This window comes from Apium graveolens, chromosome 10 (assembly GCF_009905375.1).
Source record: "Apium graveolens cultivar Ventura chromosome 10, ASM990537v1, whole genome shotgun sequence".
Taxonomy (NCBI): domain Eukaryota; kingdom Viridiplantae; phylum Streptophyta; class Magnoliopsida; order Apiales; family Apiaceae; genus Apium; species Apium graveolens.
This window is the reverse complement of record NC_133656.1, coordinates 172,467,462-172,539,550: the sequence shown is the minus strand read 5'-3', so window position 1 is coordinate 172,539,550 and position 72,089 is coordinate 172,467,462. Positions and strand designations below refer to the sequence as shown.

Genomic DNA, 72,089 nt, shown 5'->3' with positions numbered 1-72,089 from the left:
CTGGGACAATGAGTTTCTTAGCCTGGAATTGTCGTGGGTTAGGTAAACCACGAACAATTCGTTTCCTTAAAGGAGTTACCCAACAAAAAAATTCCAATATTATTTTTCTATCAGAAACTTTAGTTAAAGAGAATAAAATAAAGGAGTTATGTAAAATTATTAATTTTGCTGAGTACGTAGCAGTGGATGTGCATGGGCGTAGTGGGGGGCTCGCTTTGCTGTGGAAAAACAAAGATGGTTGTAAGGTGAGGGAAATTACAAGGAATTATATCGATGTGGAAGTGGAGAATGAGAAATTAGGATGATGGCGTTATACAGGTTTTTACGGCTACTCGGAGAGAGGGCGTATGTAAGAATCATGAGGGTTATTAAAGAAATTTGTTGTGTATATGTTGTGAACTTGATGATTTCATTAACAAAACACCTTGGTAGATTTTACTTGGTGAATTTTGTAGCACTCGACGGATAAGGATTATAGTCCCGACGGATGACTCAATATAGTCCCGACGGATGATGATTTATTATCTATCGAGTGAGTAGCTTATGTAGTAATAAGTCTGTAGCACATTTCTGCATACACCTTTGTATAGATTCTTTAGTAGCATATAAGTCATGATTGACTTTAACTAGATATGCAGAATAGGTTGATTAATTGTACATAGATGATGTCTTGCAATTCTGCATAAATGAAATGAAGTCAAGTGCCAAATAGCTACCGACGGATGATTAACAAAACCATCGATGGATGATCAATATAGTTGTCGACGGATGATCAACAAAGCCATCAACGCATGATCATAAACTCGACTGATGATCATGTACTCAACGGATAAAGAATTTAAATATCTGTTGACAGTGACAACACAGTCACATGCGTCAAGTGTATGCAAATGGAATGTGATAGCGTATTCAAATGGGTTTTCGAAAATAAAGAAGCATTGCCATTTCCATGCTACAATGAAGATATTCAAAGATGCTGGAATAGAGTAATGAAGTAGCATTGTATTAGACATGATAGTTTTGTTTTATTATCCTGTCTAATTACTTTGTAATCTTGGTGATATATAAACCAAGAAGCAGCAAATAGAATAGTAACTAAGGAACTAAGCAATTGAGAGAGAAACATTTGTAAGCTGCATTCTCAGCATTTCTCTCATTCTTAGTTGTTATCATTTTGTAAGCAGCTGTGAGCTTTCTGCACACAGAGTTCTCTCGATATATATTATATATCTCTGGTGGAATCATTCAAATCCACCAGAAAGTTTTTAAAGACTCTTATTTTTAATTACTTGTGTTTTGATTCATTTCCAGTAACTATTCCGCATTCTGCTAATCAATTCACACTTATATATATAATTGAGTTAGAATAATTTTTATTCAAGAAAAAGTTTCAAGAATTCCATTCAACCCCCCTTTTGTAATTCTTGTTATATCGTTAAGGGACTAATAGAATTGGCAAGGGAATCAATGCTGCCTTAGTGCATCATCGAGGATTTTAATGATATGATGTATGAAGACGAAAAGAGAGGTGGTCGAAAGCAGCCGTATAGCTTACTAACAGGTTTTCGGGAAACTTTGAATGAGTGTGAGTTGCAAGCTTTAGGGTTTAAGGGAGAAAAATATACATGGGAAAGATCAAGGGGGCAACCAAACTGGATCCAAGAAAGATTGGACAGAGGTGTAGCGACTCAAAGCTGGTGTACGTTGTTCCCAACAGCAGAAGTGCAGGTCATCGATGTTGCGACCTCGAATCATTTGCCCTTATATTTGCATTTAAATAAGCAGGTGTTTGCACCTAAAGGGAAAGAGTTTAAATTTGAGAATACATGGATTCGAGAACAAGAGTGTCGAAACATAGTAAAGTTTGGACGGTAAATATCAGGGGGAGATGATATTATGGAGAAAATTCGGATATGTGGTCTCAAGTTGCAAGAATGGGGATGAGGTATTAGTGCTAAATTCAAACTACAGTTGCAAGAATGTAGAAGATTATTGAAGCAGCTACGGTCGAGAAGGGATACAAATGGTGTGTTGCGATATAACGAAGTAAGGGAGGAGTATTTAAAGTTATTGGAGAGGCAGGAGATTTATTGGAAGTAACGAGCAAAGCAACACTGGTTGAGAGAAGGAGATAAAAATACACAATTTTTTCAGTGATTCGCATCGACTAGGAGAAGGAATAATAAGATTGATCGTATTAAAGATATATAAGGAAATTGGCAGGAGTCAGTAGAAGGGGTATGAAGTGTTATTAAGGGGTATTTTACAGAGTTATTTAAGTCCTCAAATACAGATGGACATCTGTCTACTAGAGAGGAAGTGAAGTAAATCACGAATGCTGAGAATGAATACCTGGTGAGAGAAGTGACAGGCGAAGAAGTTCGAGAAGCAATATTTGCAATGCATCCGGACAAGGCCTGTGGCCCGAATGGATTAAACCCCGCATTTTATCAGGTATTTTGGAGTATAGTTGAGCATGATGTTGTTCGTTTTTGTCATAGATTTATACAAACAGGAGAGCTGGTATGTGGTGTGAATGAAGCATCAGTTTGTCTAATTCCGAAAGTTAAGGAGCCTAAATCGATGGGGGATCTTCGACCTATATCTTTGTGCAATGTCTTAGTGAGAATTTTGTCGAAGGTGATGGCCAATCGATTGAAAAATGTTTAAGTTCTATTATCTCCGATAAACAAAACACTTTTTATTGAAGGACATTTATTGACGGGCAATGCCTTAATTGCTTTCGAACTTAATCACTATATGAAAAGGAAAACGCAAGGAAGTGATGGTGTGGCGGGGCTGAAAATAGATATTTCGAAGGCTTATGACCGAGTGGAGTGGGGGTTTGTTCGAAACATGATGATCATACTTGGTTTTAGTGATTTATGGATTGCAAGGATGATGCATTTTATTACGTCGGTGTCGTATAAATTCGTGCACAATAGGGAGGAATTTGGACATGTCATACCGTAACGGGGACTTCGCCAAGGCGATCCAATTTCACTGTATTTATACTCATGTGTGCGGGGTGACTTAGTTCTATAATTCGATGAAATGAGGAGTGTGGTTTATTACATAGTTGTAAAATTGCGAGAGGAGATCCAGTTATTTTGCATCTTTTATTTGCAGATGATTCATATTTCTTTTTTCGAGCAAATGGTGGTGAGGCTGGGGTTATGAAAAATATTTTGGAGAGATGTGAGGGGATATCGGGTCAGGTGATAAACTTCGGTAAATTAGCCCTTACCATTTCCATAAATACTAGTCAAGAGAACCGAAGAATTGTATATGACACATTGGGAGTACAGGAAAAGGAGAATCCAGGAAAGTACTTAGGTATGCCTATGAGAGTGGGTAGGAATAAGCAAGAGATGTTTGGTTTTTTAGTGGATCAAGTGGAACATAAGTTGCAAATGTGGGGTGGGCAGAATATATCGAAAGCTGGGAAAGTGACATTGCATCTCAAACCATTCCTATTTTCTGGATGAGCTTGCTACTACTACCTGGAGAGATATGTGATAAACTCGAGAAGCGGATGAATGCATACTGGTGGGGTGGAGGTGGTGAGAAGCGGGGTATTCGATGGATGGCATGGGATCGTTTGTGTGAAATTAAAGAAGCTGAGGGTCTGGGCTTTCGAAAGTTGCGTGATTTTAACATAGCTATGTTAGCTAAACAGGCATGGAGATTGGTCAATAATTTAAAACCACTCGTTACGGAACTTATGAAAGCTAGGTATTATGCTCAGACGGACTTTTTGAATGTTGATATGGGAACAAATCCATCGTATATGTGGCGTAGCATATTCGCTACACAGGAGGTTATACGCCAGGGGTGTAGGAGAAAGATTGGAAATGGTAGAGACATGAATATATGGAGCAATCCGTGGTTACCATGTGAAGTGAATGGATACATGTCGAGTACTGCATATGACGAGCTTCAAGATGTTATTGTGAGTAGTTTTGATGACAGAGGATAGTCGTTCTTGGGACATAGAAATTGTGACTGAGTTGTGTAATGAAAGAGACATAGCATTGATTCAACAAATTCCAATACGAGAGGAGATCGAACAGACTCATGGTATTGATTGCCTTATACGAGAGGGGATTTTACTGTTAGGAGCTGTTATCGAAAGATTCGAGGGGGGAGTACTGGGCAAGAGGATGGATTCTAGAAAAAAATGTGGGGATTGAAGTTACAGGGTAAGATTTTGAATTTCCTATGGCGAGTATGCCACAATGTTTTACCTACGGCTGTCAATCTAGTTCAGAAACAGGTAAAAATGAGTATGGCGTGTACATTGTGCCATGGTCATGTTGAGTAAGCTGTTCATATATTGTTTACATGTAATCTGGCTAGTGAATTGTGGACTGAGCTGGGTATACAGAGTGTGTTGGACATTGCTACTGGAATGACGGTGAAGGATGTGTTGAAAGGAGAATTTTGCAGCAGTAGTAAGGAGAGATGCGTTACGATTGGTTTGTTTTGTTGGGGACTGTGGTACAGGTGTAATGCCTGGGTCTGGGAGAAGAATGCAATATCAGTATTCAGATTGATGTCTATGGTAACGAACTTGATACATGAATGAATGAAATGTCAGGATGGCACGGGGAATGGGTCGAGCAATAAGTAGCAGCAAGGCAGGAAATTGTGTAAACCTCCTAAGGGATGGGTTAAAATCAATGTAGATGCTGCATGCAGGGTACAGACAGGAGAAGTGGGGATTGTATGTGTAGCTCGAAATGATAATGGGGAGTTTTTACGAGCTCGTACTAAAGTTTTTAAAGGCAGTTCACAAGCTTGCGTTGCTGAAGCAATGAGTCTGAAGGAAAGCTTCGAATGGGTGTCTCAATGGAGGCAATAGAGGTGTATATTTGAGTTAGACTCCAAACTGGTGGTAGATGTCATTCGTGGTGATCGGGGAAACTCAACTTTTCATACAATTATAGATGATTGTATTGATATTTTGAAACACCTTGAGGAGGTGTTAATAGTGTTCGAGTATAGATCTGCGAATACCGTAGCTCATTTGTTAGCTAGAGCTGCGTTTTCTATGTCAGGTCTAAAGGAGTGGTATCATGCCGCTCCTGATTTTATTCGGTATAACCTTATTTCGGAAGCAGTATAATATATGCAAATGCATTTTTTCAAGAAAAAAATAATACATATTTTTATAACACTCGACATGTATTGTAAGGCGAATATAGTGTATAGTTCGGTATTTTTTTATTCTTTTAAAAAAAAAATTTATTAATCTTTAAATATTAAATTTTTATTAAAAAAAATATTCAAAATAATTTATATAACTATATATTAGAGGAGTATTAAAATACGTACTGAACTCCCCGTTGCACAACCGGGAGAACCCCAGAGGAAGTATATATACTATTTATTGTGGCACCACAGCGACACAATGTTGTCACCCTGGGTCGACTCCAATCTTCTTGTGACCAGCATCGATCGCTAGTTATGTATTAAATAATACTAGCCTACAACCTATGCGATGCATGAGCTGATTATAACATAATATTATTATTTATATAATAATTTTTGTAAAAATAAAAATTTATAAAAGATAATTAAATAAAATATAATAATTATGTATAGTTGAAATTAATGATACATACATTTTTTTATTATGCTTTTGACAATTCAAATATGGATATTTAAAATATTAAGATTTAGAATATTGTTCATAAGAAAAATGGGCATGAGGATGAACTCGGGTAACTCCTCTGAGGTTATTAGGTGAATCTATATATTTTTAATGGCATTTTTATAAATATCAATCTTTATTCTAATTTTACAATTTTACACTCGTGCATTTATATGAGAAAATATTATAACCTCGGGTAGCTACTACCTTAGTTCATCCTCACATACATGATTCTCTATTGTTCATATTGAATATAACGATTCTCATATATTTATTTTAAAATTTAATAATACCATCACATATCAATATTATATCATTAAAATCGAAAGATATTAAAATGTGACGTGACTACTCATACTTTAATACTTACACCATAAATTCTTTATTTTATAACTAAAATTTTAGTGTACAAACTCCAAATTCAAATTTTCTTTTTTACTTCGAAAACATACGTTTTTTAGTTATCGGTGTTTATTATACATAAGGAATCCTATTTCAACATAATGAATCATATTTCATGTTGGCCTATTTAAGACCGTAAGATAATGCAAGTTTTGTGTTTTTTTCAGTTACCTGTATTTTTAAACTAATTTTTAAATATAGTATTTGTGTTCATCTGATGTGTATTAAATATTAAGAATTAATTAATTATGAAATTATTTGGTCTCCGACTCAGAGATAATTATAATTTGAATTAATTTAGAAGAATCCAAGGTTTATGGTTTTTCTTATTTTTAATTATTTTTAATATTAATAATATTTTTAAAAGTCGTGTTAACTATTTTTTAAGAAGGTATTAACCAAAAAAACTAATCATAACCTATTAGGCTTAAAATAACATATTACGCTTAAAATAACATATAACCTATGTGATATATGGTTAAATTTTAATATTTATTATTATATTATTAGTATTATTATATTTAATTTTAATTATAAAAGATAAATTATGAAATAAAATAATTAAGTGTATTTGAAATTTATGATATAAATTTTAATATAAATTGTTTAATCTTATTTTTTTAAAAATTATTTATTAATTTTACGATTCAAATATGTTTTGGATATAACTAGCTAATGGAGTAGGTTTTTAGTAGCGAGTTTTATGACAACGACGTGCAGTGTGTTGAGTGTGAGAACTTTGGATTATATATATTTTTAGTCTTCAGGATGAATGAAAGGTGTTTTTGCTGAGAGAGAGAGGGCATACATGGAGTCAGCGTAAAATTTTATTTTATTTTCTAATGAAAAATGAGAAGCGTTAGCCTGTTTTTTTGGAAGTTTTAACCAATTAAACAAACAAAAATGATAAGCATTAGCCTGAACAATTTGTAGTATTTGAATTTGCTCGGATTGGTGGCCAATCCGGATTGATGTTTTAAATTTGATGGTTGCTTTGGTAATCTGCTTGTTTTGAAAATGTTATAAGTATTTGTTTATGCTTTTGATCCGGGTAAGATAGCCTACTCGGGCCTGTTTGCTTTCCGGCTTGTTTCGTACTTGGGAAACATCCAAGGTATTAGACAAAAGCCCCCAACTTGGATGTGGGTTGATATTTTGGGCGAGAGGGTTTTTGGATCCCGAAATGGAGTCTACCCGAAATGATGGCTGGCACTTAGAAAATATTCCAAGTACAAATAGTGATTTTGATCCGGGTGACGAACCATTCCGGGTCTTGTTTGCTTTTGTGTTTGTTTTGCAGTTCTAATTAGGTGGTTGCTGCCTCCCAACCTGGAATGGGTTTATAGCCGGCGTGGATCCGGGTATGAATCCTTACTTGATTTGCGTATTTGTTGCTTTGTTCAGCTTCATGTACTTAAAAAATTACCTAAGTACAAAGTGGTTGCTTTCAATCCGGATTTGGGTACCTATCCGGGTTGTTGTTTGCTTTTATTGTTGGCTTCCAATCCGGGTATGGCACCATATACGGATTGGTGTTTGCCTTTGCTTCTTTGTTTACCTAGAAAATGATCTAGATACATAGCAGTTGTTATGAACCCGGATTTGGATACCTATCCGGGTTGTTTGCTGTTATTGTTGGCTTCCAATCTGGGTATGGCATCATATCTGGATTGGTGTTTGCTTTTAAAGTTGGCTTCCAATCTGGGTATGACACCATATCCGGATTGGTGTTTGTTTTTTCTTGTTTGTACTTAGAAAATTATTTAAGTACATAATAGTTGTCTTCAACCTGGATTTGGATACCTATCCGGGTTGTTGTTGGCTTTAATATAGGCTTCCAATCCGGGTATGGCACCACATCCGGATTGATGGTTTTTTTTATGTTTGCTTTCAACCCGGGTGTGGTTGTTTGTCCGGGTTGAAGTATGTTTTTCTTGAGGTAATTGTTAAAATAAAAACTGACTTAAAAAGGAAAATTCTTCTCACTGATTATAAATTTTCTTCATACAAAATATTGGATCATAGATTGGTTGCTTGTCATAGGGTACAAGTTTTTGGTTACTTTTTCTACTGATAGAATTTTCTGAGCCTAAGTCCATGTCAGGTGTTCAGGATCTCGGATTCATCTATGTTCATCAACTTGTATGTACCTGGCATTAGTACTTCTTTTATTTTATAAGGTCCTTCCCACTTGGGCATCAGCTTTTCAGTATTGGTGGGATCTGATGCTTCTGTGTCTCGAAGTACCGGGTCTCCAACTTGAAATTTCTTGACCCCAGACTTCTTGCTGAAGTGTTCCTTAGTTTTCTCCTTGTATTTTTCCATTCTTGCTATCGCTTGGTCCCGGACCTTATTAGTGAGTTTAATATTAGGCAATTCATCGAAGTTGATTACTCGGTGTGAGGGGGATCCTACTTCGATGGGTAGCATTGCTTCTGTTCCGTAAGCTAGCTTGAAAGGTATTTCTTATGTGCTTGTCCAGGGGCTTGTCCTGTAGGCCCATATTACATTAGGCAATTCTTCCGGCCACTTGCTTTTACTTTCTTTAAGCCTCTTCTCGATGCCCCGGAGATGGATCTGGTTTGTTTCTTCCACCTATCTATTGCCTTAAGGGTAGGCTACTGATGATTTTCTATGCTTGATGCCCCGCCCTTGGAGGTAGGATTCAAACTCCGATCCAACAAACTATGGCCCATTATCCGAGACCAGGACTCTTGGAATTCTGAACCTCATCAAGATATTTTCCATGAATTTAATACAGTCCTGTTGGTTTATGGTTCTCATTGCCTTTGCTTCCGCCCTCTTAGTCATATAGTCGATTGAGACTAATAGGTATCTCAGGTCTCCTTTGGCCCGGGAGAAGGGTCCCATGATGTCTATCCCCCAAACAGCGAATGGGATTGAAGATATGACTGATGAGGATAGGACTGGGCTTATCCTGGATACGTTGCAGAACATTTGGCATTGCTTGCACTTTTTCACAAAGTCGCTTGCATTATTGTGGATTGTTAGCCAGTAGTAACCCTGCCTTATTATCTTGTGAGCCAGGGCCTTCGCCGATATATGATCTCCGCATATCCCTTCATGGACTTTCATTAAACAATATTGTGCCTCTGCTGGGCCAATGCATTTCAGGATAGGTGATGAGAAGGTCCGACAATAAAGTATTCCTTCTTCAAGGACAAAATTTTGCTGCCTTAGCTTTTAATCTTTGAGCATTTCCTTTGTCTTCGGGGAGTTCTCCCTTCTCCAAGTAGTTGATAAATGGAGTCATCCAATTCGGGTTGTTTTCTATCTCCATGACTTCTTCAGATTCTATATTGGGCTTTTGTAGTTCTTCAAAGTAGACAGAGCAATCTAGGTCTGATGAATTCTGAACCAGCTTGGACAGGTTGTCTGCCTCTGAATTCTCTTCTCTGCAGATTTATAGGATTTGACTTCGTGGTATTGAGGCAAGGTAGCTTTGGACTAGAGCCTGGTACTTAGCTAAAACTGGATCCTTGGCTATGTACTTGCCATTTCTTTGCTTTACTACGATCTGGGAGTCGATATAGATGTTAAGGTCCTGGATCCTGAAAGTCATTGCTAGCTTCAATCCTGCTATCAGGGCTTCATACTCTTCCTGGTTGTTTGTTGCTAAAATGCCAAAGGAGATGGTAATTTAAACTGTAAATCCATTCGGGCTCTTTAGAATGAGCCCTGTTCCCGACCTTTCGTTTGTTGAGGATCCATCAACTTTGAGAGCCTAGGCTCCCGAGTTATGATCATTTCTACTCTCAGGGTCAATGCTCATGAAGCTAGGCTCATCTTCCGAGAAGTTGCACTCAATGATGAAGTCAGCTAGTGCCTAGGCTTTGATTGATGTTCTTGGAATGAAACTCAAGTTGGATTGACTTAGCTCAACTGCCCAGTTTACTAGCCTTTATGAGACGTCTAACTTGTGTATTATCTTCCTTAAGGGTTGATTAGTCACAACCCGGATCTCCCTTCCTTGGAAGTAATGCCTGAGGTTTTTGGATGTCGTTACTAAGGAAAAAGCAAACTTTCCTAGCCTTGGGTATCTGGTCTCCACATCTTATAGTACTTGGATTACATAGTAAACTGGCTGCTGTTTTCCATTCTCTTCCCTGATCGGTGCTGCTCCAACTACCAGGGCCCCTGCTGATATGTAGAGGAATAGGGGATCCCCGGGTTGGGCTTTGGTTAAGATTGGTGGCCGGGAGAGATACCTTTTGATTTCTTCAAATGCGCTTTGGCATTTCGGGTTCCAAGGTCAAAGAAAGGTAGGCATCTCTCAGTTAGCTTTGAGATGAATCTTCTAAGTGTTGTCAGTGACCCTGCTAGTTTATTAACATCCTTCTGGGTCCTAGGAGGCTTCATCTCCTGGATCGCTTTTATCTTCTCTGGGTTGGCCTCAATTCCCCGGTTGCTGATCTTGAATCCTAGAAATATTCCTACCCCCACTCCAAATATGCATTTTTTCGGATTCAACTTTAGTGAGTATTTCCTTAAGTTATCAAAGCATTCTTTTAGATCTTCTATGTGATCCGGGATGCTTGTGGACTTTGCGATCATATTATCAACATAGGATTCCGGGTTCCTTCCAAGCTAGGTTTTAAAGATTTTATTCATTGCTCCCTGGTAGGTTGAGCCTGCATTCGTCAATCCGAAAGGCAGCATGACATAGGCATAGACTACGCTTTGGGTGATGAATGCTGTCATGTGGATGTCTTTCGGATTTATCTTGATCTGGTTATCCCGAGAAGGCATCCATGAAACCTAGCATGACGTGCCCGAATGTGGCGTCTATCAATTGATCAGTATTTGGCAGGGGGTAGGGATCCTTTGGGCATGCACTGTTCAAGTCCATGTAGTCCACACACATTCGCCATTTTCCATTTGCCTTCTTTACCATAACCACGTTGGCTACCCATTCCGGGTACTTAACTTCGCATATGATCCCATCTTTGAGTAGCTTTTCAACTTCTTCTTCTATTGCTTTCTTCCTCTCTGGGGCAAAATTTCTTCTCTTTTGTTTAACTGGTTTCCTCTCTGGCTTGACATCCAGGCTATACAATGCTACGGATTCATCCAGCCCATGCATTTCTCTTGGGATCCATGCAAATATATCCACGTACTTTCGGAGAAATGACACCAGGTCTTCTTTGAAGATAGTTCTGAGTCCGGATCCTATCTTTATCTTCTTGAAAGGATCACTTTCATCAATCAGAATTGTTTATGTTCTACTGCATCTTCGATCTTGGCTTGATCCTGCTTTGATACCAATTGCTGGATCAGGGCTTCGTTATTCTTCTTCATATAGATTTGACCCTGGGATGTCATTTTTTCTTGGTTGTTTTCCCTTACTTCATTTATTTCAGGGTTGGTTGCTTGCATAATAAGGTTGACTTGGTTACTTTCTGGCTCTTCCGAGCCTGACTTGGTTTCTTTTGGATCCGGGTTGGATTCTATAATCCGGAATTCTCTTCTCACATCATGCATTGAATGGGGGTGATGTTTCCTAATGCTTTGCTATTTTCGAAGGACTGTGGCCTTCCTTTTGTTGTCTTGGTGAGTTTCGGCCATGATCAGGGCCTGGCTATAGCATCTTTCAGCGACCTCGTAGTCTCCCTTAACTTCTCCTATCCCCGTTGGAGTTGGGAATTTGATTTTCAGGTATTATATGGAGGTGATTGCTTGTATCCTGGTTAGAGCCGAGCGGCCAATTATGCCATTGTAGGATGAGGGGGTGTTGATCACATAGAATTTTATCACATGGGTGACTTGGTTTGGAGCTGATTCGAATATCACTGTAAGGTATAAGATTTCTTGGATCGGGACCAAGTTATTCTCGAACCCATATAGGGGGTCCTCTCGACATTCATTTGAGCGCACGCTCCCTAGCTTCATCTGGTCCACAGTATGCTTGAAGAGTATATTTACTGAAGAGCCATTTTTGATAATATTCTCCTCACCTCATTATCAAAAATATCAAGTGTTACTATCAAAGTTTCATTGTGATTCGGATTGACCCCTTCATAATCCTTGTTGCTGAATGAAATTATCATCTTCGGGTAGGATTTGATAGAAACTAATTCATCTCCTGAGCCAGGGCTCCGAGGAGGCGATTGGGAACCTCGTAGGACCACATTCACTATATTCTTTCCTCTCCTTTGTCTTTCTTCTTTCTGATTGGTATACTAATTTAGGTTACCCTTCTTGACATGGTCTTCGATGAAGTATTTGAGAGACAAATAATTCTCAGGGGGAGTCTCCATGGAATTTGTGGATAATAGAATGGCTTTTCTTTGATATCCTTTAGTATCTCCTCCCTGGTCATGTTCAGTGAGGTCCAATCTAATTCTTACCTAAGCTCTCTGGCTTGCCTGGTTGGTCCGGAGTCGCTTTTAGATTCTGTCTTACGACCCAGTCTTCGAAATATTGGAGTGTTATGCACCACATTGGTCTGCTGGGCTTCTTACCTTTGTTTGAACTTCTTGTCCTGATGGTAACCCCCTTTCGGTCGGTCATCAGAGTTCTTGCTCCTGGATCTCCCGTTCCGGGTCATCCTCATAGCCTGGAGCACATCTATTTATTTAATGAATCTTGATGTCATAGAATAGCAAGCAACTAGGCTCTGTGGCTCCTTGTTGATCAGCTCTACAATGTACCTTTCATTGTGTTCCGGATCCAGGTTTCTTCGAAATATGCTTAGTGCCTCCCGCTCGTCTAAGTTTGAGATCTTGTTTATTGCCTTCTAGAAGCGCCTCATGTAGGCAGAGAGAGTTTTGCTGTTATAGTGGCGTATGGTTTCAAGATGGCACATGTGAAGTTCATGTGTCTTGTTTGCTTGGAACCTCCTGAGGAAGGCCCCGCGAAAGTCTTTCCAGCTCTGGATGCTTCTAGACAGGATCCTGATAAACCATCTCTGAACCCCCTTGAGAGTCGAGGCGGAGAACCTGAACTTTGTTAAGTCGTAGTAGTATATTTGTGCAATTTGCTCAAAATAATTTAAGTGTTCTTCTGGATCCCCCAATCCATCAAAAGAATCAAATTTGTAATGTTTGAGGTTTCTCTACCGAGGAATGGCCTCTAAAGAATGGATAAAGGGTGTTAGGGTTTCCCCAATCTCCATTCCAGAGTCCTTCTCTATTTTCTTTGAAGTTCGTAGATCATATCTTTCAGGTCTTTCTGCTCCTCCTCATCATCATTAGAAATGACCTCGGGGGTGGGGTCACTCCGGGTCCTCTTCCCCTTGGCTTTGGCTAGGAGCTTTCACTCTTCTAACAACATTCTTTTCTGAATCTTTAGATCAACCCTTCTTCTTCTCTCCTTATCCGCTCTCTCATCTCTCATTATCCGCTCTATCATCTCTTCCAACCTCTTCTTCTTGGTTGCTTATGTCTCTTTCTTACTTTGCTCTTTCTGATTTTTCTTCCCATTTGCTCTGATTCGGTCGAAGACAGATCTCCTAGATTGCTGAGAGTCCCCGAACACTTCTTGCTCATCTTCGTGTTCATATTCTATCTGAGCCCGAGCTTGCTCCTCTCTGTAGAGCCTGATTGCTTCATCCAATTCATTGCTTGTTAGGTTGGCCATATGCTCCTCGGCTACTGAAATATTGGTGTACTTATATTGGTTCAGCTCAATGAGGTTTCTTGCATCCCGGAGTGTTACTATTCTTTCCAGTACCGGGGTATGTTGTGTCAATGGTTGCTCCTGGAGGGTCTCTCGATCGCCCCCAGGGTCTTGTGCCTGAGAATGATCCTGGTCTCGGACCTGGGTACTTGCGGATGGTCTCCCAACCGTACTTTTTCCTGCTTTTGCCATTATCTCAAGTGTACAAACAACAGCTGACCAAGATTTGAGGATAAAAATATAGATCTAAGGTTGCTCTTTAAAGATAGAATTTTTTTCCAAAACAACACCAAACAAACCTTATGAGTTTTGCTAACAATATTATCAAACAAGAATAGCAGGCTCTATAGCACAAAGACAGTATGCAAACTAAAGTAGATATGGGTTTCAGAATGATCAAAACTAACAAACGAAACTGGGCTCACACAAACATGGCCTAAAGTAACGGGCTCACACAAACGTGGCTTAAATGAACAACATTGATATTGAAGAGAGGGTATGGTTGCTTGTGTTTTTACAGGTTTAAGAAGTGGACTCTCTTAGGAGTTTGCTGATGAAGGTGAATCCAGGGGCACCGAGACCCAAGGATGGAGTGCCCCTCCTTCTAGCGCTAAATGATAACTCCGGTGAGTGGAGCGGCTTCTTTCGACGCCGTGCCTGGACCTTCTTGTGGTGAGTGAGGTGTAGTTGTTGTGGGACGTCTGCAAAATAACACCGGAGGGGGGTTTTGACCCCGCGGCACCTCCGGTGTGAGAGTAAGAGCTTGTTTGGGGAAGATGAAGATATATAGGAAAAGAGGAGGATGTGTGTTTATATGCTTGTATGTAGGAGAATATGTGTGTAAAAATGTGTCTAACCCCTAAACCATTCATCTTTGGGGGTATATATAGCCCAAAAGTAGGATTTAGGGGTTGGTACCTTTAGACCAGGGTCGTTCGTTGTTGGAGGCGTAGGACGCATGGCTTGGGTAGATTGCATAAACATGTCTAGGCAAATGCCCCAACGGTACGCTGACACGCGCCATGCTTGTCTGAGATGTTAGTTGTTGATAACTGTCATCGTCACGTGCCCACATACCCTTCCTTGGCGAGTTGTGGGGTGTGCATGTGTTTGCCAGGACCCCCTCGGGTCTACTCTTAGCTCGGTGATCCTGGTACTGGTTTGGATCCTGGCTGGGAGATGATCCAGGTCCTAGATTGGCCTTGAGCCCGGCTCTCTCCGCTTGACTGCTTTAGGCGAGGGGGTCTTGGTCCATCAGCTCAGCCTGCCTCACCCTAGATCTGGGTTGGGTCCTAGCCAGGTTACTTATACCCTATCAGTCATTATTCTACGGTGATCAAAGTTTTGACATCATCAAGTGTAATTCAAGACACTCCATATATTTGGCTTCTACTCGAGGAAAATCACCCTCAAGCACTGTCTTCTACAATGCCTAGCTTCTGTTATGTTGAAAATATTTTTTGGGAAATTGTTGAAACTATTCATCGTTGCATCAAATCTTTTATAAAAGAGACTTCTTGTGGACGATATGTGTTGATGGATCAACATCTACTAGATGCTTATTGTGGTGATGAGCCTACTTTAGCTAAAGAGTTTCTTGCAGTCCTCACTTCGGTTGTTAATCTACGGTTGTAAGGTAATTGCCCAACTTATCTCGTAGAATTTTGTTGCAAGTGCTCTATTAATTTCAATTCTTAAGTTTGATGGTGGAGTAAGACCTATTGCTATAAGAATCGTATGGAGACGTCTAGTTTTCAAAGTGGCGATGCAGAAGGTGGGTAAGGAGGTGTCTGCTTACTTTGGAGACTTTCATTTTGGGTTGGTATTTCTAGAGATGCTGGGGTTGTGTTGTATGCAGTTGGCCGATTTATGGAAGCTCACTGGTCAAATAATAACCTTTTAATGCTTTTGGTGAATTTTAAAAATGTATTTAATATGATTGATAGAGGAAATATGCTACATGAGGTTAAACTCAGATGTCCGTCCATCTCTTCTTGGGTGGAATTTATTTATGGACAACCAATCGGGTTATTTTTGGGGAACTAGTTTCATTTGGTCGGTTTAAGGTATACAACAAGGAGACCTATGGGGTCCTCTCCTTTTTGCCTTACAGTGCATCCACTGACTCTTAATATATGTGTGACACTTTGTATCTTAATATTTGAGTAATTTAATATAAATAAAGACATATACTTATGAGACTAAATAAATCTAAATGCTAGTATATTAAATCCACAAAATATATTTATTATAACTACAATTCACCTTCTTACTTAAATTATACAAACATAGTTCGACGCAAAATATTACAGACGGCTGCCAAAAGAGTTAGTTACATATAGCTATATATATACAAGCATCAACTGGTCGGCCTGTGACTCAAGCCTGTAAATGCTTAACTCCAAACTCTATGTCAAGCAAAAGTTTAATTTTTTCGATGACCTGAAAATTATATATGTTTCCGTGAGTCGCAACTCAGTGAGCATAAATACTTAACGTAGGTTACATTACAACGAGCCTTGCACACATATAAAAATAGTCAAGTGCTTGTCTTATGTACATGTATGCATATGTCTTTGTTTTCCATTTTCTTTGTTCTGATCATCTATATCCTGCATCGTCCTGGGATTTCAAGTGTTTGACCTGAAGAACCCAAAAATAAACCCAAAGGTTTCCAAGTGTATGACCCAAAGGCCCCATGTATAAATCCGAAAATTTCCGAGTGTGCCTGCGAATACAGGAATATGAAAGTCATAACACATTTATTTAATTTACGTGTGTATGCCTCAAATACGAGATTGTTAAGCAAAATCTCAGTATCAAGTCGTATAATTATAACTAGTTTGCAAGTAACACGAATATAACTAATATACAGTTAAACTAATTTACAGCTAACACATATAGTTGCCAGCACAGAGATAATTCGTGCAGAGTTAGCACGTAACGCATGAATTCAAGAAATCACACAACATATTGAAGAATAACTTAAGAATTATAGAATTAAAATGAGATATAAGAAAATAATTATATAAGAGTAAAACTTGAAGTTACACTCACCTTCATGCTTAGACTCCTGTGAATTTATTCGACTATTTTGTATAATACCACCTTTATAACCAATGCACCCATGTGATAGAACAAGATGATAAGTTGTGCAAGTAAAGAGATGCACAAAAAATCAATCAAACCGGCTTTTATCCAGATTTTTAAAAGCCCGCTTTTTTTAGAAATGGATTAGACCAGGTTTTTTTAAAAATCGAGCTGGGTTGGGCCGAGCTTTCTAAGAAATATAAGCCCCGTTTTGGGCCGGATCGGGTTGAACTGAGTTTTATTTAGGCTTTTTATTTATATATTAAAAATTATTTTTATATTTATTACTCGAACCATGAGTAGTTTAAATACTAAAGAAAATAATATCTTTATATATCAAAGAGAGTAGTTTAGACACCGAAATAAATAATTATTTTTAATATAATATATACAATTATAATAATATAATTATGTATAAAAATTTGTATTGTCCAAAATCTGGTATGGTTAGCTAGTTATTACTGTCAAACACAAGTTTGTTTGTTGTTATTTCTATGTTTACATTCTTGATGCACTAAACTGCATAAAAACAAAAAAAATTAACGAAATAAACCGGTAAATAATCATATATACCTTAATTGTTTCTAATAGTATAATATAATTTTTTTAAAAATTATAAAAAGTATAATATTTAAAAAATAATATTATACTATTAGAAACAATTAAGGTATATATGATTATATATATATATATAATATACAAATTATAAAAATATGGTTGTTTATAGAATCAGTTGACTTGTATTAGTTTGTGTAATTTGTAAATGTATTCTTTGAGTCTATAAAAATGATTAGAATACTAGAATGAAATATTTTTCTATAAACAGCCATCAAGTTAAGGAATACAACTCTGAAAGAATATTAAGTCTGGTCATGTTTTATATAAGAAAATTGTTTTTTTAATCAGGTTTTTCAAAATGTTCGGGTTTTTATCCGGTCGAACCGGGCTTTTATCCGGGCATTTTTAAATCCGAACTTTGTTAAATTCAGGTTTTTATTCAGATTTTTCGGATTTCGGGCCGAACCGGATTTTCGACAAAAAAGTGGCCCATTTAAGATCCACGAGCCAGATTTTTTCTGAATCGAGTTTTTCAAACTTTTATCCGGATCAAATTTCGGATTTCGGAATTTTTTGATAGGACACCTCCTTGTCCTTTTATTGCTGACTTCTTTTTTCTCAATTTCCTAAAGTTTTATTAAAGATCTAATCCTCTCTTCTATGATTCTGTGATTCAAGTTTTTCCTCCCCTTGTCATTTACTGTTTCTTTCTAATATCTCGGGACGTGACTAAACATCTATATTATTATGGAAAATGGTGACACGTTATTTGGCCACTAATTTTTATTATAACTTGCCACATTTCAAAAACCAACTTTCACTTATTTTATAATATTCTATTATTATTATGCTTGTATATTAACATTTCTTTTTATTACAAATTTCATCATTTTTAAATCTAATTCATGTCGCATTTACACAAACAAAAAACAAGAACTTTTGTCCAACTTGAATATATTAATGCAAAAGGGAACTGGACACCTTTTTTTCCGTACATGGTCACGAAATGACCATTTATTTTTATTTAAAAAAAATTACTTAACATCTTTTATTCATAGCTATGAGAGGAAAGGTCTTTTGCAGGGTATTAGGATTGCCCATTCAGCCCCATTTGTTTCATATATGTTTTTTGCAGACGATTGTTACATCTTCTGCAAAGCAGATGTCACATGTGTGAGTCATGTTCAACAACCTTTGAGCATGCCTCAGGGCAGCAGATTAATATCGATAAGTCCTCAGTTATATTCAGCAGAAACGTTAGCAACAACCTCAAGGACAGTTTGTGCCAGCACTTGGGTTTTAAGGAAGCATGTGAAGATTGCTTGTATTTGGGGTTACCAAGCTTCCTGCATAAAAAGAAAACAGTAGCTCTTGGCTATATCAAAGAAAAGCTGCAAGACAAATTACAAGGTTGGGACAAAAAGAAGTTATCACGCGGAGGTAAGGAAATTTTGATTAAGTCTACTGCTCAAACTCTTCCAAACTACACCATGAGTGTCTTTTTGCTTCCTATGGATACATGTAAGGAGCTGAAACGCTCTATGTGTAAATTTAGGTGGAACACGAAGGCAGCAACAGGAAAATCTATTCATTGGATGTCATGGGAAAGAATGAGCAATAGAAAGAGTGAGGGAGGAATGGGATTTCGGAATGTGCATGAATTTAATGTTGCATTGTTGGGTAAGCAGGTTTGGAGGTTATTGGTTCACCCGGATAAGCTTGTATCAAGAATTTTCAAGGCCAGATATTATCCAACGGGCTCGATATTATCAGCAAATCTTGGCAGCAATTCCAGTTATATTTGGAGGAGCGTATTAGCAGCTCAGCATCTGGTGAAACAAGGAGTCTCTTGTCGTGTAGGGAGTGGTCAGTATATTTTTATAAAGGATATTCCATGGTTGCCAGATGTCCTTGATCCGTACATGCATACCAGTTATGAGTCTTTGATTAATCAACCTGTATCCTCTCTTATGATTACAGGTACTAAACAATGGGATGTGGACCTCATTCGAGATATCTTCGATGACAGAGACTCTAATCTTATTTTATCTATACCTTTGGGGGACGATAATGAAGACAACTGGTATTGGAGACACGATAAACTGGGAATCTATTCGGTTAAAAGTGCATATATCACATTGCAATGCAGTAGGAGGCAGAGTTTGAATGATAATACAAGCTTCTGGAGGAAATTATGGAATCTCAAAGTTCCTCCAAAAGTTAAAAATTTTCTTTGGAGATCGATTTCGAATTGCCTACCCACTAAAGATCTTCTCCATGTCAAACAAGTTCGCGTTAACAGTTGGTGTCCAGTTTGTAATGAGGATACAGAGACCATCTTGCATTCTTTGGTGTTGTGCTCTTTTGCAGAGAACTGTAGGATTGCAGCAGCTCTTCCCATTATTACAGGCGAGTATCAATCATTTGGTGACTGGCTTTAGCTGGTGTTTGAACAGTGTGACAATTCCTCAGTCACAGTTTCAGTTATGCTGTGTTGGATGTTGTACAAGAATCGTAACGATCTAGTTTGGACTCAAAAATGTTTAACAACTATGGAGGTCGTGCAGTCAGCGTTGTCCGTTCTTAATCAATGGCAATTCGTCCAAGACAAATCTTTTGATAACTCTTTGGGTTTTATTCTTCCTGAAGAAGGTCAAGCAACTTGGCAAGCTCCATCATGTAACAAGATTAAGATTAATACTGACACGGCGCTCTTTAGTAATTTGAACAGGTATAGTCATGCTCAGGTCATTCGGGATCATAATGGTGAGTTAGTTGAGGCAATGTCCAAATGCTCTCAGAGCTTAGTCAATCTAGAAGCAGCTGAAGCAATGGGAATTCGCGAAGCGTTGAGCTGGGTAAAACAAAAACAGCAGCATGATGTGGTAGTGGAAACGGACTGCCTGGTGGTGGTCCAATGGATTCGAAGTTCCTACGTTGCTTTATCCTATTTAGGTAGGCTAATTGACGAGTGTAGGCAACTCTTAGTGGATTTGCAGGATAAAAACGTGATGTTAAGATTTGTAAAACGATCTGTGAATAGCGTAGCCCATTATCTAGCGGGTTATAGCTCTTCTTTAGCTGATCGTAGGTGGGAAAAGGAAAATGTCCATTCGGAATTCCTTTCCATTTTGTGTAATGATTTGAAGTAATAAAAGTTCTCTTCTCTTTCGGCAAAAAAAATAAATTACTATACTACTTGCTCTAATTTAACTTTTAAAGATTTTTCTTATATTTTATTTTGTATAACCAACTTGATGATTTACAATATATTTTAAGGAGCCAGTTTGCTTATACATATTTTTAATCCTTTTACTTGGTACTAATTCTAAAGATCAAGGGTCAATTTTCATTACAACCGATTAACTTTTTTATCACATGCTAAATAGATATAAATTCTAAATCTTTGCAGTTAAATTCAATAATTAAGCACTTGAAAATATTATTATAATATATAAATATTTAATTTCACATTAATTAAATTTAATGATAAATCCGAAATTTAATAAGCATACATGTGAACATGTAAGATTACATGATGTAAGGTTACTCTTATATCACCTAAAATTTTAAATATGCTAACCTCTATAATTGCACCTTAAAAAATATTTAAACATATACACAATTAGTTTCATCGATATATAGGTATATATTTAAATTAAGTAGTCATGTCTAAATTAAAAAAATTGAACTATCATATGTATATGAAATTAACCAGTGACACATAAAAATAAATTATGAAACTAAAAACACAAATATGTGTGCATATATATTTAACATGCATGTGTGTGCTTTTTGGACAGAGACAATACATGATAATTGTAGTCTATTCACACTTGGTATTTGGATGATAACACCGTGATTGGGAACTCAATCTATTAGTATTTGTGTCTTAAATACAACACTATTATATTTTATTTATAATTTTTGAATTATTAATGTTTATGTTATATCGATTATTTTTTAATAATTTATTAAGTCTTAATTTACTGCGAAATAAATATTTGATTAATAAATGTCCTTGGAATATGATAAGATTTCTATATCTCTAAATACGTGACTTATAAATAAGATTATGTGAATAGTATAGATATTCCCAAATATCACTAATCGAGTATTATTATTAAAGGATAGTAATAATGTATTAATACTAGTGTGTTTATTGACTGATACTCACATCTCATTGATCATAATGATACTAAAGTCGAAAACACAGGCAAATATAAATATACATGGTGCTGGATAGATTCAATATAAGATTCTACATGTCTGTTGTGTCATAAGTAATTCTCACAGTGATAATGATGTAATGATCATTCGACTTGAAATCATTATATTCTTTTACTTTGATAAATATACCTTGATTACTTCAAAAATTGCATTTGACTGGGTAATGATAAAAGTGGACTTCAGATACATTAGGAATCGTGTGAGAAATATGAATGATCTAAAAAGTATTTAATTCTCCTATTTTTGGAGAAATATTATTGGTCTCTTATGTGAGCTAGACTATGAAATGCGTGGTGCTGCGCTCAAATATTGATTTTAAATGATAGTCTACTCATTGATCAAGTAAATCTGGATTAAATCATGAAGAGAATGACACATAACATGCCTCGAGTTTAGTCTATAATATTTGGTTAAAATGATTATATTATATTGTACATTATTCAAGAAAGGTTTAATCGATCACTGATTTAATTGTTATTACTTGGGTAGCAATGATGTATCACTAGATGCCGCTGATTATTTATAATTTAAATATAATATATATAAATTATTGCCAACATAATAATGACCTATACGGTCGCACAAACAAAATTTGGAGGAATATTTAATTCAAATTCAGATTTGAATTAAATAGGAAATTTAAATTATTTATTATTAATTTAGTTGGACTTAATTAATGGGATAAATAAATTTTGAATTTGAATATTATTAAATCCGAAATTCAGTTGTTATTTAATAATTAAGTTAGATTTAATTATTAAATAAATATAATTTCAGATTTTAATAAACTCTAACTTGGATTTGGGTTATGATTGTTTTTTACCTCTCTATATAAACATCCTTACGGCTAAAATTAGGGTTACATTTTTATTAGATAAAAACATAAAACCCTAGCAGCTAAATGTGTGTTTGTGTGTGTGTGTAAGAGAGAGAGAGAGAAACAAGTATGTTCTTGTGTAATATCCCGTAATTTTTAGAATTATAATAATAATATAGTAATAGAATAAAAATGGATTAAAATTATTAAGATTAGGATTTAAAATTGAATTAGATTAATGGGCCTAGAATTTGGATTAGACTTTAATATGGATAACTTGGAGGTTAAGACCTAGGATTTTGTAACATTATAAATACATCATATTCGTCTTGCTCACTTTTTGTATTAAAATTCGTAGGGGCTTTTCTGCACAAAATCAACAGTCTTATAAAATTCATAGAAAATTCATTACAAGTTGGAATTCTTTGATTCTAGACTTTTCAGAAAGGTTTTTCGTTCTCTGCAATTTTCGTGTTTCATGTTTTTTAAGAAAACATCGTTTAGAGAGTCAAACAAGGCTAAATTCAGATCTGGTCATGTTTTAAGTTAAGTTTTCGATCGATCTTGCTAGTATTTTAAAATTGTGTGTTATGCGTAAATATTTGATTATAAAAAAAGGGGTAAGCGATGATATATTTGAAAGTATTATGTGTTATAGTATATATATTATTGTATATATGTGATGTCAAAACTATAATTTTGGATCTTTGATTTGTGTCATGATTTGTGAAAATATCGAATAAGAACTTGAGACCGTAGTCACCGGATTGTAGTTACAATTTTGTGAAAATTTAGGATCGTTATCATTGGGTTGTAGTGGTCGTGACATGAGTTATTGATTTTGAATTATTGTTGTTTATGTGGTATGTGTATTATGTGTATCAAATAAGAATAAGAATATGGATCGAAAATTTTTGTTTCGTATATCGTATCGTATAGATTATCGTATATTGTTATATGTGTATGTGTAACTTGGCCTGCTAGTTGGATCGATTATTTTCTTGCCGGGTTTCGCAGGTCATTCTTTTATTATTTCAGGTTTTGTCTAAGAGTTTGAGTTGGATAGCATTCAAGTTCGAGGACTTAGTATTGGAGTAGATTGACTTTTGGACTTCCTTTAACCGCGCTTTTGTAATAGAAACTTTGTAATAGACTTTTGGATCACTAAATTGAATTATATTTTAGTTTTGATTTAGAATTAATAGTCCGTAAGTGCGGGCTGTTTCATCTTGGTGCTAGTACACGCCTCATTTGTACCTGCTTTTGTGTGGATACCTCTACGGCGTAGATCGTTAAGGCGGGATACGTGGTGTTCATTTAAAGCTTGGATCTCCTTTTGACAACCATAATCGTAAATCTATTTAAGGTAAACATCTCATCCACGAATTAAATATTATTTTTTGCATGGATCTTGCGGTGGGTTTCAGTTTTATTCTGTTTTTACGGTTTTATTTATTATTTCCGTTGTATTTTGATACCCCGAAACCAAACACAATCGAGGTCTCGAAGGCCTTGTTTATTATACAATCAGAAGGACCTCAATTTATCTTGGAGCTGAAGACATAAGTTTTTTGACATGTTATTGATCCATGTATTTTTCAAGTTATTGGTCGACCTCGGGATGATGTCAGACTTCGTAGTGGAGCTATGAGCATGAATGTTGGTTTTTTAAGGAATGTTGATCAAATAATTTTCAAGTCCGTAAAAATTATGGGTGCACTAGAGCAACTTAATAACCCCCAATGTGAGTTTATGATACTTTGAGTTTTGTGTAATATTGTGACATCTGAAGGACTTGGTTTTGGTGCTCTTCAATGGAGGTTAGCTACCTTACCTATTCGTGTAGGTGGATTGGACGCGTATGCTGCATGTGATGCTAGTTTATTTGCATTTTTGCTTCCAGGATACAATTTGTTGATTTGTAGAATTATATATTGCGGGGATATGATGAGTATCGTATTGGGAAACACTTTGATTTAGTACAAGACTCTCTGTAGTTTATACTCACATATGCGGGTTTGATAAAATGTACTATTAAAGGATTCGTCCCTCTAAAAAATGCACTATTTTACAGATTATTACTTTAACTGTATTTGTAAGAATTTACATAACATGTTTAATTTTTTAGAGTATCAAGCAACAATACTTAGGAACTTAGGGGCCAAACATGTTCAGGATTTTCTACTAGTTATTCCTATTAAAGGACTGAGACAACGTATGACACCAACGAAGTATCAAATGATTTTGCGCTACAGACTTATGATTCCCTTATTTTTAAAGGGTGCACATTGCGTATTATGTTTATCCCACATGGACATATTTGGATAACATGTTGTTCATTGTCAGAAGCAGCCATGATTTAAGCATCATCATGACATGGTCAAAAATATATTATACAATATTCTTTGAAGGACAGGGATTCCGGCTAAGAATTAGGCACATGTGAATTATCTTACCCCTCTTAGTGAAGTTAGAATGACTATAAGACCAACCGATATTTTGGTATACAGCTGAAATGCAGGGAAACAAACTTGTATTGATCTTACAGGAGTTTCTCCGCTTAGCGTTTTGATAATAGGGTATTTATAGTTGGTCAGGCGGCAATTAAAACAGCTGAAGTGAAGATTATTAAGATTGACCAGACGTGTTAGGATAATCAACACAATTTTATGCCATTTACCTTTGATAAATTCGGGTTTTTTCCTTCTGATGGGGTTGAATTTATGAGGTGAGTATAAAAGATCATGAACAAGAATGTAAGGACAGTGGGCTCGACACATCAAGGCTCGACATGATACATATTTCAACGACTAGATTTTGCAATTAAATGAGTTCTCGCGAGGCAATTTGTTTCCCGCCCACCTCATACTTTTGTAACTTAAATATTTTGTTATATATATATAGATAGATAGAATTAAAATAAGAGTAAATTACAGGGGTGTGGCTAAGATATACACGCATTTTCAAAATATTGGCCGGACTTTCATATTCACGGAATGGTGACCGAAGTTTCATTCCGCCTTTAAAAAACGTGGCTGCCGTCAAATTTGTACTAACGCCGTTAACTTATCAAGGATAATCGTGTAATTCACTAATGTTCACCCAATAAATTATTTATTAAATAATTTCTAAAAATTCAGACCAATTCATATATTTTAATTAATTAATTATTTAAAAAAAGATGGGTTGTAAACGTGTTAATAAAACAAATGTGGGTCCTCAAGAACAAGCTGCCGGATATTTGGTTTTCCAGATTCCGACCGGGTAGCCCAAGTCCGGTCAGGTTCTCTGGAAGCCTCGTACGAGACCAAAACATCCCATTTCGCTTGGTTTTTTTTACCCATTTTCACTCCAAATCACATATCTGGCACTTGATTAATATCAAACAACAACACAACTCCCTGTGATTTCTCTGGTGGAAATCGAAAAAAAAATCCAGCCAAATAGAGTAAAAATATGGCGGCCACAACCAAAATTTCAACAAACCTCAGCAAACCTTATTAAAATTGAACTAATAACACATAAAGTAGTATATTCAAGTGATATCAACAGAATTCATACCAATTCATTCTTTTAAGAATTCAAACAAATCCCATTCATACAAATCCATTAATTATCAACATGCGCGAATTTGTTTAAACTGGATTTGTTAGTGATCGGAGACGGAGAACATGAGCCACTAAAATCACATGTCTCAAAGAGGTCAAACCGACTTCTCAATTAAAATTATTTAATTGGGGTTAGAGTTGGGAATTTGATTTAGGTTGGATTTGATTTGGGTTGGAGGGGGATTGGAGTTGGGGATGTGGATGCAGGTGGGAGCACCAGATACAGATACAGAATCGTCGGAGAGAAAATGAAGACATGAGAGGGGATTTTTTTTTTGAAGATGAAGATAATAATTGAAATTCATAAAAAACCAAAATTCATAAATATAGTAAAAATTCAATTTTACTCTTAACTCAGTTAGATCGGTTATTGATTATTTAACGGAAGACACGTTTTTGAAAGGCGGAAAAGAAATTCAGCCACCATTCCGTGAATGTGAAAATTTGGTCAAAATATACCTTAGCCACACCCCTGTAATTTACTCTTAAAACAACAAATATAATAAAAAACTTCAACTATTTATGACAAACATAAAAATAAATTAAGTTTATTAAGATAGATTGCAATCGGTTTCCAAAGAGGAAAAGATAAATGAGTGAGCATTTATTGGAATTATTGGAGTTTGTATACTTTTTGTCTGCTTTGATTGCCAACTTGCTCATTTCTCTCCCTCTTTATCTTTTACTCTACATTCTCATGCCCTTGAACCAGAGATGCATAACTTCACAGTGTTGCATTAAATTTTTGTCATGAATTAAATTGACACTTTTTCAAGTGTTATATTCGAGTTTTTTTTGCTTGTGACTACTGACTCAAATATTGTACGATGGAGTATGGACAATTGTTCAAGAAATAGGATAAGATCTCCACCTAATAATTAAAAAACGACGAATTTGATGTTAGTTTAGAAAAGGAACGTATTACTTGATGAATCACTCATTAAATTCCAATCGAATGAGTTCTCCAGTGAAATATATAATTTTATTGACAGTTGACATTTTTGGAGAACCTATAGCCTAACATGCGAAGAATTTTCTGCACTGAACAATAGTTTCAAGTATAATAGCAATTTTTATAAAATATAGACGGAGTTTAAAACTTGGCTATGAATTATTCTGGTTCCCACTCCATCGAAATTCTCATTTTTGACGAATTTTGAGTTACAATACAATAATGTGATATGTTCGTTACGAGTATGTTATCGTACAATATAGAATGGAAGTTATTGAGTAATTTGCTTCCTGAGAAATGATGCCATGCACTTAAAATTGTAGTGTAGCGAGGGCTATACAATATGTAAATTATACACACTACAGATATCATATCAAAGTGCGACCACGTGACCCCAACAATGTCACTTTCCGGCGACAAAGTTCTGACACTCAACGCATGAAATTATGATTCGGTTATCTACTACGTTAAACTTTACAGTACATGCATAACATGTATTATACGAATTATCATTCTATCTTTTGTAAAGTTGGTGCCCTTTTTGTCTCCCCCCTTTTCAATTTATAGAATAGAAGATTGTACTTAAAATATAATGATCCGATACAAGATTATAAGTTAAAAGACCTTTGATTTAATCATATTCTCATACACCAATCTTGTTGATAAATCATTAATATATACTTGAAATTAGGGCTGTCAAACGGATAATTCGGATTTGTCCATATCCGTATCCGTATCCGAAAATAGAAAACCGTATCCGAATTCGGATCCGTATCCGCGAATTTTAGGAAAAAAATATCCGTATCCGTATCCGCCGGATATTATCCGGATACGGATAATATCCGGATCCGTTTTTCCAAACATACACACACAGAAGACAAATATATAGATGTTTTGTTTGACCAAATCCAACAAAATTACACTTATTTTTCTACTTCCCCTTGCTTATTTAAACTGCAAAACTAACAGATATACTCGGATTATTCTGTCATTCATTTTGTTTCATGATATTTTAACAAATAACTATCCTTGAACTATCCCTCCTCAGTGGCTTTACATAAGCAGAAGAATCTCTCCTCAGTGGTAGACTTCTAAAGTAATAGATCAAGAAATATTCCACCACTACCTGAAATCTGAATCCATGAAGAGAAACCAGTTTTCTGCAAATGACAGGCACAACATACCTTGTTATTTCAAGGCAACATCCATTGCCTACCTAAACCAAAACTTATATTACTAACTCACCATTAAACCAATTTTAAACTATCCAGATTAATCAAGCAAGTAAATAAAACCATTCTCGACTCGGTTACTAGAAATTTGGCAAATATCAAACAAAATTTGACAAAATACCATATAAACGTTTAAAGCATCCAAGTCATGCAGAGTTAATAGAGGCTAAACATATGACATCAAACCAAATCCAATACATAACAGATCTGCATTTCTTGTCAAAAAAGAGAATGTTCCATGTTAATTGATTGATCAGGGACTTCACTTCTTCCCACTTTTCTTTAGCCCAGCATCTCCAAATGCACCCTTCTGTTGAGCTTTTGCTTTAAGCTCTTTCAGTGCCTGCAAACAATTGGAACAATGATTTAAGTCGATTACAAGGTAACACAAGGTAACACGAGTAGTACATAAGACATGTTCTAGAGCACCATCTAACCTTTTCCTCTTCCTTCTTTTTCTGGAGTTTAGCCAAATCATCCTGCAAAGATAATTTTCTATTATTCAAGAATAACACACCTGTTTTGAAAAATACAGAATGTATAATAAAATAATACAGAATATAGAATGCAGATAAAGAAAATGATCAGACCTGTTCATCAGAAGTCTAAATCCCAGTCACGATAGCAACTTGAACCATACTCAGCAACTTTGTCAGATTGATCTAAAACAAATTTAAAGAATTACAATAATTTCAATCGATTCATAATATAAAAATAAGTTATTAACAACATACCATTCTTAATATCCGGGAGCCAATCTTTGACACACATTAAAGTTTCAATCGATTCACAATGTAAAGAGGATCGAGTGTCCGTGATAATTCTTCGACACTTGCTAAAAGAACTCTCGGATGCAACGGAAGAAGTCGGTATAGCTAGTATATCTTGTGCCATACGTGAAAGTATTGGAAATTTAGGACCATTAAGTTTCCACCAATGGAGAATGTCAAATTCAGATTCGCTATCCATCGGAAACAACTTATTGCATTCATCCCAATACTTGTCAAATTTAAGTTGCATTTTTGAACCCATCAAACTAATCCAATCATCACTAGATTCAGCCCATAATTGATGCTTCTTCGAATTTGAATCACATCAATAAAATACAAATTAGCAGTTGAATATTTAGTGGCTGAATGCTTTTTTGTTATATCTGAAAAGATCTTCAAACACTCACATAATTTCTTCCCATTTTCCCACTCAATTTCACTAGGAAAACATTTATATTCAGAGTCTAATTCTTTTAGACGTTCAATAGCAGGACGGAGTTCTAAAGAAGCAACAAGCATTTTATAAGTTGAGTTCCAACGGGTGTCAACATCTAAGGGAATACGTAGCCTAGTGTTGAGTTTGGTTTGCGACAAAGCAATAGTGAACTTCTCATCTCTTTGGGTAGAAGATCCAATATATTTTGCTGTTTTTTGAATTTTCTCGATTAATTGATCTAGCAATTCTAATCCACTCTTCACGATCAAATTAAGGATATGTGGCACACACCGCATATGAAACATGTCACCATTGTGAACTAGTGCTTTCTTTCCATTTAACCATGTCTTAATACCCGAAAGCATCCCCAAATTATTAGAAGCATTATCAACAACAACCGAAGATAACTTATTATCAATATTCCACTCTAATATTCTCTCTTTTAGCCACTCACTTAGATTAACACCATGATGTGGGTATGGAACTACACGGAAGGCAATAATTCTTTTGTGCAAAACCCAAGCATCATCAATATAGTGATAAGTGACACAAAAGTATGATCGTTGTTGATGCTTGGGTTTCCACCCATCGGTAGTAAGGCTAACTCTAGAATTCATATTTTCAATTTCCTTATATATACGCTCTTTCTCAGCCGTATACACACTTACCAAATCAGATTTTACTGTATTTCTAGACCGGTGCTTGTAAGAAGGCATTACGTAAGAAATCCAAAGACGAAAATACTCATATTTAGCCATTAAAAATGGCAGATCATGTTTAGCAACCATTTTAGCATACAAATCTCTTTCTATAGCTTGATCAAATTTATGAACTCCTAATTTGGGTTGAGAATCCTGACTATTAATTTGTTTTCCTAAAAGCTTTTGAGATACCGGAACTTTTACTATTCTCATTCGACATTTTTCCGCGTGATTTTTCAAATGAGTTGTCCCGTCTTTACTTGCCCCACTAAAAGGAGCATGACAATACTTACAAATAGCATCAATTTTCTGCGTACCTTCTTTGGTTTCACTGGTAATACGATTAAGGTGTTCCCAAACAGCTGATGTCAATACTCTTGGTTTCTTTGCTGCTGGTTTTTTCTTTTTTTGGCTAGCATTAACTTCTTCTGAAGTTATAGTGCAATCCTGATCACTTTTAGAAACATTTGCAGCACATTTCGTTGATACCATGCCAACTGAATTAGATGATGCTGAACCAGAAGTATTTCCTATAATTGTAGAGAATAAACATCATGCTTTGGAATTTTCGGTAATACAAAAATTAAAACAAAAGATATACAAACATAATTGCACACTATAGTTTATATATCAAAATTCAAACATTCAAACTCGTCGAACAACAACCTAAAATAGAAAAAAGTAGAATAAGATTCTAAGAACTACCTTGTTCCATTATTCGAATATTTAGTATTTAGCTAGGGTGTGTGAATTGGAAAACTCGACTGCAGTACAGGTACTTAGATCTGCAACCCAATCAAACAAGAAACAAATCATCAATTGTTAGATTAAAAAATAAGAATAAAATCAAATTACATATCATATTAAGAAAAATTAAATCAATATATGAATATACCTTATATGACTAATTGAATCAATGGTATTAGGTTTAGGATTTAGGTTATGAATGAAGAAGAGCGTGGTTGCGGCGGCCGGTGGGTTAGAATGGATTCGTCGATTGGAATGGGAAGAGGAAGAGTGGAAGACCTAGGTCACGAACTCACGATACGAAGTTAAAGTCTTAAACTAATAAACTGTTTAAACTTTAAACTGTATATACAAAAAATTGAATAATGTTTTTAAAGTAGATATTTTAATGTAAAAATTAATAATATAATAAAATTATATGATTACTATATTATTAAAATTATAAGAAATATATATATATATATTATTAAATATATATATATATATATACTCGGATACAGATATTTTCAGATACGGATACGCCTATATCCGTATCCGTATCCTTAATCCCCGGATTCGAATACGGATAATATCCGCTTTATTTCGAATACGGATACTATCCGCTTTTTTCTGGATACAAATACGAATTTTTCGGACCGATATCGGATTTTTCGAATATTTTTGACAGTCCTACTTGAAATCGTAAGTTGTAGATGTCTAAATGAAAGAGCGGTTAATTTTTTAATGGGCTTTGTATGTAAGAGTTTTCTACCCAATGAGCCCAAGTAGAATCTTAGACGTTGGATCTAGTCAGCCTATTGGGGAAGTCCACTAAGAATAAGATCCATATGCCTATTCAATCCAACTAATTCCATTTTTCTTGGATTTTTGTTGAACATTAAAAATGTTGTAAAAATGAAAAATCTCTGAAAAATGTTACAAGTTTTATTTTTGCCGATAATGTATTCAAATTCCATTTTCCTTAAGCCATTAGATTATGATATAAAAAAATACTATTTGAACCTTCCTTTCATCTGTGGCAGTAACACCAATATAAATATTTAATTAAAATAAATCAAGCCGAAAAATTTGAATTCGAAATCCCTTTCAAAACTAAATTTTGATATCATTTTAAATAATTATTTAGTCTAAAACAAGGGGTAAGTTATGTAACGGTGTGTAGTCTAGAAATATCCAAGAAATTTAAATAATCAGAGTGATCCCTACATATAAAAACTTAAAAAATTATGTATCTTTCTAGAGATAGATATTTAAAATTGGATTTGAAAATCATTCCAAAATGTGATCAACATATCATTAATAAGATGAATCAGGTATGTATTGACATCGTTAACATCAATCTCACCAAATAATATAGTTCATCATATATTATTTTAAAACTATTTTTATACCCAATTTAATATATAGGGGTGTAGTGAATTGAGATTTTTTTAAAAAAATTTATTCACGAAATCTAGTTGTATTCAACTGAGATTTTAAAAAATGTATCTGAATTTTATGATATTCAACTAAGATTTTAAATTATGCTACAAAAACTGGTGTTATTCTATCAGGATTTTAAATTATATTTAAAAATTTGATGATATTTAATTGAGATTATCTAAAATCATTTAAAATTTGATTGTATTCACATGATGACGGATTTGTTTGAACTTTACTTCATAAAATGATTGATTTTGTAAGATTGTTCAATATATATTATGGTTTTGGAAATCCTGTTATAATTTATGAAATTTTGAAGGATCGTGTTTATATCCTAAAAAATTTTCATCAACTCTACGACATTTTATTTAAAATACACGTAAAATCAAAATCAGATATAATTTATTAAAATTCATAAATTATATATAATATATTAAGATCTCAATTCAAAATACCCCTTAAAAAATTCGGCAAACATAAATTAGATACAAGAAGTGGGAAATTAACAGAAATACCAGATTTATTGTCAGCAGTCAAGTTTGTAGAAGTAGTTCACCATCTAACTTCAAAGTTCAAAGTTCAAAGTTCGAAGATTCATCATATATCTATCTATTTACTATTTTATTTACTACCATATTTTACAGTGCACAAGACATCCCCACTGTCTTTCTGTTTATCTCTTGTGATTGCACTTCTCTTATTTCTTCTCACCATTATTTATCCTTTACTTCACGTTCCTTCCGATCAATCTTTATCCATCCACTTCTCTCTCTTTTTTATTAATTTTTTTTACCCATATTTTCTATCTGTTATTTACAAAAATTAAACTATTCAATACAAAAATTATACTATTTTCTATTACACAGTCATATATTCATTGTCTTCTTCTTAGTTTAGTCTGCAGTTGAAGAAAAGTAGGTGACTTTTATTCCTAAAGGTAGAGATAGAGAGACAGAGAGAGATGGGTAGGTTGTTTTTGGTGAGTCTTGAAGGAAAGATCTATAGTTGCAAGCACTGCCAGACTCATCTTGCTCTATGTGATAGCATAGTTTCCAAGGTACTTTCTTTTATTCATTCTTGATCATTTTGTTTTCTGGGTTTTTTTTTTGTTCATTAATCTTATATGTAATTCAGTTATTGTGCTCTTTTTAGTTTGTGGAGTTTTGATTATCTGTTCTTGTTTTCTATAGTCTGATGATTTTTGTGATTCTGTATGATTGTCTGTTGAGGACTTTTTAGTGTGGTTAGACTGAATGATTGAGTATATATTAAGATGGTTATCCATAATAGCATCAAGAGTATTCGTGTTTGTCGGTTTAGAAAGGTTAACTACATTTTATTCTAGACGAGGAAGTTTGGTTTTTGGAATTGGCAAGGACATTAGAATGTCATTTCTTTGTTGGATCATTGGTTGCCGTGGAATGTGATCTGCAAATTGTCAATGGTTGTTTTGGTAAAAAACTGTTCGTTGCAAGTTGGATGATTTTATTATTTTTATCTATAATTTTCAGGAAGCTGAAAAGCTGTGAATTTTTTCCAATGCCGTTATGTGGTCTAGTAGCTTATTTTCACCTTCTAAATGTTTGGATAAATACAGATTTGATGTACATTCTTGATCATATAGAAAACCCTGATCTGTAGATTTAAAAGAATTATAAACTATAAGGGTGCGTGACGTAAAGTATGTACCTAGACCCTTAAGCCTGGCTTTTCATATTGGTATATCCAGACATTTTTTATTCTCACAATCAATTTTGAACCTTATAATCAATCAGAGAGGCGGCTTCTCTTTCAAGAGCTTCTTTGAGGCGGCTTCCCAGAAAAGACCAAATATTTTCCAATTACTGGAAGTATTCGCCACTAGTTCATAAGTTGGCATTTATATATTGACATAATTTTCCGATAGCTTTTGTCCTCTGTTTTATACCTAGCTTTTGTTTTCTGTTCTTCCCTTTTAATTTTCCAACAATAAGATTGCAAAGAAGTAATTTGCTGATAGTCTTCCCTTCTGTTTTTTTTATCCAGTCATTTCACTGCAGGCATGGTAAAGCTTATCTCTTCAGCAAGGTGTAAGTTTTTCTACATATTGGGCATGGCTTACACCTTGATACATTTTTTTGTTTTCTTAAAGCGCTTCTAGCAGGCTCCTATGGAACTTTGAAATGCATTTCTGCTATTCGAGAAATATGTATACCCTTTTATTGGCTTATTACTATAATCATTGTTTTTAATATATTTTCAAAATGTGAAGTTACTAGCATCTTTGTTCCAGTTCTCTATTTTTGTTTGAGGTCTTTTGTTTGCGGGTGAGCTGTATAACCTGAACTTAACCTTGAAACTGTTTATTGGAGATAGTATCAAGAATATATTGTTTTCTCCATTTAGTTACTGATATATAATGTAATTCTTCCATCTTCCTGTTTGAGGACCATTGGGCATCATTGAATAATAAAGAGAGAGATTGCTTGGTGCTTCAACTTTCTTGTGACCCTACAGATACCTGTTATCTTCTCCTTTATCGGGAAGTAGAGGAAAAGCTCTAGCTGACTTGGACAGAAAATAGGAGGAAATTTTGTCTTTCTAGCTTATCACTGAAGCAAGCTAGGATACATTTTACAGAAGAGAATATGAAAAAGCTCGATTGGACATCTGAAACAAATACTGATTATATCTGTCTGAGTTGTCTTACCAGTCAGCAGTTATTTTAACTACCCACGCATTAGGCTGTAGGTATCTAAAGTTTTCGGTTGCGATCCAATAAACTGTAATGAGTTTGACCCTTCTGAGTTTTAAAAGTTTCTTTGGTGCACGTGCCAATACATTTCTGATAAAACAAATGCTTACTTAGATGGTTCCCTTGTATTTCACTTGATTCATTGTGCATTGGAGAATGAATCTATCATCGGGGTGAAGTGTTTTAGATCATTGTAGTGCCTTCGTGCTAATTACTTTTAATGCTGTGAAGCATGGCAGAGAAAGGCCGCATTGCATACTGTTCACTTCTGTTTTGTTAAACTTAAATAGTACAAACATTTTGATAGAAGAAATACAATGTCTTTACTTGTTTGTAGTACATACATTATTTCACCTAAAGAATAATCTATGGCTTGAAATTCTGAATCCTATCTTAAGAGTTTTAACATTTGGATTATTTTTGTGGGTTGTTTCTTGAATTTTCCCCTCTTAGAGTTGACCATGTCTCTTACTATCATGTCCTGCATCTCTTGCTTTCTGAATAGATACAGGGGGAGAACCTAGTATAAATTGTAATTCTAGTTTCTGTATGAAATACTTAATCCTTTATCAAACTAGTATATTCCAAAATGCATGCTTCTACATGCTATAAATTTCCGCCTATATTTTAACAGAGTGAACGTCACTCTTGGGCCGAAGGAAGATAGGATGATGATGACCGGATTGCACACTGTTGCTGACATCTTCTGTGTGAAATGTGGGTCGATTGTTGGCTGGACATATGTAAGATGAAGATGCAACTTCCAAGTTTATAGAACATTTGTTTCCACTTTGGCATACATAGCCTAACTTAATGTAACCTATCTTTCAGGAGACTGCCAAGGAGAAGAGCCAGAAATACAAGGAAGGGAAATCGGTCCTAGAGAGGTACATAATTATTAGTTTGAAGTTTGAACTTGGTTTGAACTGCTTAAAATATAGGTTCCCTTTGTATAATGGGATTTTAACCCGATTAATAGGAATGGTAATGAGATTGCACTACAAAAATGTTTTAGAATCTTATTTCCATTCCCATTAACCAGGTTGAAATCCCATGATCCAAACATACATAGTTTATTTAGCTTGCTGTCAGTCTACTTGCACTTATCTATCACACGGGGTTTTGTTACTGCAGGTTTAAGATTTCAGGCCCTGATGGAACTAATTATTGGGTCAACCATGAAGCTCATGTCAGTGGAAGTGACCCTGAAGATGTTTAATATGACGTCTAATTTCAAATTGTACATTCTTTACTCCCCTCATTGATTCTCAACAAGGTGATTTCCGCTATTGGGGATTGCTGCTGTTTCCCTTTTGTCATTATTTCAAGTCTTCATTGTTCATAGTTCTCTAAAATACCGGAACACTTGTAGTCTTTCCAGACATTTGTTGCAATTCCATCAAACATTATTCCAGTTCTTAGTTGTCCATATTAATTGTAAGACTGGAACTCCTCTGATCTGTTCAGACGATTATGCAATATCAAATATTGGTTATTTTCATTAGTAAGAATTAAGAATGTACAGTTCCATGCTTTCAAGTTTCAACATTCTGCATTCCATTTTTTTTATTAACTATTTGGGTTAAGTGTATTTCAAAAAATGCTATAGGTGACGGAACATCTACCAATTGGCAATTGTTGTATCTGAAATTTATGTGGCAACAAGCCGTGTATAATAAATTTTTACCGTTTAGTATAAAATTTTATATATTCTACTGTAATGTTGGGATTTGGTAATTACTGTGGAAGCCTTCAGTTGTTCTCCTCTAAATTTTTAACTCCATTCAAGTTTTGCATAGCTGTCTGAAGATAGCCTTTCAATGTCATTAGCTGTGATACATTATGTAAGAACTCAGAAAGTAGTAATATCATGTGAAGAACATGAACTTCACATTCTGCACTCAAGTGGGAGTCATAAGCAACTATGGTCAACAGAATTTTAATGGTATACATTAATTTAGCACCTTACAAGTATTACATGCAATCTGGACTCAGCGCCAACCAAGAAATAATGATCAGGGGACCCTGGGGCTTGAAGTTAGTAAATTATTAATTTTATTTATGATAAATTCTATCTCTAACCAAATATATTCCGTCATCGTATTTTTTCTTATTCAGTTCGGGTCACTTCAAACTTCATTTATTTTTTAAAAATTATTTTTTTGTCAATTTATCTTTGATTATGATTAAACGAGAACCAAAACACAATGTTTACTTTTATTCAAAATCTACTAATTTCCTTGGTCTCATTTTTTTTTTAAAACAGAAAATACAGCAATATATGAAGTACAAAATCAGCAAAACAGAAAACGAAAGAAAACAATACAAAAATGTATACATTTCGGTTTCGACAACAAGATAACGTAACTTTTAAGTGAGAGTAACATCAAAAAAGCTGTTAGTTGCATTATTATCTTCATCCCCCCACCTATCATCTCTCTAAAATAATTAATTCCAAATTTTAAAATATTTAATTTGATATATTCTTCAAAAATCAAAATCTCCGCTTATTATCACGCTGTTCCCTCCGTTTTTCACTTCCTACATTTTCTTTTCCGCTTTTTAAATATCACTCATTTAATTACTAAAATTTGAGGGTTCGAATAATATTTACTTAAATATTAAATTTCATTATTATAACTTACTGATTTACTATACATTCTATATTCAAGTATTTGTATAATTTTATTTCTGTTGTTATTTTTACCTATATTTAGATAATCACGAATTATACGTACAAGTAATGTGCAAGTATATATAATGAAAATGTGGGTTCTTTTTGTGTTGATTTGAGCTGTAATTCAGATCCAAATGTGAATAATTGGCGTTGTATTATCAATTTTTAGATGCGAATCTAAAAGCTAGGGTTTGATTTAGTATATCAATTTGGGGATAAAATTAGGGTTCTGAAAAAGATGAATTTTAGGGTTCCGGAAATGCCAATGAGGATGATTGATAAAGAAGATGAGCTTGCTTTGTTTCTCGACATGAGGAAAATTGAGAAAGAACGTGACTCAGTCTTCTTGCATAACTCGGACGAGTTTCATGCTTCACTCGGTATGATCTTGCTTTTCTTGAATTTTTTTTGGTAAAGTTTGGATCTTGATAGTGTTTTTAGCTTTAATCAGGCTTTCTTTTATGTAAAGTTTGGATCTTTATAGGGTTTAAGCATTAATTTGCCTTTTTATTTGGTAAAGTTTGGACCTTTATAGGTTTTAGCATGTCTGTATGTGTGTGTGGGTGTGTGGGTGTGTGTGTGTGAGAGAGAGAGAGAGAGAGAGAGAGAGATTTGATGGGTGTTTATTATTATTTCTTGATTGGCTAGTGAATCTAATTTGGATTTATGTGATATTTATTGTGTTTTTTATTGATGCTGATCTATGTTGTACTTTTGTGGGGGGATTATATTAAAATGTTGAGGGAATAATGATATTTGGCATATATGGATTTATGGGTTATTTATTGATTTATGGTGGTGAGGTGTTGGATTGAAGTTTATATCGTGCAGGAACAACGGGGAGTTCTCCTATAAATGATATTGCAGCGAGTCTAGCACCTGCACTGAAGACTGCGTCTGATGAGTTTTTGAACTCGGAGGGTGATAAGAATGATTATGAATGGTAATTCTGGTAGAAATTGTTTACTCTGCGTGTTTCTTTTGATGTTGGTTAGTGGCAGTCTAGTGAGCTTTGAGTGGAATCCTAACTTCGGTCTTGGTAATATGCATTCATTCCTGGACATATTTTTTCCGCTAATGGTTTATCTTCTACCCTCTTTGCCATTTGCACGTATTGTCTTCAAGTAGTCGGTAGTAATTTCTCCATCTAGCTTGATAGCAAATCTATTATTACTCCTTTATTTTATATTTAATTTGTTTTTTATGTGGGATAAGTTGGTGTGGAGTTTGTAGAGATAATGTTATCTTATACAGTAGTGGATAGTTCTAAGATGGGTAATTTACAGGACTCTCTTGTGTCTTCAGGCTACTATCCCCTCCTGGAACTCCTCTATTTCCTTCACTGGAGATGGAATCACAAAATTCTGTTACGAGTCAGACTGTAACTCCTGAAGCTCATCCAACTGCATCGAAATCTAGAGTAAGAGCACAATTGTAATGCTTTCTTAATTTTTTTATATTTAGAAACAAAGAAGAATTAGTCCAAATAATACTAAAAAAGGGAAGAAGAATCAGTCCAAAGAACATGTGGCTTATGTATTTATTAGATAGGCTTAAGTAGATAGGTAATAGTTGTATTCTTATTATCTACATGGAACATTTGTTCTTCTATGGAACACCTAAAAATATGTCTAATGCAAGTCCAAAAAAGAATGGAGTCAATTGTCATTCAGCTGAGTCCAGTTTTCAAGAAATCGCACTCTCATTTGCCATGTAGATAAGCAGAACAGAGTTTTAGATTTCCATCTTTAAACAAATGGATGATAATTTCTGTATTACTCTTTTAATTATAGTATAGTATAGAATTCACCTGAAACTCAAAACTGAATTTTGGTTTGTAACATGCACTACTGCACCCCGGCTTTGCAGACTTTAATATATATTTTTACATGTACTTCTCACTGGAAACAACCATATCTAGCCCTGTTCGCTGGTTTCCTCTTAGAAGTAAATACTACTCAGCATAAGCCCCTCCTATGTTTAATTTGCACTAAATTGAATCAACATTAACAAGGTTGATGAGGTGACATCGATTCTCTATTCAGTTGTGAGGAGATGAACTTTGCATCAAGTTATTTTTAAGTATGCTTGCATCTTCTTTTCTTTCTAGAAAATCTCTCTCTGTGTTTCTAAACTAAAAATGTATGATGATTTATATTTGTACATCTTTGCTTGATGCTACATGTTTATGTTCTTGCCATACCTCCTTAATGTAAAAAATAGTCATGAGCTCTCATACACAATAATCTCTTCTCTGTAAGTCATACACAATAATCTCTTCTCTGTATGGCTTAGTACTTAAATGATCCAAGCTGCCTTTTTTTACTTAAACTCCAACCTATCTAAATTGTTATTTATAGAATTAGCAGATTCCTGAATTTCTGTTCTGTTCATTGTTTATTATGATTCTAGGTAGCAAACGTCCAACTGGAGTCTACTGCAAAAAACTTAGCATCTAGACAGTCTGCTTCATCTCCTGGGTTGAATATGTCTAGCGGAGGAGGTAGGGGCCCCTCTTTGTCTGGGGGTCTAGGGCCAAGATCAGCTACACCAACTCAACGCCCTACTCTGAACTCAGTATCTAAACCGGTTTCGAGCTCAGCCCCTAAGCCCTCATCTGCTGCTACATCTAAACCCTTGGTTGGTAATACATCTAAGCCTTCTAGGACTTCAACACCCACCTCTTGTGCCACTCTAACCTCAACTAATCCCACAGTTCCTGCAAGATCTTCAACACCATCAAGGTCCACTGCAAGATCTTCAACACCCACGCCCAGGTTCACTGCAAGATCTTCAACACCAGCCAGGTCTACTGCAAGATCCTCAACTGCAGCTAGCTCTACTGCAAGATCTTCAACGCCTACGCCTAGTTCTACTACAAGAACTTCAACACCGGCTAGTTCTACCGCAAGATCTTCAACCCCTACAGCTAGGCCAACTGCAAGATCTTCAACGCTACCAGCCAAAACCTCTTCAGTACCTGCATCCAAGCCAACGTCCAGGGCAACAACGCCAATTCGCCGACCAACCACCCTATCAACTGCATTAGATTCATCCTCTCCTCCAGTTAAGTCTCCTTCTTTGTTCCCCAAGGTTGCTACTGCTACTTCTAGAAATACAGTGCCTCCACGTGTTAGTTCTCCGATAGTAAAACCCAGACCATGGAAACCTTCAGAGATGCCTGGTTTCTCTCTAGACGCACCACCAAATTTACGAACCTCACTTTCTGAGAGGCCCGTCTCAGCTACTAGGGGTAAGCCTGGATCACAAGTTATTCGATCTTCATCAGTCGAGCCTGCTCCTAATGGAAGGATTAGACGTCAGTCATGTTCTCCCTCGAGAGGAAGACCTCCAAATGGTGTAAATGTCAACAGCAGAAGCTCCGTTCCTGCACTGAATCGTGCATATGCTAATGCTAATGATAATGTGAGCCCTGTCATGTACGGAACAAAGATGGTTGAAAGGGTGATGAATATGCGGAAACTGGCGCCACCGAGACAGGATGACAAACATTCCCCGCACAGTAACTTATCTGGAAAGTCCTCATCCCCCGACAGCTCCGGCTTCGGACGATCTCTCTCTAAGAAATCCTTGGACATGGCTATGAGGCATATGGTAAATATTTTACCTCGCAATATACTGTGTTAGGCAATATAATATAGTCCCTACGTTCCAAAATAAGTCTCGCTTTGACTTTTTTGCATGTATTATAGGCTGTACAAAGAGCTAATTCCCTTTTTCAATTTTTTTTTGTTAAATTAAAACTTGGCCATAAAATTTGTATTCACAAAAAGAAAATTATTATTTTTTATTGAAAGTGGCTTTTTTTCTTAACGTGGCAATGCTTTAAAATATGTGAAAAAAGTCAAAGCGACACTTATTTTGGAACTGAGGGAGTAGAGTTTTACTACCAAATAAGTTATCTTATGAACTAAAATACTACTTCAGTACTTCTAGACAATTTGAACTCAAGGTGTCAAACGTAGGTGAACCTGGGTTTTAGTTTGGTGAATTTGTTGTAGGATTAGGTCAGTTAACGCTAATTTACACCTTACCTTTAGAAAATATCACTTAAAATTGATAAACCTTCGATAATTTTGTTTGCTGGTTTATTTGTGACAGTTTGTGTTTCTCTCTAACCCCCTTGTAAATATTTGGCTAAGTTTCTTGATTATCTTTGGGATCAGGATATAAGACGAAGTATTCCAGGAAATCTAAGGCCGTTGATGAAAAATATTCCTGCATCGTCCATGTATAGTGTGAGATCAGGGCCTGCACCAAGAAGCAGGATAGTTGGAGTTCAAGACTCACCTGTTGCAACAAGCAGTAACGCTAGCTCAGAAGTAAGTGTTAATAACAATGCTATATGTTTGGACAGATGTGAAATAGAGGATGACATTAATAGTGAAAGTGGGGTTCCCCCTGCCAGTGTGCTGGGCAGGTGATATTTGGTGCTTGTCCTCTATAATTATATATATATAGCAGTTCTCTAATACAACTTGTTATTGTTATAGTTTACTTCTGGCAGTTAGAGTGGAAGAGGTATTGATCACTGCAGTGAGTTGACAGGATTTGTGTGCTTACAAAATTATGTAGAGTGAGATGGAGTAATCTGGTGTATCATGTTTCACATTTGTTTTATAAAAGTACTTGCCACGTCCCATCTTTCTTGCTCGGTAGGGCACTTGTCTGCAGTTTATTTGAATACAGAAATTAGGATTCCTGTTTTCACATCACTTTTTATTTGTATAAAGTGAACATATATCTTAATAAGGAGCTGCCCTCTCTTCACAAACAAACCTAGGTTTAAGATAAGCCCAGCCTTGCTCTAAAGCTTGTATATAGAGACCAAGTTGGAACAGGATCATTTGTCTGCCAAATTTAGGTATAGTTTGAAGAGGTTTAAACTTACCAAATTACATTTAATTGCTCGATTTCCTAAGCTCGAAAACGTGGTTTGATGTACAAGTGATGTGTCTGGAGGATAGTTTTGGTGAAATTTTAGTTTAATATTTATTTTACAAATGGCAACGTCATGGTTTAGGAATTTGTGTTGGAACTATATGGACATCGGAAATTGGGAGTCATCGATCAACACAAATTAAGATATGTTTTTCTTCAAATCATTCTGTAAAAGAGGTCGAGTTGAATAGCGAGACATGTGAGAAGTTGAAGTTTTTATTTCCAGTTGAAAGGTGAGGCAATTCCACAATTATATTCTTAACTGCAGCCTACAGTGTGTTGCAGTTAAGTCAATATAGTGACTTTTAGCAACCTTAAATGTGAGGCAGTGACCAGTCCTTGCTTTATCTTATACGGAGTGATCTCTTATCTACTTCCCTATTATGTTCATTCTTCATTTGTCTGCTTGTAGCCATGCAGCATGTGTACAGCAACTAGAAGGCTTGCTTTGTTTCACTTCAAGCAAACCTAATGCATAGATCATTTGGATATTTTGCACATAATTTTATCCCGATACCTTGATGGATGAAAACATTGGACTGTAACATAAGTCCTGATTGTCAATTATCGCAAGAGGGTTTGCAGAAATAGAATTAGGGTTGGATTGACAAGAAGTTGGTAGTTGCTTGCTTTAATGTTATTGTCGCTAGTATTAATATGACTTGCTCTGATCTTCCTCTCACCCGGAACCCCAGAAATGCAAAGCCAGCAAGATTTTGTTACTCTGTATTGTTATGATGACTGATATTAAATTATCCCTATTCTGGAAACATTAAACTGCACATTGAACGTGAATGAAAGATAAGCCGGGATCTTATAGACCTAGACTGAGTTTCTCTTATTAGTAGTCATTTCAAGCTATCAGGGGGGGGGGGGTAACATGTGATATATAAGCCGGATTAATTTTGACCTTGACTGGTTTGGTTCCAAGTTGAGGGAGAGATTGTCGTTGGAAGGCTTTTCCAGCTCTATTGGCTTCATTGATTTTTTTGGCATCGGAAATCCCTCGGTGAAATTTAGCGTGGTATGCAACTAGTAACTCATCTTAACTTCTTGCACTACCTTTGTTCAATTATTTTGCAGCTCTCAGATCTTGTGTTGTTGGATCACTGTTTTAGCCATGCCAGAAGTTATGATATTTTGTTTCTTTTACTTTTTTACTGGAACTAGGATCTTCTTCCAAACTCGAATACCTTTGGGTTGAACTAATTTCAACCCAACACGGTTCTGTTCCAAATTGATGACATTGCTTACCTTGTTAGTCTACCATATCTCTTACACCAAGTATTCTGACCAATCTGTACATAGCATAGTTTTAGCTTGTAGACCTTTGCAACCACCTAGTGCCCATATCTTTGTTTCTCTTATGGAATACTAATTTACAGGGTGTATGTAGCATGCGTTTCATGTTGCCAAGTCTCAAACTTGCAAGTAACATTACCAATAAACATTTTGTTACTTCAATAGAGCTTGCAATTCCCGAGAAATAAATTGAGCATTTTACATTTAAATAATTTTTTTCCGGGAATAAATTAACTTCCGCAAAAAATTAGTAAAAAACACAACATTTTTTTCCCGGAAATAAATTAACTTGTGCAAAAAATAATGCCATTTTTTATATTTTTTACTACATGGCACTGTACATAGTAACCCTATGTATAACGAAATAATACTTAAAATTAACATTATCTATTTATTTTCAATCCGTCACAAAAAATCAATTTAAAATGAAATGATAGGATATTTGACACGTTTTAATAATTTATTGACATATTTCTATTTCATTATCAAATTTTTTCCAAAATACACATCTTATAGTTGAGCATTTGGAGAATATTTTGAAAATGTTGTCGGGTTGTTTCCCTTGGTTGCTAAGATATTTGGGGCATTTTCTAAAAATAAACAAATACATATACCACATTTTGTTTTACACTTTCACAATTAGGGGTGAGTATCGGGTGAAATGGGCGGGTTTAGAGCTCATAACCATCCAAACCAAATTTAGCGGTTTTACATTTTACTTAACCATTACCATAACCATAACCGTTACTGATATAACCAAACCACCCAAACTATAACGGTTCGGGTTGGGCGGTTTCTGTTTAAACCGTTAAGAAAAATATGTGCATATATTTACTAGGTAAAAAATTTAATAAGTTAATAAATTATCAACTAAACAAATTCATTATGTAATAATTTGGATCGTTTAACTTCAATATGTAACATTCAAGTGCACTTTAACATAACATGGATTCAACTACTTATAAATATTAATAATTTATCTAATATATGTATCCTTAAAATATATAAATAAAATAATTTAATAGATTCGGGTGGTTTGGATATAACGGGCGGTATAAAAGACAAATCCAAACCAAACCGTTATTTTTCGGGTTTTGGAAAAATGAAACCATAACTGATTCAAACCGTTACAAAACCATTAAATTTCGGTTTGGGCGGTTTGAAACGGTTGGTTTGGACGGTTATGAATTTTTTTGCTCACCCCTATTCACAATATACAACATTCGATCGGGAACACAACACAACATCTACTTTCCCAATCCCAACACACACACACACACACACACTAATTGTCCTCATCTCCCCGATCTATACACGCACCTCTACACACAACACATCACCATGGCAGCAGCAAGTCTATGGCGAGCCGTGACAGGCGCATCACCCCCGCCATCAGACTACTCAAACATCGAGTTCTGGTCAACGCCAGAACGCACCGGCTGGTTGACCAAACAAGGCGAGTACATCAAGACATGGCGCCGTCGTTGGTTTGTCTTAAAACAAGGTAAACTCTTCTGGTTCAAAGAATCTAATATAACTAGGTACTCTATTCCACGTGGCGTTGTCCCTGTCGCCACTTGTCTAACTGTCAAAGGAGCTGAAGATGTTTTACATAAACAATTTGCGTTTGAATTGTCCACCAGAGAAGACACTATGTATTTTATTGCTGATTCCGAGAAAGAGAAGGAGGACTGGATTAATTCTATCGGGAGATCGATTGTTCAGCATTCGATGTCCGTTACGGATAATGAGGTTGTTGATTATGATAATAATGATCGTAATAATACAAATGTCAAATAGTTTTTTTTTTTTTGGGTTGTTATGTATTCGTTGCTATGATGGAATTGTTGTTATGATGGAATTTATTATGCGGATTGTTGGAATTTTTATAGTTAATGCAATGAGTTTCGGTGATTGTGTTATTTTTTGTGTATTGTTTTATTTGTTTTGTTGTTAGATGTTGATGGTTTGAAATTCAAATGGTAATTTTTCGGGATAATTTGTGATCGAGGATAGTAGCCTAGTTCATATTTAAAACAGCTTGAACGGAAATATTATTTGGAGATGTAGGACACTGTGTTTCAGATTCTATCAATCACTTGAAAACCATAACTACCCGGTCCATACCTTCTGCTCATTTTTCTTATGTACATGCCTTTTGATAGATAGATTTGTGCTTTAAACTGTGGTTTCATATTTATGTGTTTTAAAGCTTGTAGAGCTCTTCTCAAGTGTCAATAGATTTGATTTGTAAACATAATGTTCAGGAAGAACTTTGATTTAAATGCAAGTGTATCTTTGTAATAATTGTAGAATCTGTTAAAAAAAATCATTTTTTACTGAAAGCCTCTGTTTACCCAAACCTTATCCCCCCTCCCCACTATGCAGTGCTGTTTTGAGGCTTCTGGAAAACGATTTTAAATGATATTTTTACGGGCTTCCATTTTTTATACAAAAATTGGATCTCTATAGAAACATCGGGACACAATGCTACTATGGTCTGCATACATCTTGTTATTTAGCTTATGCTCTTTATCATGAGTTGCAGTAGGTTTGGGTACATCTTGTTTTTAGTATAATAATTGTGAGTTGAGAATTTTAGGTCTGTTGGTTTTTTTTTTCAAGTTTTCAATAGTTTCAGATTGGGAGATCTTTTCCGAAAACTTTAAGGCTGGAGATTGTTTAGAAAGGAAAATAAGATTACAAGTTCAGGTTTACTGCTGGCTGCTCTGTTTATGAGTTAAAGCCATACTGCTGCCATTATCTTGGCTGGATGAGTTAGCTCGGTCGCCTTCATTAATGGGCAAATAACATCATTGTCTTATTGAGTACTGTTATTGCAGCTCTTGACCAGCTTATCAATCTGTCTTGGTATATGGTTTATGATAATGATTTGGTGAGAGCATTTGCTTACTCTGGTCCATGTCCAAGTCACCATAACTTGCAAAATTAACCTAACACATGATCATAGTTTTGGGGAAGAAAATAAGTAGAAACAGGATGCTAAACAGATTTTGAACAATACATCATTTAGCATCCTCCTCTGAGGTAAGATGCTCATGTTTCCACACAGAAATATCAATCTAAAATGAAAGGAAAATGCCAGAGCTCTGTGTTTCTCCCTCTAAAGTCTAAATCCATGGCGTTTCAAGTAGGATGTCTTATGGTATTTTGCAGGTAGGCAACGCTCTCCTGGCTCTTGTTAGCATCATGTAAGGGTGTAATCGAGCTCGATTAAAATAGTTCGGGCTCGAGCTCGACCGAGTCTTTAATTTCAAGTTCGAAGCTCGGCTCGTAAAAGGTTTGGTAGACTCGGGTTCGGCTCGAAAACTCGAATTAATTCACTAAATATTAACAAAAAATTGAAATATGATCGGTTTGACTCGAGTTGGGCTCGAGTTTGACTTGATAAAAATAAGTAATATATAAAAAATATTAAATATTTACAGAAACATATATTTATAATAAAAAAGTTAAAAATAATAGAGGTTTGATAAGGCTCACGAGCCTTACGAACCGAATAATTTGAAGCTCGAGCTCGGCTCGGTTAAAAATGAGAAAAGCTCGAGCTCGAGCTCGGCTCGATTATTTTTTAGCCGAATTCGATTTTTTTACGAGTCAAGCTCGAATAGCTCACGAACAGTTTGATTCGTTTACACCAATATACAAGAACTTTCTGTTGTATCGGGTTTCCGTTCGGGAAAAGGTCCTGAGACCTAGTGCAGTTCCCATATCACTGGAAAAGGATACAATCCCAAATCCACCACTGTCAGGCCTCCTGGTCTTCTTTTTTTTTGCTAAATGAATATGACTATAATATACAACTGCTTAAGCCAATAATAACCAGCTCAAACTGAAATACAGCCTACAGACTCGAACCTCAACAGCATAACCGAGCAAAACAGTAGTGCAGCGCCACAAACTAACAAAGCAAACTATTAACCCCTTTCTCTTTGTAACAAGATGACCGGAGATCCAACCCCCAGTAGTACAGGTGAGTTTCAATCTGACGGGCTTTTATCAAAAACATTTAACTACTAAATGCAACTTGCAGTCAGAAGGAAAGCCTTTGCAGATTTACCACAAAACTAAATAAAACTGAACACTGGAAATGAAATTAAAATAATAATATAACATGAAAATGAAAGCAACATTTTTTTGATGTATACTTCCAGTAACATCCTCCTGAGGTCTTAAGATTGACAATACACTTGATTTCTACATGTTACAAAAGTTGAGCAGAAAACCTTTATGTTTCTCCTGTTTAATCTAAATCTGTCGCCATGTTAAACATCATTAACTCAAAAAAGCTGACTCTGCCAAGTCGATAGCACGAGCAAGACCAGCAGTTTTGTTTTCACATTCTTGCTGTTCATCATCTGGACTGCTGTCTGCTACTATCCCAGCGCCGGCTTGAAGGTAGGCAACCCATTCCTGGCGCTTGTTAGCATCCTTGTATGAGTACATTGTGTCGTATCGCGTTCCTGTTGGGAACACAATGGTTCTGAGAGCTAATGCAATTTCCATATCACCGGAGTACGATATGCCTCCAAACCCGCCGCTGTAAGGTCCCCGTCTCGTTACTTCAAATTGATCAATCAATTCCATTGCCTTGACCTATTTTCAAAGGATTGCGACCACATACTAAAATTATACTAGAAATCCGACTATTAAATTGATAAAAAGATGAAACCATATGGAGTCATATGTCTACTACTAATGATCCAAAATTGACATGTGCAAAATACTCCAGATATTAGGGTTGTTCATAAATTTATTCTATTGGCCCAAGTGAAAAAACTTAACTTGGTAAAATCAAGCAAAACAAACTTGTGTTCTTGACCATATAAAATCAAAGGATTCCAGTATCAAGTTACTTGGATGTTGAATAATATAAACAAGTGAAAAAGATGTAAAAGAGAACAAGATATAACCTTTGGTGCTCCACTAACAGTTCCAACAGGTAATGCAGCACGAAGGGCATCCCATGAACTTAAATGGTCAAGCAGCTCTCCAGTAACCTGTGTACGTATAAGAAATACAACAAAGATTTCACCAAGATACCCAGATATACTGCTTTTCCTACCTTCCAGGCATTATAAGCATTAAGTTATAAGTACCTTACTGTCAGACATTAGAGTGTGTGAAACAATGGCCAAGGTTCTTTATAACAATAAACAAATCATAAGAATCCTTTGTTGACATTTTTATGCACCACTTCCAAACAAAAATCTATAGTTTTGCCAATCTTTTCCATTTGATAGGAAGTCTCCATATTTTATATTAGGAGCAAGTCCAAACTGTTTTAACAGATACAAAAAGAATATTTTGAGAGTGGAAGAGGGGGGAGGGATAGTTCTTGATCTATATGTTTCTACATCTGGTTCCAAGGTAATTGGGTGCAAAAATGTATCAACTTGGAGGTGCAGCAACCGACTCTCACACCATATGAGCTAAGTATTGGTGCCGACAAATTTGGTGATTTTTTTAAAAAAGGGTTGAATTATAATATATATATTATATAATATGTTTATCATGGCTATTTACTCTGTAAAACCACTTCTGGTAATGTAAAGCATCTTTGCAAATCTCTACGTAGTACATACTGATGATTCCATTGTTAAAAACTCAGGTGGACCAGTAGTGGCAAATTTCCCAAAAAGAAAAACCTCAATCCACTAAATGAATACTAGTGCTTACCGTGGAGCTGATGTGCATCACATGAGAGTAGCGTTCAATAGTCATCAACTTCTCGACGTTCACAGAACCGGATTTCGAGATCTACATCAAGAATTAATTTCAAATAAAAGGAGACACTGAAATTCACTGATTGATGATAAAGATTTATGACCGACATTCAGTATAAAAACTATCCCTAATGGTTAACACTCCTTAATTGTTGACGATACGTATTTAATAATATGCATAGATGCGGTCAAACTGTTCAAATGAGTTGTCACCATTATACAGATAGTCAGGTGTGAGTAAAAAGCTGACACAAAATGAGGCGCAATGCGCAACAGTTTTTTTTCAGACATGTTACCTAATACCTAATGCTTTATGCTAATTTTTTTTCAATCAAAGTTATAATCCTCATGATGGTAAGATATTAAAACCGAAAATCACGAAACAATTGGACAATGTCAGAAGTCTACAATATAGCCTAGAGGTGAAGTAACTAAAGTGTCCACTGTCCACAAAAATGATACATATAGGAGGTACCTTCCCAACATCATTACGTCCCAAATCAACCAGCATGATATGCTCTGCACATTGTTTTTCATCATTTAGTAGCTGCATTTCTTGCATCTCATCTTCCTCCGAGGTCTTCCCTCTTCTGATAGTCCCAGCCAGAGGACGATTAACAATCTTCTTCTGTCAAAAATTACAATGAGTGCCGCTTTAGAATATTTACATTATGCATCATGACTGGCATGAAAAAATGCATTATAATTACAGATTAATTCGTTTCTCTTATTATTAGTATTTTTTTCCCCTCTAAAGTAACAATCTTAGACAATTGTAGTATGGATTGACTTTGCATACCTTCTTTACACTTGTAAGTATTTCGGGGCTTGAAGAAACCAGAATACACCCTCTAGCCTGATAAGATACGATTTAAATAATTTTGTAGTACAAAAACGCAAAAAAACACCAGGATTGGTAGTTTTGAGTTACATACTTGCAGGTAAGTCATATATGGACTTGGATTTACAACTCTCAATGCCCTATAAACTTCAAATGGATCTGCAAATGTTCGGCGCTCAAAGCGTTGACTTAAAACAATCTGAAAGATATCCCCTGAAAGAATATGTTCTTTTGCCTGTACTACTGCATTCTTGTACTCTTCACTTGTCATGTTAGACTTTTTTGGGGAATCCCCAAATTGTTGAGTGCATAACTCGATGGAACCTGGAGATAGCCTTGGGCTAACAATTAAATCAGATACGGATGTATATTGAAAAGCCTTCTGTAATCCAATTTATGCAGTGCAAAAATCAAAGATGGCAACTTACACATCGATATCTTGTACTTTAGACACAAGTGCTTCCAAGCGATCCATCCCATCTTCAAAGGCTTTCTCAATAGATGGATAGCGATCAACCCGCACCCAGTGAATCACAAAAGCTTTCTGACAGTCAAGATGTCCAAACCACACTTACAAACTATAACAAAAATCGATAGAGAAAACAGTAACAATGTAACCAACATGATATGCCAAGGGAGAATAGCTGTGGAGACTTGGTGAAGGAGATTTGGCTGGTTCTATTGCATTTTTTAAGATTGAACAGGCTTTTGCTGAAGAGCACCTAATTCAAGGTTAATTGACCTACTGCAGTCTGGTAAAAATATATTTTCATACCAATAGCACTCTGTTTTCTAAAGGTCAGTGTTTAATATTTGTAGAATGTTGGAGAACAATTAGTTAAGTCGCCTATGTTTAGGAATTGAATATTTTCTTCTCTTACGTAGTGGTATGAATTACTGAAGGTTACTTTGACAAGAAACGAGGTTCTCAGTACAAAAAACAAATTAGGTATTTATGTTGAGGAGTGATCAATCAGTTTTGTGCTTAGTTCGAGTAGATCCTCCCTCTGGACGAATTAGGTAAAACAACTAGACTTGTATTACCCGTGTAAGAGCTCACCCATATTTTAATTGCCCAAGAGTACCTTCTCGACATGATCAAACACAATCACATCATCATAGAGTCCAAGATGAATGTCCGCAAGATTTCTGTCATCCAGTGGTGCTTTTGAGAATGGAATCTTCTTCTTCTCTGAGTAGCGAACTGTATCATACGAGAAATAACCAACCCACCCACCTGTTCAAGTGAATCAATAGAAGGACAGCGTTAGTAAACTATAAGATTTTGTTAACACGTCTAAAAATTACAAAGCAAAATTCTTCCCTGTAAACGTAAAACTTAAACAAGACGAAAATGTAAACACACTTGATGTGAGCTGGGCAACATACTAATCACTCAAATTGAGGTGTTCTATGTTGTCACAGTCTAGTTTACTTTTATACAACATATGTAACATCACAAAATAAATTGAGTTGTTTCAGTTGTACAGTAGTTATAGGAGGTCTCTCTATATAGAATCTTTTTGGTAAAATCTAGTGATGACGAAAGAAAATTTTATTTTTTCGTTGTAATCTTTTCCAGCACCTCAATTTATTTAACACTGTAACATAATGAAAGAATCTAATATTACACAAGCCCCATGTACCCACATTGCTGCATTCTACCTCATGGTAGACATTGAAGGATGAAAGTGAAAACAAAAGCCCTCTTACGAGAGAGATCTCAGTGAAGATTGCTTGAAGCTATTGAGACCCCAGTGTAGGAGATGAACAGCTCCATCACGTGAGACTGACAACCCCACCCAACTGGGTCACCTATGCAAGGTTACAGATTATACAGTTTTGTCACTTCCTTGCCAAGGTCAATTTAGTGCTTTTCAACAAATAATTATCCCATCCCATTAATAGGTACATCATAAATTGACTAACTAATTTTTTGGTTTTAGAACTAATGTAATAAGGCTAACTAATCACTAAATAGTTCAATTGAACTTCACCACAATCTTCTTACCGCAAAATGCATCCGGAAGTTCATCGAGAAGTTGTGGCTTCCAACCCTCGGAAATACTTCTTGGAATCTCCATAGGATCATCTACAATCTTCTCCGTCAATAGCCCTTCCTCATGATCCATTATAGTAACTCTGTTATCTTTAGCTACAACTTCCATTGTTGGCTGAGCACCAACAACGCTATAACGTCCCTAATAAAGCAAATTCAACAAGAAAGATAGACAAACTTATATTAAAAACAATAAGCTACTAAAAAACTATTTTGCAAATAATGCAATGAAAATTAACTAAGAGTCTTTGCGCTTTCTTACAACACTGGAGGTTCGAAGACCAGGCTGAACGGACTCAAAAAGAAAACTAGGAGCTTCACGATCATCTTCTTTCACCAAACAACGGTAAGCAAGAACCGGAGTCAAGTGATCAGCAAATATGCATCTGTGAAGTGGAACTAAATTCCCCATTCGTGAAGCTTCCTTAAATTTAACCTCATCCGCAACTAAGACACAAACGTAAATATCAATAATAGCAACTTAACAATGCAAAAGTAACCATAACAAAATACCTTGATTATTATTATCCATCAACTCAATCAACAAGAACATTGCAAAACTGATTCAGATATTATTTTCGCCTCAATTCTGAAAACTTTACTAATCAAATCAACAAAAATCATACATTAGAAATAATCATGTGCTACTTTTCCACTATATTTTTTATTTTTACTGATATGCTTATAACCTTAAAATTGATTATTGTCGTCCTCAACTTCGTTAGTTTTTTAAAATCATTGTAACATAATATAACATGCCCAGTAACGAATTACGGCTTACGGGTAAAATATCACAAATTTATTCTAGCTGCCAATTACGTGCAAAAAGTCGTAAATATTTACTTATATTTAGTTACAAAAAAAAGTGCAAAAACTCACGAATATTATGTCCAGTAAAAAAAATTATGCTTGTTACAAGATGAGTTAAATGCACCGATTATAACGAACTTTGGAAGTTGTAAAAAGTTATAAGCCAAACTTATAAGCGCACACATAATATACATAGGATAAGCGAATGGCGTAGAAAGAGACCTTGATACGGAGATTGAACAGCGCAGCATTGAGGAAAAACACGGAGGGAGAGTGAAGGATAACCAATGGAACATTTCCCGATTGAAAATGAGGTGGCCGGAAGTAGAGATTTGCGGTGAGTTACCGGCAAAAAGCGGGGAGAGATTGATAGGCCTTGCATTTTTATATCTGAGAGAGAGAGAGAGAGAGAGAGAGATGTACTTGTTTTTTCAGCTCGAGTATAAATAACAGTTGCTGGTGGTAGAGACTAGAGAGGGGTGAAGAGTTTAATTAGTTGGTCGGGTCAGATATTACATTTTCTTTTTTGATAATAAATTCCATATGCATATCCATATTCATATTCGATCTTCATATCATATTCTATCTATATTATTCTCTTATTTTCTCTTTTTGTTTCTTTTTTCAAAAATAAAATCTATATTTATATTATTTCTTCTTTTCAAATCATTATCTGTATTCTCTTTAATAAATATTTTTGAAAGTTCCTTTATTTATATAATAGACTCTTTTTAAATTTTTCTGTTAGACGGTAAATTGAATTGATCGCAATTTTAAAAAAATATCATATAAAAATTGTTCAAAAATTATATTAGTTGAAAATGTTACGGGACATAACGACTATCATGTTTTTAACATATTTTGGTTTATATTTTAAAAGAATAAGCAATTACTTGTATGTTGCAACATTTAAAAAATAATTGTTTAATATTGTATATAAATTAAATATTTGAAGATCGTTACAAGTCATAACAGACAATATATTATACTTTATCACATTATAAACGTTATGAACGTTACATGTTAATGTTGAGATTTTTTTATAAGCGTTACAATATGTAACGTTTGAGTTTGCCACAAACATTAGAACTGTTATATATGCAATCTCTAATTTGGTGTAAAATTTTGTTACGTTACATGTTATAACGTATAATTATAAAAAAAAGTTATTTTCACTGTGTATCTGTTTTGTTTCGCCTTAAAGCGAATTGGGTTGAGAACTTTAATAATATGCACTATGTATCCCTTCAATTTCTATTCTCTTACATATATACAAATTTTTGTAAGGTGAGTAATAATATTATTAAAATATCACTTGACTTGAATACTCACCCCTCCCACTCCGAAAATTCGTAGCTTATTTTCACAATTTTATGTTGTTAAACAAAAATTGAATGTTTAAACTATTATTCAGAAAAATAAAAAATAAAAAATAAGTTATAGATTTATATGTACCTTAATACGTGTGTCGAACCCTCCCTTCAAAATGTTAACAAATGAAAGGGACGGCGGGAGTATATAATACTATTATATAATAAATTTTATGTTCCGATTTTTTAAATAAGCGATTCTTTGTAAGTGTAACAAAAATGAAACAAACGCAAATGATTGCGTTCAAACCGTGGTTCGAACTGAACCAATATGTTATTCTATGGTCCAGTTTAATTTCGTCTTTGCATTTAACTGGTCCGATATGGTTTCGTATTTTAAAAAATCATTCTTACTGGTTTGCTTTGAAAAAAGCGAGAATCCAGAGTAAATCAATCCGTGGACACTCCTATTTCGGCATGCATTTTAAGATAAATAGAAAGTATAGTTTCATATTTTTTAAAAAAAATATTTTTCAAAATAAAAATAGAATGTTTAAACTTTTATTTTAAAAAATATTTTTTTAAAAAAAACTTAAGAAAACTATACTTTCTCTTCATCTTAAAATGTATGTCGGACACTCTCCCATAGACAATAACAATTGGATGGGACATGGAGTAATTTTTCTATTAATTATGTAATTTTTTTTTAACATTTTTTACATTTTATTTAAATATCTTATATGTATTATCTCAATTTTACTCCTAGTCAACCATTACTTAACCATCGAAATTGACGAAAAATTGGTCAAAAGTTGGTTATTGTAAGGGTATAGAAACTCGTTATGTCACTCACCTTTTAAATGGGCTTTAGAAATATCTTGCGAGAAAGGAGTAAACTACCACTCACTCTATCAACGGGGTGTTATAGCAAATTCAACAATGTCCTATTAAATATTTTATAAATATAATAAAATATTATGTCCTAATGATTTAAGACAATAATTATGTACATCATCTCTAACAACATGTCTTATATTTGTGCATAATAATAGTAATAATAATAATAATAATATAGTTGAATTATAATTAGAGGGAAATGAAATGACGAGAGAAGTTATATGTGTAAAAAGGAAAGAGAATAAACACTTTATTTAAAGAAATGAAATAAGACATGCATAGCGATGTTAGAGGTATTTAATGGATATCCTTGATTTTAATGCAACACTAGGATATTGCTTAATCAACAATTTTTTCAAGATGGCCTTAAATTAAAGCTTAAAATAATATCTATTATATATATAATAGCCCAACATGCCTATAATATTAGTAAGATTTTATTCTCGTGAAATGACATATTTTCCCATGTATTTATTATCTTTTAAAAAAATGTTGTTAATGACAATCGAACTTGAGTATACTCATTCACCAATATTTTATTAAACCACTACACCAATTATATGAATAGAAAATACATCTTAAAGACACATTAAATGCCATATTAATTACGTGTGGAATTCTTGTCCAAAGCCCAATACAGACCAAGCTGGTCTAGGCTCATAACAGGCTAGAGATGACCCAAACGGTCAAGGCCCCCTAGCAGAGGTCATCAAGGTCCACGGATATGAGTTGTTCACGGACTAGGCCCAATACGGCTAAAAGAGTAGAGACATGTGTCCAAAACGGACACAAATTCCTACAAAGAAGGATCTGGGATTCTTTCCCTTATTGGAGTCCTAATTACCATCTAAGTAGGAGACTTGTCCACCAAGTCTCCCAACACAAGTTTAACCCTAGACTCATATCTATATAAAGGTTTCTACCCCTCAACCTAGAACTACGTTTTGGCTTAATCCTCGAATAAGGACATACATGCCACTACGTTCTTGGTGTGCCCCCGCCGCCATAGCCCCGAGGGCATCATCAAGAACTACGTTTTTTCCTTGATTCTCTACAACACAGAGATACGTAGACATCTTACAAGGACCGATAGTCCCTAGAGCGAGAGAAACCATTAAAACTCGAAAATCACAAATCCTAGCATTAATTACTTACGCACCCTAGTTTTTATTCCATAATATTTGGTGCCGTCTGTGGGAAGACAACAACAATCATGGTGAACACACGGAGCAGAAACAACAGTGGAGCTGATGATCCTATCCCATCACAGACGATCGCCTCAATAGTGGAGATACCTCAACACTCAACCTATGCGAGGAACCCCTGTAGGGGCATCTGAGGCGCAACCTCAAGGGACGAATCCTATAATCCAAGATCCGCCACAAGGGACGAATCCCTAGGCTCCTCAAGGGACGAATCCCCAATTTTAGCAACTACATGCACCTATAAATCCTCAACCTATTGGGTATGAATACTCAACGAACATAACCCCAGGGACCACCAACACACCTTACGAGATGCCTCTATACCCCGAGGTGATTGGAGGAAATGGACACTCTAATCAGAGCGAAGGACAAGGCGGAAGCCCTAATACATCCGTGGCTTGACTCCCATCCCTGAGAACCGAGAATTCTCTGGACCCTACTCTTCTAGAAACTCCGAATCATCGGACGATGAAGTTGCTCCAAGGAGGAGGTGTACTGGAAAGGAACCAATGGCTAGTGGCTACCAACAACCCAGGAGCACTCAAGGGACGATTCCCCAAGATGTATAGGAGAGGATCAGGGCTCATGAAGCTGAGATCCAAAGGATGAAGCGTGACCTGGAGGTGCACTTGACCCCAAGACCTCCACTTGCAGTGAGGCAAAGGGATTTTCCTCCAATCATAGACCTGGAAGGTCCAACAGCAAGAAGGGCTGCTGCCCCAAGAGCTAATCCAAGTGATCTGATGCCATTAGGAGATCCTGATGATCCAAACCCACCATTTACTGAAGAGATAATGAATTCCCACATCTCGAGAAAGTTTAAGATGCCCACCATCAAAGCATATGATGGTACTGACGACCCAGCTAACCATGTTCGAACGTTCTCTAATGCCCTGTTGGTTGTTGCTACTGTTAGTATTTGTTCCCTAGAGACAACATTATTATGTTTTATTTAAGACATTTGGATTATTAATATATTTATATTCAATCTATTATTCTTTTAAATAATTACTAAGTCTTAATTTACTGCGATATAAATATTAGATTGATAAATGTCCTTGGAATATGATATAAATTCTATATCTCTAAGTACGTGACTCGAAAAAGAGATTATGTGAATAGTATCGATATTCCCAAATATCCCTAGTAGAGTATTATTATTAAGGGACAATAATAATGCATTGATACTAGTGTGTTTGTTGACTGATGATCAAATCTCATTGATCATAGGTATAGTGATACTAAAGTCGTAAATACAGGAAGATGTAAATATACATGGTGCTGGATAAACCCAATGTGAGATTCTACATGTTTGTTGTGTCATAAGTAATTCTCACTGTGATAATGATGTAATGGTCCTTCGACTTGAAATCATTATATTTCTATATAATGATTAATATACTTTGATTACATCAAAAAGTTTTCTTTGACCGGGTAATGATAAAAGCGGACTTCGGGTATATTAAGAATCGTGTGAGAAATATGAATGATCTAGAAAGGATTTAACCCTCCTAATTATTGGAGAGATATAATTGGTCTCTTGTGTGAGCTAGACTATGAAATGCGTGACGATGCGCTCAAATGTTGATTTGAAATGATGGTCTATTCATTGATCAAGGAAACCTGGATTAAATCATGAAGAGGGTGACACATAACATGCCTCGAGTTTAATCTATAATAGTTGGTTAAAGTGATTATATTACTTTATACATTATCCATGAAAGGTTTAATCGATCGCCGATTTAATTATTATTACTTGGGTAGCAATGATGTATTACTAGATGCCACTCATTGTTTAATTTAAATATGAGATATTTAAATTATGCCAACGTAATAATAACCTATAGGGTCGCACAAAGAAAGCATGGAGGAATATTTAGTTCAAATTCGGATTTGAATTAAAAAAAATTAAATTATTTATTATTAATTAAGTTGGACTTAATTAATGGGATAAATGAATTTTGAATTTGTATATTATTAAATCTAAAATTCAGTTATTATTTAATAATTGAGTAAAACTTAATTATTAAATAAACAGAATTTCAGATTTTAATAAACTCTAACTTGGATTAGGGTTAGGATTGTTTTTGGCCTCTCTATATAAACATCCTTAAGGCTAAAATTAGGGTTACATTTTTATTAGATAAAAACATAAAACCCTAGCAGCTAAAGGTGAGAGAGAGAGAGAGGAAAACAGGTTTGTTCTTGGAGCTGGTACACGCCTCCTACGTACCAGCTTTCGTGTGGATACCTCTACGGAGTAGATCGTTAAGGCGGGATACATGGTGTTTGGTTAAAGCAAGGATCTCCTTTTGACAACCATAATCGTAAAGCTCTTTAAGGTAAACATCTCATCCACGAATTAAATATTGTTTTTCGCATGGATCCTGCGGTGGGTTTCAGTTTATTATAATTTTACGATTTTATTTATTATTTTCGCTGCGTTTTATGCATTGAAACCCAATAATGGTATCAGAGCTACTTGCGAAAGGTTTTAATTCATTTGTGTGTTTATTGATTTTGATGATAAAATCATGTATACAATCTTCCATGACTATATGTATGCGATTTGTATATTATGCATGTGTTGATAATCTACCATGATAGATATATGATATTATGCATGTATTGATGATCTGAGATGATTGTTGTTATGATTAATTGTGTCTGGACACAATAGGGGACTTGAATATATTGTATGTATATGATACGATGATACATAGATGAAAACTCAAGGAGAAAGTTTCTGTTTTGATTCTGAAAATAGTGTTTCGTATCTGTTCCACTTCATATGGTTAATTAGATTAATCATAATAAGTATATGATAAATTATATTATTATATGTTATTTGAGCATGCTGGATGGTTATGGCCTTTAGACCTTAGATTAATGGTTTTTATTGTGGTTTTGGTTTTTAAATACGACTTGCATGTCGTTTTGATTCTTGTAATATTAAATCTTGAATGTAACTCGAGTTTTACTTTTAAGTTCATTAGATTAGGTTTTTATATTTCATTTATGTAATGGACTTGAAGAATTGAAGATTTGAAGAAGGAATCCATTGGAGGTGATCTAAGGAATCTATACAAGGAAGCAAATAAAACAAGAAGACATATGATATAATAGACAGTTGTATTTATATACTTAACCACCTTAGATTGACCATGATCTTTATCATGATCTTTATCATGAGCTTGATGAAGATCACGTAGAATTGGGCCATAACCTCCCACGTTTGTTTTATTGCACTTTACATATATCATGTGATGAATGAATGTGTAGAGTAGTTATAATGATGCATGCTTAATTAGATTAACAATGTATGTATGTATTAGATTCATCACTCATGCCATACCTGCTAAATAAGATAAAATATGTAACGATTCAAGATTTTAGAATTTAACAAACGATCATGAGATTCTCGTGTTTCAGAAACACGAAATAAAATACTAATTTTCTTTATTTCTGATATGGGGCAATTTTGTCAAAAGCGGGTTCATTGAACTTGTAAGGTTGTGGGTTTTAAGCGAGATCGTTGTGACTCCCTCACTACCTGGAAATCAAACCATTGACGAATATTGATTTGAAGTATTTCATTCAAGGAAAAATTGGGAATATCTTTATGATGGGATCATGATCGTTTTAATATTAACAAAACCCTAAAGTTTATATTAAGTTGTTTAGATGCCTTCCGATATGTCCGACACGTTAACCCCTAGATCGATAAGGAGTCGGTTCTCCAGAGCGAAGTTCTCTCATCTATCGTGGGAGATGCGTTGAAGTATATTAATACTTTCTGACTATGGGGTTTGACTTAACTAAGTTACCACAATAGGATTGTGAACTTGGAGGCATGAAGTTTGGCGAGATTTATTAGATAAATATGAACAAATGTTGTTCCACCGAACTATCCAAGCATTATATAGTTGATATAATTGACAAAAGTTGTCTACCTTATTGAATCATGTTTCAGGAGTAAAGCCAAAGCTGAACTAAAATATTGTGAAATTTGGATCTTGGCTCACTAGAATGGATATAGAAGATATTCTTTCCGAATTAATAGTTAGGGCTATTGATTTGATAAAATTAGTGGGAGATATATATTTTGAATATATATGAATAATCACTTGAACATAATTTAATGATCATCTGTAGATTAATTCATTTTATGCATTTTAATATTGTAGATATCAAATGGCAAACCACTCAAACAACTTCTCTGTGCGATCAGTTCTTGAGAAGGACAAGTTGACAAGAACAAACTTCCTTGATTGGCAAAGGAACTTAAGGATAGTCCTCAGACAGGAGCGAAAGCTCCATGTCATTGATGTTCCTCGCCCTGGACCTCTTCCTGAAGGTGCACGCGTGTTCAATAGGCTGTTTATCAGAAGCATATAGATGATGACACGGATGTCACATATTTGATGCTAGCGCCTATGAGTCCTAAGCTTCAGAAACAACATGAGCATATGGATGCTTATATCATGATTGAGCACCTTAAACGTATGTTTGAAGGATAGGCTCATCAAGAGAGCTTTGATACATGCAAATCTTTGTATGTATACAAACAGGGTGATCGTGATCCGGTTGGACCGCATGTTCTGAAGATGATTGGATATATGGAGTACCTTGCTACTCTGGGTTCCGCGATTGGTCCGAAAGTCCAAATAGATCTAATCTTACAATCTTTGAGCAACAACTATGCTCATTTGGTAATGAATTACAACATGAATGAGATAGACAAGACACCTACTGAATGTTGGCTATGTTAAAAACTGCTGAGACCAACATTCAGAAGGCGTCCCCTGCTCCCACAATGATGGTGAATAAAGGGAGTGCCAAAAGGAAAGGTAAACGGAAAGGCAAGAAGGTGATGGGATCTAAATCTGTTGTTGCTCCTAAAACTGCTCGCAAACAGGCTTTGAATCCTGGAGGTGGTGTTGCAAAGGGTGATACTTGTCACTACTGCAAGAAACCGGGTCATTGGAAGAGAAACTGTCATGCTTATTTGGAGGATCTGAAGAAGAAGAAGGTTGATGGAACTTCTGATTCATGTATTTATGTTATAGAAGTTAATTTCTCTACTTCTACTTTATGGGTATTAGATACTGGATGTGGTTCTCACATTTGTATAAATGTGCAGGAATTGCGGGGAAGTAGGACATTGGCAAAGGGAGAAGTCAAACTTCGTGTTGGCAATGGAGCAAAGGTTGCTGCTTTAGCTGTAGGGACTTATCATTTATCGTTGCCCACTGGGCTTATTTAAGAACTAGATAACTGTTTTTTGTGCCTGCGATTTGCAGAACATTATTTCGGTTTCTTGTTTGGACAAGAAAGGATTTTCATTTTTGATTCAGAATAATAGTTGTTCCTTTTTGATGAATAATGTTACCTACGGGGTTGCACGTTTGTTTAATGGTTTATATGTTCTTGATCTTGATACTCCTGTCTATAATGTATATAGTAATGATTATAAACGTATTAAGACGATAGACTCAAATCAAACATACCTCTGGCATTGTCGTTTAGGTCACATAAATAAGAAACGCATTTCCAAGTTACATCAAGATGGCTACTTGGATAAGTTTGATTTTGAATCATACGAAGAATGCAAATCTTGTCTAATTGGAAAAATGGCTAAAGCTCCTTTTACCGGACAAGGTGAAAGGACCATCGAACGATTAGGACTTATACATAGTGATGTATGTGGTCCAATGCATACGATGGTGAGAGGTGGCTTTTACTACTTCATTACATTTACTGATGGTTTCAGTTGATATGGATATGTTTAACTTTTGAAGAACAAATTTGATTCTTTTGAAAAGTTCAAAGAATATAAGGCCGAAGTGGAAAAGCAGACGGGGGAAAGTATTAAAGTTCTACAATTAGATTGTGGAGGAGAATACTTAAGCCTCGAGTTTAAAGGTTTCTTGGTGGAGTGTGGTATAATATCACAGCTTAATCCTCCTAGAACGCCTCAATGGAACGGAATTTCTGAGAGGAGAAATCGTACCTTGTTGGACATGGTGCAATCGATGATGAGTCTAGCAGATCTTCCAATAAGTTTCTGGGGTTACGCTCTAGAAACGTCAGCATATACACTAAACCGAGTTTCAACTAAATCAGTTCAAAAGATTCCATATGAGATATGGACTGTGAAACGTCATAGCATGTCATTTATGAAAGTACGGGGATGCGAAGCGTTTGTGAAACGCTTAGTCTCTGACAAGCTAGGACCAAAATCAGATAAATGTTTTTTTGTGGTGTTAGTCCCTTTAACAATATAGCAAGAATTACAGAAGGGGGGTTGAATGAAATTCTTGAACCTTTTTCTCGAAATAAAAATGTTCAACTCGAATATAGATATAATGTTTTGATTAGCACAATGCGGAATAGAAATTTAATTTAATCAAAACATAAGTAATTAAAAACAAGAGTCTTTAAAAACTTTCTGGTGGATTTAAACAATTCCACCAGAGATATATATTATATATCGAGAGGACTCTGTGTGCAAGAATGCTCACAGCTGCTTACAAATTGAACTGCTGAGAATACAGGGAAATGCTAAAGATTTTGCTTACAAAGATTTCTCTATTTTAGTGTTTCTCAGCTATCTTTTTCTATTTGCTACATTCTTGGTTTATATATCACCAAGATTACAAAGTCAAAAAGACTGAACAAATATAAAAACTATCAGTCTTAAGCTTTGCTGCTTTTCGTCCTCTATTACCCGGTTAATGGGCTTCCACAGTAGATTTGTATACATCTCGACGGCTGTGCTCAGCTTTCACTGTTCAACTGCTGTTTGAATTCTTTATTAGTTGAGTACATGATCATCCGTCGGGTTGTTGATCATCCGTCGGGTTGTTGATCATCCGTCGGTTGCTTTGTAGGTTATCCGTCGGGTAGCAATCAAGCATATGACTTCATTTCACTTATACAGAATTACAAGACATCATTTATGTACAATTAATCAACCTATTCTGCATATCTAGTTAAAGTCAACATGACTTGTATGCTACTACAGATTCTATACAAAGGTGCATACATAACTGTGCTACAAACTTATTATTACATAAGCTACTCACTCGATGGATAATAAATTAACATCCGTCGGGACTATGATGAGTTATCCGTCGGGACTGCAATGAGTTATTTGTCGGGACTATAATTTTTATCCGTCGAGTGCTACATTATTTTACTAAGTAAAATCCACTTAGATGTTTTGTTTATGAAATCATCAAGCACACAACATATGCACAACAATCTCCTCCAATTTATGTCTACTGGAATTGTAGCCATAAATTAAGAGGTACTTGATGATAACAAAACATCCTAAACATACAGCTTTAAAGATAAGTAGATAGTACTGAAAGTGCTTCAAATAATCAAAGTGCACAAGGTTTGGCTCACAGTTATTTCAAGATGCTCCTCTAGCCTGAGCAGATTTTTCTAGTTCCTTGAAGGTCTGGATCTTCTTCCAAGCTTTCTGTTATTTTCCTCAATCTGATTTTGGAGCTGCCTGTGGAATTCCAGTTCATCAGATTCTGAGAGATCTAGCTTTTCTTGCATTTCCAAGAGAGTCTCATTGCTAGAGATACTTAATTGGTCTTCTAATCTGAAGAATCTTCTCACACCCTTGTCATCCATGAACTCCATCAGCTAGTAAGGTCTTAAATGCACTCTTCTCCCTGTGTATGGGATGATTAGAGTCTTTGGGAGTGCATCTTTAGCTCTAACACTCCTTAGTTCTTCAATCCTCTTCAATACTAGTCTTCTTGTAGTGACATTGAACCCAAAGTTTTTCTTGAAGGATGAATAAACTTTAATCAACACAGCTTGGCTCTCTTGAAGAATCCTGTGAAGTGGCCACTGAATCTCCCTTCCTCCTTTGTACTTGAACACCAACCTTTCAGGTAGGTTTCTGTATGCATCAATTCCCCTTACTTCATCCAGTTCATCCAGATAAAGATTTAGATCTGAGAATTCTTTGATGTCACACAAGTACAAGTAGTCTCCCCTATTGACTTTGGGTTGAGCTTTAACTACTGATTTGGATTTGAGAGGTGACAGCTTCACGTTCTTGACTGCCCTTGACTTTGTCCTTTTTGGCTTGCTAAGGATTGGTAAGCTGAAGTCAGGAATTGGTATATTATCCCACTCTACTGGCTCATCCTTTGGCACAATAGGTTCACCATGAATATTCCTGTAGGGATCCACCACCCTTATGTCTTCAAATACCACAAAGGGCTTTGATGCTTGAGTTATAGCTGGTGTGGATTCCTTAGGAAATTGATCTTCCAATTCCTTGTCAACAATATCCAGTTTCCTTTTTATTCTTCTAGCCAATTCTTTCTTCCTTGGGGATTTTATCTGTTCTTCAATTTTCTTCTTTGATTCAGCAGCTTCAGATGGTTGAGAGGGAATTTGTTGAGATGAATTCACAGCCTGTAGCTTGGCCAAGATAGCAATCTGCTCTTTCTTTTGTTTAGACTTCTTTGCATCGAGAGCAGCTTGCTTCTTTTCCTGCTTCAATCTGGCTTTTTCTTCTCTCTTTGCTTGAGCAAATTGTGGATGTCCAGCTACCACACAAATTTCCTTTCCATTTCTGAATATCTTAGCAATTCTCCTTTTTGAAGCTGAATCAGCTGGATCTTTATAGAAGACAATAGATCTTGACAGAATCTTCTTCTCATCAGGCTTGGGTGTCTCATAAACAGTGTCCAAGGGGTTCTTCAAAGATGATTTTGGATAATTTGCCCTTGGTTTTAGAATTGTTTCAGCCTTTGGAGACTTGATGCAGGAAGATTGTCCTTTTTCCAGATAATTCATGATCATCTCATTCACACTGATTGGCTTGACTTGAGAGTGATGGATGGCTGACTTAACTGGCTCCTTGATAAGTTTAAACTTTTTCTGTATCTCCTCATCAATCTTATTCAAGTTGATCAAACTCAACTTTCCTTTTTCAGCAACTTTCAAGTTTGCTGCTGCTGCTTTAATCAGATCTATACCATCTGCAACTGGTGGCTTGGAGACAGTAATTGAAGGTACAATTACTTTGCTGATTTGTACTTGAAATTTCTCCCCCTCACTTGGTCCTTTATCCTCCTTACTTGATTCTCTCTCCCCCTTTTTGTTATCATCAAGTTGAGGAGTTAGGCCTTGTGCTTTAGCCAGTTGCATGAGAAGATTTGTCTGAGCTGTTGATTTTGAAGAAGGATAGCCACTGAATTCTCAATAACCTGAACTCTGTCTTCCAGCTTGGCCAAATTCTTTTCAGAAACTGATTCTCTCCTCAATCTTAGTAATAGATCTTGCATGGTACCATATGGCATGACTTAATCCAGCTTCTCAGAATTGTAGGTCTTCAAGTCAGCTATATCCCTTTTTAGTTCATCCACATTCAGATTCTGTCTTAACTGCTGGATCTTCAGGAGATGTAGAGAGTCTAGATGAGCTTGAAGAATAGCTTTGATACCAGCATCTGAAGTTTCCTGAAGAGCTTTTTTAATAGCCATCACTTGCTTAACCAAAGATACACCAAACTGTCCTGGTGTAGACTCCTTTGTCCATTCCCATTCAGGTAAACTTGAAACAGAACTTGGGCCTTCACCTCCCCTTAAGTTCATGCTTCCATCCAAAGAAACAGAGTCATCATCATTAGAATTTATTTCAAATTCTTCATATGGCTCACCAGCTTGAGAAGGCATCCTATTGAAAGTAGCTTTATCTCTTTGAAGAGATTCTGAGGTGTGTACTAAGTTCAAAGTCTGTTCTGCCTCCACATTGCCCTGAGCAGCCAACAATTGATAGGCTGATACAGGATGAGTAAAAGTGTCAGCATCCAAGAAAATGTTATCAATTACAGCTTTGTAATGTTGCTGAAATTGTCTTTCCTTTTCAGCATCATCCACAATCATTGACTCACTAGCAATGGCTGGATCCACCCTTATTTCTTCTGTACCTGCTTTTCTCTCATAATCTCTCTTTTGTTGCATCAGGATCTCACCCTGGCTCCCCACCCTCACACCCTCACCTTCACTCACTAAGGTGGGACTCCTCTCACTCACTTTTGCCAATCCTGAATAAATGGATTGCTGAGTTTCACTCTTTTCCTCTCCTTTTGCCTGGGAGCAACCCAGCCTCTCACTCAATACACTCTCCTCTCTCAGTCCTAAGAGTGACTGTACAACCACTAAATCTTCTGCACTTGAAATAATTGTAGTTTGAAGTTGTGCAGAGATACTCGACGGATAAGTGATATCCGTCGAGTGAGTGGTAATGCTATCTGACGGATAACTGTTGTTAAGTTTATCCGTCGGGATACAATCACTACTCGACGGATGAGCAATATCCATCGAGAGAGTAGAAATGAATGAGGTGGGAGGAGAAACTATTGTTGACTCTGTGTTGATTGAAGATATTTGAGGCACATATGTCACAATAGAATCTGAAAGAATTGGCAAGTGAGCCAACAAATCATCTAAAAGATGATGCTCACTTGCACTAGATTTTGGCTTCCCCAACAGAGTTAAAGAAGGGGAATCAGGAATTGAAGTGTTTATTATATCCACTTCCAGAGAGTTTGTTGCTGAGTATGGTGTTTCAGATGCTTCTATTATTAAAGATTTTGGCTGTGACTCCACATTTATTGGAGCCACATCAAACTGAATTTCAGAAAATGCAGGGACTGTGTCTTTAGCACCAGTTTGCACTGTGTGTGTGCCCTGTGCATCCCCAGTGGTTTTGGATTTCTTCTTTCTTGTGTAAGTTTGGGGTGAGCTTGTGTCCCTAACCCTTTTGGCCTGTGCTCTTGGCTGAGAGCTTTGTTCAATAACTACATCCTTTTGGGAGGATGCGGCTAGAAGTGAGCTTTTATCCTTTTTAAGCACTGCAGTTTGTTGAGAAACTGCAGTGTGGCTAGGCTAGGATTCACTCAACTCTCCAACCTTATCCTTGGGGTTTATTTGATGTTCACCCCTTCCCTCACCTAACTTACCCTCCTTCACACTCCCCTCTTTGGCTTTGGTGGATTTTTCAACTGGTACCTTTTGAGAGATACCAGAGGGGGTTTTCTTTGATTTGGATTTAGAAATAACAGTTGTTTTGGCAGCTTTGGTAGGCAACTGTTTGGTCATTGTCACAGTTGCCATAGCTACACCTGAACTCAAAAAAATTGAGGAGGTTGGAATAGTTGAAGGGATGGATGAACTTACCTCACTTACCTGAGGTGCCTGCATTACAGGAAAGTAGAACATTGGCACATCCATGTGATGGTTGGCTCTGTTCAAGTCTGCAATGAGTCTTCTCTCTTGAACCAACAAGCCAGTTTATTGTTTGGGTTCTCAAGCACAATTTCTTGACATAGTTGGTTAGCCAATAACATGAAAAATCTAGCATAATACACATTCTTTCCTCTTTTAGCTAACTCACCTAGTTTAAAACCTAACTCATTCAATACAAGGTCACTGAAATTGTAAAATTTATCTGTGACTAGCATGTATAGCATGTTAAGCATGGAAATGTTTACAAAATCAAAATTACTGATTTTTCCAGAGAAAACCTTAGTAACTACATCACACATAAAGCTCCACTCCTTTCTAAGACCCATTCTTCTAATATCACTTAGTTTAGAAGTATGAAGTGCATAATGCATGGAATTAAGCATACTGATAAGATCAATGTCAGTGTGTGGTGAAGTCACATTATTATCAGGAATTTCGAAACATGCTTTTATCACATCACTATTGATACATAATTCGTTACCTTTGATGGTTAGAGTGATGGTCTTGTCAGTAGAGTTGTAGATTGCAGTGGCCCACATTTCTTCAACAACTTCATGGAAAATTGTGGGTGATTCCAACATGGCGTAATTTAACTTGCAGTTCTTCACAAAGTCCATCATCTTGTGATAGTCTTCTGATTGCTGAATACCCTTATTGACCAAAGCAGTGAAGTTGTTCTTCTCATAAATGAACCCAGTTTGAGACATAATCTTTACTACAGGTGCCATTGTTAGAGAATGAAAGCTTGAAGAGAAAGAGAATATTTGCTTGAGAGAGAATGAAATAAAAACAGTTGAATTTGAGGATGATAAAAGAAAATAATTGGAGTGAAATAAGCTTTTATACTATCTCAAAAACAACGGATAAAAATAATAAAGAAGAGTAAATTAACCAATAGAGATTGCCTAAATTAGCCGTTTAAAAATAAACTGTAAAAATTCCACCCATTATCCGTCGTGTAATGCTTACAAACTGTAAGTATACTCGATGGATAATGTTCAGGGAATTAACGGCTGAGATTTAGATAATTCGACGGATGAGGATAAATTGATATTCGTCGAGTCATAAAATATTCCAGAAAAGTAATTGACTTTTATTAGCAAGTAGTATATCGACGGATGACTAAACTCGATGGATAAGGATCATCCGTCGAGATGCAAATTTTGACTTAGCTAAAATCTCATCCAAGACTTAAAAATCAACTAAATTTCTGGCTACATTTCAACTTGCAAAATAACTCAGATAAATTAAGAGTATTTAAGCATACCTAACTCACTTACCAACCTTGAAAAGGTGGATTCATCCAGTGGCTTGGTAAAGATATCTGCAAGTTGCTTCTCACTTGGAACAAAATGTAATTCCACAGTACTATTCATCACATGTTCCCTTATGAAATGGTACTTGATGTCTATGTGCTTTGTCCTTGAATGTTGCACTGGATTTTCAGTGATGGCAATTGCACTTGTGTTATCACAAAAAATAGGAATCCTCTCAACTTGCAAACCATAGTCTAGCAATTGATTTTTCATCCATAAAATCTGTGCACAGCAACTTCCAGCAGCAATATATTCAGCATCAGTTGTAGAAGTAGAAACTGAATTTTGCTTTTTACTGAACCAGGACACAAGCTTGTTTCCTAGAAATTGACAGCTTCCTGTTGTGCTCTTTCTGTCAATTCTACGACCTGCATAATCTGCATCTGAATAACCAGTTAGATCAAAACCAGAATCTCTAGGGTACCAAATGCCAAGTTTTAGTGTTCCCTTGAGATATCTGAAAATTCTCTTAATAGCTATCAAGTGAGATTCTCTAGGATCAGCCTGAAATCTAGCACACAAACATGTAGCAAACATTATATCTGGCCTACTAGCTATTAAGTACAGAAGTGAGCCAACCATGCCTCTATAACTTGAAATATCCACAGACTTTTCAGTAGTGTTTAATTCAAGCTTAGTTGCACTGGCCATGGGAGTTTTTGCAGATGTGCAATCCATTAGATCAAACTTCTTTAAAAGATCAAAAATATATTTAGTTTGACTAATGAATATTCCATCTCTAACTTGCTTAACTTGTAAACTAGGAAAGTAAGTTAGTTCTCCCATCATACTCATTTCATACTTACTTTGCATCAATTTGGCAAACTTTTTGCAAAGTTTCTCATCTGTAGAACCAAAAATAATATCATCTACATAAATTTGAACAAGTATGCTAGAGCCATTAACATTTCTGAAAAATAAAGTTTTATCTACAGTACCTCTTGTGAAGTGATTTTCCAAAAGGAACTTTGATAAAGTGTCATACCAGGCTCTAGGTGCTTGTTTCAGTCCATAAAGTGCTTTTAGAAGATAATAAACATATTCTGGAAAATTTGGATCTTCAAAGCCAGGAGGTTGACTGACATAGACTTCCTCCTCCAAATCTCCATTCAGAAAGGCACTTTTGACATCCATTTGACAGACCTTGAAATTGGCATGGGCTGCATAGGCTAAGAAGATTCTGATGGCTTCAAGTCTTACAACAGGAGCAAATGTTTCATCAAAATCTATTCCCTCTTGCTGACAATAGCCCTTAGTAACCAATCTAGCTTTGTTCCTGACTACTATGCCATTTTCATCCATCTTGTTTCTGAATACCCACTTGGTGTCTATTGGATTCTTTCCTTTAGGCTTGGGTACCAGCTTCCACACTTTATTCCTTTTAAATTGGTTTAGCTCCTCCTGCATAGCTAAAATCCAATCAGGATCTAACAAAGCTTCTTCTACCTTCTTTGGTTCTTCCTTTGATAGAAAGCTGCTGTATAGACATTCTTCTGGAGTTGCTCTTCTTGTTTAAACTCTAGAAGACACATCACCAATGATAAGCTCAAAGGGGTGATCTTTTGTCCATTTCCTTTGCTGAGGTAGATTAGCTCTAGATGAAGAGGCATCGTGATTGTCTTGATGTGTGATTCAGTTTTGATTGCTAGAAACTCCCCCTGAGTTTATGGATCTTTGATTTGAGAAGGGAGAATTGTATGTAGGTGATCTGTCTTGACCTCCTGCTCCTTTTGATAACCCGACGGATAGTGAGTTTTGAGTACTGACGGATGAGGCAGGTTGTCTTCTGACGGATAACGCAGATTGCCTTCCGACGGATGAAGCATTATGCAACTCGACGGATGCTGAGTTTTGTGCTTCATTGGTGGTGGATTTATCTGCATTATCCTTAGACACTGTTTCTTGATCACTTTCATCATCACTTTCATCACTAGCCATCTCCACATTGTCAAATTTGAGGCTCTCATGGTAATCTCCATCTTTTAGTCCTTCAATCTTTTTATCATCAAACACAACATGTATAGATTCCACAACAATGTTGGTTCTTAGATTGTAGACTCTATATGCTTTACCAACAGCATATCCAACAAAAATTCCTTCATCTGCTTTAGCATGAAACTTCCCATTTTGATCAGTTTGATTTCTCAGAATATAGCATTTACAGCCAAAGACATGAAGAAAGTTTAGAGTTGGCTTCTTGTTCTTGAACAATTGATAGGGAGTCATGCATCTTGCTTGATTAATCAGAGAGATGTTCTGAGTGTAGCATGCAGTATTTACAGCTTCAGCCCAGAAATATGTTGGAAGTTTAGATTCTTCAAACATTGTCCTTGCAGCTTCAATAAGTGATATGTTCTTCCTTTCCACTACTCCATTCTGTTGTGGAGTCCTTGCTGCTGAGAACTCATGCAGAATCCCATTTTCCTCACAAAATGCTCTCATGACAGAATTCTTGAACTCAGTTCCATTGTCACTCCTAATTCTTCTAACTTTGAAATTAGGATGATTGTTGACTTGCCTTATGTGATTGATGATGATTTCACTAGCCTCATCTTTAGACTTTAAGATAAATGTCCAAGAGAACTTTGAGAAATCATCTACAATTACTAGGAAAAATCTTTTCCTTGAGATTGACAATACATTGACTGGTCCAAACAGATCCATGTGAAGCAGTTGCAAAGG

At 35.6% G+C, this 72,089-nt stretch overlaps 4 protein-coding genes across 5 annotated transcripts; 3 read left to right on the top strand and 1 right to left on the bottom strand.

The window, feature by feature from the left end:
- The first annotated feature begins 32,893 nt into the window (after positions 1-32,893).
- On the top strand, positions 32,894-36,539 carry LOC141692466 (protein yippee-like). The gene is made up of 5 exons (XM_074497320.1): positions 32,894-33,316; positions 34,285-34,328; positions 35,628-35,736; positions 35,825-35,880; positions 36,128-36,539. Exons 1-5 carry the CDS (start codon positions 33,221-33,223, stop codon positions 36,210-36,212), a joined length of 390 nt encoding a protein of 129 aa, XP_074353421.1. The 5' UTR covers positions 32,894-33,220; the 3' UTR covers positions 36,213-36,539.
- A 1,173-nt stretch (positions 36,540-37,712) lies between these two features.
- On the top strand, positions 37,713-42,331 carry LOC141689991 (uncharacterized). Of its 2 annotated transcripts, none has more exons than XM_074494551.1 (5): positions 37,713-38,050; positions 38,502-38,613; positions 38,976-39,090; positions 40,083-41,285; positions 41,858-42,331. In XM_074494551.1, exons 1-5 carry the CDS (start codon positions 37,909-37,911, stop codon positions 42,113-42,115), a joined length of 1,830 nt encoding a protein of 609 aa, XP_074350652.1. In that variant the 5' UTR covers positions 37,713-37,908; the 3' UTR covers positions 42,116-42,331. The 2 variants fall into 2 exon arrangements, with proteins under 2 accessions (XP_074350652.1, XP_074350653.1); XM_074494552.1 differs by having other exon boundaries at positions 37,911-38,050; positions 38,957-39,090.
- Positions 42,332-45,135: 2,804 nt separating this feature from the next.
- LOC141689038 (pleckstrin homology domain-containing protein 1) lies at positions 45,136-45,856 on the top strand. Its single transcript, XM_074493199.1, has one exon. It carries the CDS (start codon positions 45,276-45,278, stop codon positions 45,732-45,734), a length of 459 nt encoding a protein of 152 aa, XP_074349300.1. The 5' UTR covers positions 45,136-45,275; the 3' UTR covers positions 45,735-45,856.
- A 2,184-nt stretch (positions 45,857-48,040) lies between these two features.
- Positions 48,041-53,868, bottom strand: LOC141693529 (anthranilate synthase alpha subunit 1, chloroplastic). The gene is made up of 11 exons (XM_074498667.1): positions 53,614-53,868; positions 52,844-53,028; positions 52,534-52,723; positions 51,608-51,759; positions 50,951-51,066; positions 50,617-50,863; positions 50,481-50,537; positions 50,157-50,309; positions 49,635-49,715; positions 48,869-48,955; positions 48,041-48,551 (listed from the first exon to the last, which is right to left on the bottom strand). The coding sequence occupies exons 1-11, from the start codon at positions 53,771-53,773 to the stop codon at positions 48,231-48,233; spliced, it is 1,749 nt and encodes a 582-aa protein (XP_074354768.1). The 5' UTR covers positions 53,774-53,868; the 3' UTR covers positions 48,041-48,230.
- Between the last annotated feature and the right edge of the window lie 18,221 nt (positions 53,869-72,089).

Bases quoted from the DNA above. Each gene is read 5' to 3' on its own strand.
- LOC141692466 (XM_074497320.1), top strand. From the start codon at position 33,221: ATGGGTAGGTTGTTTTTGGTGAGTCTTGAAGGAAAGATCTATAGTTGC. The intron at 35,737-35,824 runs GTAAGATGAAGA...CCTATCTTTCAG, and splicing joins CGATTGTTGGCTGGACATAT to GAGACTGCCAAGGAGAAGAG. The intron at 35,881-36,127 runs GTACATAATTAT...TTGTTACTGCAG, and splicing joins GGGAAATCGGTCCTAGAGAG to GTTTAAGATTTCAGGCCCTG.
- LOC141689991 (XM_074494551.1), top strand. From the start codon at position 37,909: ATGAATTTTAGGGTTCCGGAAATGCCAATGAGGATGATTGATAAAGAA. The intron at 39,091-40,082 runs GTAAGAGCACAA...TTATGATTCTAG, and splicing joins CAACTGCATCGAAATCTAGA to GTAGCAAACGTCCAACTGGA. The intron at 41,286-41,857 runs GTAAATATTTTA...CTTTGGGATCAG, and splicing joins ACATGGCTATGAGGCATATG to GATATAAGACGAAGTATTCC.
- LOC141689038 (XM_074493199.1), top strand. From the start codon at position 45,276: ATGGCAGCAGCAAGTCTATGGCGAGCCGTGACAGGCGCATCACCCCCG.
- LOC141693529 (XM_074498667.1), bottom strand. From the start codon at position 53,773: ATGCAAGGCCTATCAATCTCTCCCCGCTTTTTGCCGGTAACTCACCGC. The intron at 51,760-52,533 runs GTAAGAAGATTG...TCACTTGAACAG, and splicing joins ACTTCCGGATGCATTTTGCG to GTGGGTGGGTTGGTTATTTC. The intron at 50,310-50,480 runs GTATGCAAAGTC...AATTTTTGACAG, and splicing joins TACTTACAAGTGTAAAGAAG to AAGAAGATTGTTAATCGTCC.